This window comes from Nanorana parkeri, unplaced genomic scaffold (genome assembly GCF_000935625.1).
Source record: "Nanorana parkeri isolate BGI_ZX_2015 unplaced genomic scaffold, ASM93562v1 scaffold827, whole genome shotgun sequence".
NCBI classification, from domain to species: domain Eukaryota; kingdom Metazoa; phylum Chordata; class Amphibia; order Anura; family Dicroglossidae; genus Nanorana; species Nanorana parkeri.
The window spans coordinates 148,958-220,025 of NW_017307095.1; the positions used below are offsets into that span (position 1 = coordinate 148,958).

Below are 71,068 nucleotides of genomic sequence, written 5' to 3' on the forward strand. Positions count from 1 at the left end.
AAACGATCATGAAAGGGAACCGTTTTGAATCGATTCAGGACACTGAGGCAGCCATGACAGCGTAACTAAAAGACACTCCTGAAAGAAGACTTCCAGAACTGCTCAGAAAGTGGCAAGAATAACGGGAAAAGTGTGTTTGAAGCGAGGGGGAGTATTTTGAGGGGGATTAATGGCAATGTCTCTTTTACTGTAATTACATTTTTTTTTAAATTGAAACATTCACCCTATTTTTTGATCACACTTTCTAGATCTATCTTCAGTCTTCAAAGTTTCTAAATCTTGTAAGCCCTGATCAAGGCTCGGCAGTCCCTTATGACAGACACCAAACCATTTGGATCCTGAATTTTAAATGTATTTCTCTACACCTGACTAAAATTGGACATGAACTCAGCACTGAATATCAGCTTTGACAATAAAATAAGGGGGAAATTGTAGATGTGAGATCTATAGCAATAATACAGCAACTATAAAGCCATGTCTACATTGCTCTAAATTTTGCTACAGATTTAAACTGTAATGTTCTTGAGCCAACTTGCCATTCCATGACCATGCTGACTGCCTTTTAAAAAAAAAAAGATGCTAGCAAGAGATACTGAGTATAGAAAAGACTCTAAATACCTCTGTGACAGGATCAAGGCAAATTCTAGGTAAATGCTACTAAAAGTGTCCCATAGCTTTTCAGGTATATCTAGAGCCAAAACGTTTTTTGTTGTTTTGGTTAGCATATGGAATGGTAAAATCCTTATTAGGGATGTTGTTTTTGCCAGTGCCCCCAATTTCTGATATTTCCGATCCTGTTCTGCTAAAACATTTGGATTTCGCATCTTTCTCTTTCCCACCTACAATGGTCACCAAGACAAATAAAAGAGTGCATCTACCCAGGACACAGGCAGCAATAAAAACTTAAACTTCATCTTACCATACTGCACAAACTTCTTAGGGATTCCTTATTAAGGGTAGGTGCACAGCTAAATGCTGCTATCATATAAATCCAACCATGAAAGAAATCCAGCACACCAGACTTGAAAATGCAGAAAAAAAAGTTTACTAAAGTTCCATTTTAGAAGAAAATATGACAGCGTTTTCAAGACAGTGACCCTCTTTTTCAAGGCTCTCTCAGTTTGTCACCTTGAAAAAGAGGGCCACCGTGAAACATCAATGTTTATTCTTCTAATATGAGACTTTAAAAAAAGTTTTTAGGAAGTCTGCCTTGTCGGCTTTCTTTCATAATTAGCAATAAAAACATTATAGTGGTTCCAACGCTTCCATACTCTGTCCCAAACTAAAAACAAAAGTTTGGGATTTAGATATTTAAAGGAGAACAGTGGGGAAACTTTTTTTGGTCATAGTTCTCTTCAGGGTCACTGTAGGACATATGCTAATGTCCTCCGGTGACCCAAAACTCACTATGCTGAGAGCACAGAGCCGTGCTGCAGCCGGGATGGATCCCCATAATACTATTGAGACCCACCTCAATGGCTGATAGAGCCAGCTGTGCCCACCCCCTCCCCTCTCCGTTCCTCCAGTCAGCGCTGGAGAAACGGAGAGGGGAGGGCGTGATGCCTGCGGGAAGTGGTGACTGAGAGGATCAGGAAGTCAGCGATCAGTGGTGTATGTTCACTGACTTCCCGATCAAAAGAGCTAACCTGTGACAGCTTTAGTGTCATAGGTCGACTTGAATTAGGGGGGTGAGTGTTTTTTCACTCACCCCATAATTCTCCTTTAACTTAAATGTCTAAAAACACTGATATGACTTCACCCTATAGCCAGACAGTGCTTTGAAGGAATCATTCATTGCTGACTTAACCTTGAGTAACACAATCAGATGCCACTGCCACTGGGTGACTGGCTTTGAAGGAATCACAGAGTGCAGACTAAACCTTGAGTAACAGTAGCCACTGCTACTGGGTGACGGACCAGCAACCACACTTCCTCCTGCTCACTGGCTCTGTGTATCCAGTGTATATGCAGAAATATAGTCCTGGGAGGTTTTATTTAAATTGGCACATTACAGCAGAGGAAAAGCCTTGATGTGTTTTGCAGTTTAGCCTTATGATCAAGCACTATAGAGTGAAATACATCAAGATTTTTCTTGTTTTGTAATTTGATAAATAAATAAAACCTTTCAGGGCTCTATTTCTGCATATGTAAGCCTTATCTAAAATTAAAAAAACAGCAAACAAAAACAACAATCTATCTTACCCATAATCCACTTTCATGTGTTGTCCATTAAAGAAAAAGACCGTAGATGGTATATAACTGACATCAAAGTACTGGCGGTAGACAGGCACTTTATCCACATCAACAAGGTAAATGGTTGCCATTTTACTCAGGTCGTGTGATGTCTTTGAAAGCTAATAACACAGAAATATAGTTTAATGAAGACCTGAACTCTAAATACACAATAACTTATTTTCTATTTCCCATGTATTCTCTAATCTAATGTTACATCTTAAAAGCAGCTACCATGCAGGGAGGGATCTGGGTGCAGGTAGTGCTGCGGAATGGCAGCTTCAACAGGAGCCACAATCAGACAGCTCAGATCTGCCGTCAGTTAAGTATTACACGAATGACTGATGGCGAATAGCTTGCAAAGGAGAGGGAGGTTGTAAATAAATATCATATACAACTTTAAGCTTTATCTCCTTTAAGTTGATTACATGGCAATCATTTTTAAATTTAAAAAAACATAAGCAATAGAAAATATGGGGTTGTCACATATATTTTATTAAAAGCCATGGAAACCTACTATGTCATCAAGCTGTAAGCAAACAAAATCATCATCTCTTCCAAATCGAAGAACCAAGACCAACTCTGCTGTGGTTTTAATCGCCTGATCCACTTCTTTTTTAGTGCTCAGTTTTGGCAAGAGAAAACTCATGGTTCCTCCGTTATTGAGATCCAAACAAAGACCAATGCCTAGAAAAGAAGGAGACACAGTTTAATAACATTCATTTCTTGGGCATTACATACCAACATGGTTTTCATACCTTCTCCTCCTATTCTCCAAAAACGGTAAAGCTTTCCAGTGTCCTTAAGGGGAGATCTAGTAAAATGAACTCTTAAGTGATAGTAATACAAACTAATGCCCAGGAGTATGAAATGAGAAAAAGAGAGTAGCCTCATACCCTAGGTTTGTCTGCAGAGACAGCTGCTGCACAAACATGGGTGAACTAGTGCAGAAGATTAAAAAGGAATACATATTACTTTAGAAGTGGACATACACTAGGGGGTCTGATGATTAGACAACAGATCTTCAGGGAAATAAACTTTCTTCTGAAATGCACATCCACTATTCATGTATCTTGTGTGATCTCCCCATTGCTGCCTATTCGTAACAGAAAGTTACCTTCGTTTTTCTATGTTTTATCAGGAAAGATGAATAGATCAAACAAAAAGTTAAACTCGCTAGGCTGATATGCAAATAATAACCTTACTCTAGGCTAGCACTGTGGTTTTCCTCCATCTCACAATGTACAGCAGGTCCCCCAGAAACCTACTAAAAAGTATCAGTGTGGAATATCGGGTGGAGGTCTAATCACCAACTTAAGCTGGCCATACACCTATAGATTATCTGCAGATTTTCTATGATCAGATGGAAAAGGTGCAATCGATTCCTCCAACTACGCTAAACTGTGTGGATGAAGGAATCTCCCACTGGGCCAAGCTTCAGGATCTTGCTAGTCGGCCCCGTTGGTTGTTAAAATACCTGAACAATGTCTACATCCAACTAGATTGTTCAGGTATTTTAACAACCAGCGGGCCGACTAGCAAGATACTGAAGCTTGGCCCAGTGGGAGATTCCTCCATACACACAGTTTAGCGTAGTTGGAGGAATCTATTGCACCTTTCCCATCTGACCAGAGAAAATCTGCAGATAATCTATAGGAGTATGGCTAGCTTTAAGCCTTGTTCACATGGTGCTGTACACATTGCTGAAGCCATGATGCTTTGCGTTGAGGTGCGGAAAAAAATTCAAGAGCATGTCGCTTCTGACAGGTGGTGTCGTTTGTCAAACGCGTCTATTGAATAGAGGGTTTTTTTGTCACCATTACGTTTCCTTACACTTTTAAAAATAACAGGTAAGATAATTATTAGATAACTTGAAGGTTTTATTGCAGAATAAACCTTTGGTAGTGAAATAGAACCTTGTCATAGATGTCTGTACTTTAGACCAAAAAGAGGGACAAGTGAGGAGGAAAGAGAGATTTGGTTCCAAATAAGTGACCGTCCCTCCAAATGAAGAACAGGTCTGTGCAGTCAGCATCCTTTCTGAACAACTGCTGCAACACTATGAAAGAAAGCATTTCAGCAAAACCCTAAGGACATTGCTGAGGATGCCATATTCCATGATACACACTACAGTAAATGGATCTGAAGCTCTACAAACTGCTGGTAGAGGCAAAAACCTATTACAGGAGCAGGGGCTGACAATTACAGATAATGCCATGTACAATCCTATTACCTTAGCGGCGATAGAACGCGTTCCACCGAGCTCTCTACTCATCCAGCATGTGTAAGAAACTCCAGGACTGTCAGATCTGAAAGAAAGAAAAAAAAAAAAAAAAAAAAAAAACACAGCGTTGGTACGCCGGAAGCGGAAATAGAGCAACGTCTCACTTCCGTCCTCACGTGTCTGGGAGAACTACATGGTGAGTAAGGGGTATCCTTCTCCGGGAAGGACATAAGTGGTTTTACAGGGATGGAAAGGTTGGTTAGTGACGGGCTTCCTTCAGATCACGAAGGACGTGTGTCTCAGCAATTCCTGATCTATACTTCGGAGCAGAAACAGGGAAAACCGGACAAAACATTGATTGGGAGAAAACTTCTAATAAAGACTTCTATAGTTGTAGTGTCCATTCCTTCCAGCATGTCTCAGGGGGTCACATCTGTCACTATGTCCATGTAAGAAGTAACTGCACTTGTGTCTGATTTTTTTTTTAGTTGGTAGACTTGTGGGTAGGAACCAGAAATGCACAGGTTTACATGTTGTGTTGCTGTATTGACCTATAACAATCCTCACACTAAAATGCAAGGTCCGATTATTACTTACTGCCTCCCCCATGTTAAAAAAAACCCTACATTATACCTGTAAAAATATATACTTCTCTTTTATCTGACTACCACACTTTATTTTTGTAAAGTATAAAAGACAAGTAAACAGATACCCAACATGTCCAGGTCAGAAAGTGTGTGTGTCTGTGAAACCGACAAAATTCAGTACCCCACATTGTCCACAGGCTACGCTTTAAAAGCCTGTACAGGTCATCAGTTTAAAGATATCCGTAAATATTGGCCCTAGAATTATTGTTCTCTGGCGCACGTTGCAATAGCTAACATGTAGCATGATCATACTTTACGTACGTAGGTGCACCCGACGCATGTTTACATTGATACACGCTTGCCGGGGAGGGGAACTTTAACAAACATATTTTTTGTACATTATTTTTTTACTTAATTGCAATCACATAAGGGGGCTTACAAGTCCACTATGTGATCGCATACTAGTGGTGGCAGGTATTTTTAAAGACCCCACGTGTCACATTTCCACTGCTTCTGCAGCCGTGCAATGACAGCTGAGGAACCAGAAGTGACCAGCGCTTCCAGTCCCATTTAGCGGGTAGGAGATCAGCAAACTAATGTTCGTCGTTCTCCTTCCCCACCTCCAGCTGATACCCACGAGCCACCGCTCCAAGCTCTCTCCCGTGATGAACTACAATCTCACGTTTAGTTTTCTGATTTATACTGAGCTTGTAGTCTATCACAGGAGTGAGCTTGGAGTGGTGGCTATTTTACAACACACACAGGGACCATGGGGGAAAAAGTAGCCACCCTCCAGAAGGAAGGACAGTGTCAGCACCAATTCCGAGATGATTTGAGGATCTACAGCTGGGTGATACACAAATAAGATAAATTTTAGTTCATATTTAAAGGTACTTGAATGTATTTTTAAGGCATTTTTATTTGGAGCTATTTCTCCTCTTCATGAGGTATTAAGTCTTGATATATTTGGTCCTTTTATTCCTACACTCCACTGCCTATACTTCCTTGTTCCTCCTTACTGTTCCACCCCACTGAGAATCCCAACTGTTTAAGGTATAGAATATATGCACATTCCCTTGCCCTACCATAATGCTGCATTCAGTGCCTGAACATCTAGTTATTAAGGGTGTAGCACTGTCATGTCATCTGGTAGAAGTACACATAGCAAATTGCAGTAATAAACATCTGGGGAAAATTGATGAGAGTGGGGACAAAACAAGTATTGGACACAGTGGTGGATGGTTTTGAGAGTCTTATTTTTAATAATGTTACTTTTATGGAAAAGTAACATTATTACAACAATGGAAAAGTATATGTTACTTTTCCATTGTTGTGTGCTTAACAATTTCTTGAAAATTATAATTGTAATTCAAATTTTTTATAATTCCTGCTAAGTCGAAATATATTGTGAGTGGTACAATAATATGTATACTAGTTTAGATATGAATGTTTCTTTTCTTGCTTTTACAGTGTTATGTTCATCCTTCAAGATGGCATTCATGAATGCAGTATTAAGAAATGTTAGGTCTTCTACATTCCCTTTATCGATAAGAAGGTGTATAAATAAACAGTTAACATTTGAAGTATGTTACCAGCTCTCACAATGTAGAATGCTGATGCTGACCCATGGTTGGAGGAGTCAAAACAAACCTACAGCCACTGAAACATTAAACCTAGACTCCTGGAAAGATATTCTTCGAAGCGGAACGCAGAGCACTATTGATCAGGAAGAATCAGACACACAAGAGGAATCTTCTATAGAAAGTATGCAAAAGCTGGTTGACATGTGGAGACTAGCAGGGAAATCTGTTCCAGACTCTGTTAGCACAGAGGAGCTGCAGGAACTTCTAAAACTACCTACCAAGTCCTCAAGAAAGAAATACTTGAAGGAACTTATGTTTAAAGAATTCCGAAAGAAAAGCAGGGAAAGAAAGAAACTAGAAAAGCAAACATTAAGGAGTGAAATGGAAGGAAGCACTGAAAAAATAAGCACATATCTCTTAAAACTTTTCAGTTCAAGTGAGGATAGTTTTTATGGGTGGCGAACTGTTCAGTCAATGATACATGGGCAACCATTAGTATTTGATATGGTGTATGATCGATATATGTCACAAAAAGAAATCGAGAACACAGTAAGTCAGCTTATGATGAGTGTAGGGTCCAACAAAATCTCTGGTGATCCATTTCACATCCATTTCTGCAATTTACAACCCGGGGGCCCATATCATAAAGAACTGGTGAAGCGCTACCAAGAGGCATGGGACAAACTCTTAATAACTGCCACAGAAAAATCTCACATTGACATCTTTCCTCGAGATCGACTCGTGTACTTGACAGCTGATTCTCCAAATGTGATAAAAGAATTTGATCATGAGAAGATTTACATTGTTGGTGCGTTTGTTGATAAATGTCAAAAGACAGGAGTGTCTCTAGGAATTGCAAAGCGGCTGAATTTAGCTACTGCGAGACTGCCATTAGACAATTACCTGAAATGGGACATTGGTGCAAAAAATCTTACCCTAAATCAAATGATTGAAATACTGATGGCCACAAAGGACACAGGAGACTGGAAAAATGCGCTGTCATTTGTTCCGACAAGAAAACATTCTGGATTTTTGGAAAAACCCTTGTCGCAAAAATCTAAGTCATTTGAGGGAAGGCGAGCAGGAGGTCCTCAGAGGAACACCAGCAGCAATTCTGCCAACCAAATGCAGTCAAAATGGTGGGAGGAAATAAGCTAAATTTTTCTTAAAGCTTGTCTTTCCATTGTTCTAATCGGTGTATATATATATTTTACATAACTGTATTATAAATCCTGAGGTATGCTATGATGTTTTGGGCTACCAATACATTAATTTTGTATTTCATTCTGTTTATTGTTTCGAGGTAGAAAATATAACAGACCAGGACATTGGCAATGTCATCTACAGTTATGAACCAAGAATGTAACAGTAAAGTCACTTTCTTAAAACTGCTTATTAGTCATTTTGTTTGTGCGGCTGCATAATCATGCCCTGTAAGGATTTTGGTCCCTTTACATTGTCAAGAGTATTATTTATATATAGTGGTTCAAATAACCAGGGATGCACCAATATATCGGCCGAAAATGGCACCTTTGCATAATGCCGAAAGTGCCATTTTCTGGCCGATACATCGGCGCATCCCTGCTTTCTTTCCTCCCTGCTGGGCGCTGCTCTGTGTCCCAGCGGGGAGAAGAGAAACTGTTGCAGGCGGTCGAGTGCTGCGGGAGAAGAGTGCTGTGAGCGGCCGGCGTCTCTCCTCCCACCCCGCTCAGCCTCCTGTCACAGATCAGAAGAGAGCAGTGTGGGCGGAAAGTCAGCGCTGTCATAGCAGGCTGAGCTCTGTTAGCTCAGCCTCCTGTAACAGCTGTCAGGAAGGAGAGCGGTACAAACACTCAGTGATCACTGGGTGTTTGTAAATAATTGGGGACATTGTATGTTTACTATATCCTCAATTATGAATGAATGGCAGTGATCTAAATCACATCCTGTTCATTCATAGTTGTAGTTATAGTAAACACACAATGTTATGAATGAACGGGAACACTCATAGAGGATTCCTGTTCATCGATAACAGGGGACACAGAAAGAGAGATTGAGGACTCTGTCCTCAATCTGTTTTTCTATTCTAAAAGGGAAATATCAGGGGTCTGTTTAGACCCCTAATATTTCCCCGAAGCCCCTAAAAGTAAAAAAAAAATGCAAATATTAAAAATGAATAAAAAAAATTAAAGTTTATAAAAAAATTAATAAAATATAAAAAAACATTAAAGTTAAAATAAAAAACTTTCAGTTTCGGCCTTAAATTTTTTTTTTTTTATTTCGGTTTCGTTTTTGACATTTTCATTGTGGTGCACCTCTACCAATACTGTAGGTTAGACATGGCAATACATGACAATAGGAACTATAGCATAGGAACAGGCCCACTTAAGTTGGGGTGGTGGACCTCCGCAAGATGGAAAGAGGATGGAAGGATAAGAAGAAGGAATTCAGTGAAAGGTATCGAATCCATAGGTTCTACTTCTCTTAAACTTGTTTTAGGTATTATGTTGAGAACATGTTAGTTTATTATTCATCACCCAATTTAGTTTGTTTGACAAACTCTATAGCAATAGTGGGGTTCTTCCAATTTTTAGCCATTGCTATCCTAGCAGCCAGAAATATGTTTGAACCCAGATGTTTATATTAATTTAAGAAATAAAATACTTAACAGGAAATTGGGAATATTAGCATGGGTTACAGAATATATCATATTGTAAATTCTTATCCAGAATTTGCGGACCTTGGGATACATGGACCCAGTTGAACATAGCCTCTAAAGCACAGTGAAGATGCTGGCGGAACTAACTTAGCCTACTGGTGACCATGTAACACCTCATCAAAGTTTGGTAGTTTATTTTATCAATGATGCATTGGTTGATATCTGATGACTTGGTGGTGCCAACCCTGGAGATCCTGGATTTTGCCAAGGTCTTGTTCTCATTGTCATATATGTGAGTTAATGATAGGTGTAGTGAATATGTTCTATAGATTTAATATCTGGCCTCTGAATAAACAGAGACGACCTGGGGCCAAGTTAAAACTCTAGATTGCCTAGGAGAGTGCCAGGGGCGAATGTGGAGAGCTTAGGACACATCTGCCCTGCTGTCTGTCCCACACTGAGAGAGTAGGATAACATGGAACACAAGACTCAGCCTTCCTGGTATCCACATTAATAAATCTATAGATAGTGGGGAATAAGAAAGAGGTTCCATATGTACCCATTTAGGGTGCCAACCCTGTATTGTGGTTTGAGCAATTTGTGCTGCTTGATGTTCCTTAAATACATTGAATAATCCTAGACATCCTAAGCAGCAACTGTGATCTTGGGACCGTTTCCTTCAGCTGGTTCCTGGCTTTCATGTATAAGCGATCACTTGTACGCACCAAAGAAGGTGCCGCCCCCACCTCCTGGAACCACAATACATAAATGGGGATGGTGAGCAGGAGCAGAAAGGGTACCTTCTGTTGCCCGATCTGCTCTTCGATCAATGAATCTGGAAGCACTATTTTCTCAGCAGTTTTGGGTTCAGAACTGTCAGATTACCAGTTGAACAGCTAACAAATTATAGCAAACAACACCTGGGGGCCCGCTATATCAATTTTGTGTTTGCATTTTACTACTGCTTTAATAAATGGCCATTAGGGAGGTAACTAAAGAGACAGCACAGCAGTAATCACTAAAAACTTCTAAATGAGCTTATGAAGAATTTGACTCAGCTATGTAGTGACACTAAACTCAGGAGTTAAATCTTAGAAATAAGTTCCAATACCTTAACTACATATTAAAGGAGAACTATGGGGTCAGGGCTTTTCCCCATAGTTCTCCTTAGGGTAACGGGTCTCCTTAGGGTCTTGTCCTGTATTAAAAAGGGGATGTATTGCAGGGACAAGTCTATAATTTTGCCACTTTATAGATCATTGGTTCGACCTCATCTGGAGTACGCGGTCCAGTTCTGGTCACCAGTACTAAGAAAAGATGTCCTTGAGTTGGAAAAAGTCCAGCGGAGGGCAACCAAACTAATTAGGGGTATGGAGGACCAGAGCTACGAGACGAGGCTACTAAATTTAAACATGTTCACATTAGAGGTGAGGAGATTAAGGGGGGATATGATTTCCATGTACAAGATGTTCAATGGTGGTAGCAACATTAGCGATAAACTGTTTAAAATTAACTCCGTTACAAAAACTAGAGGCCATCACCTAAAATTGGTGGAAAAAAAATTCCAGCACAAGGGGCGAAGGGGGTTCTTCACAGTAAGATCGGTTAGGGTCTGGAACTCACTGCCACAGGCGGTGATTTCAGCAAATAATGTGGAATTGTTCAAGAAACTTTTGGACGATTTCTTAAGGGACCGTAATATACAGGGGTACAGGTACTCCTAGAATGAGATCCTAATAGGTTGGACTTGATGGACTAATGTCTTTATTCAACCTCAAATACTATGTAAAGGGAGGACACAAACTAGCGTCCTCCCGTCACCCTAAGCTCAGTATACCGCGAGCTGTACTGAGACGCCGGAGCGGATCCCGACATCGATGTCGAGATCTGCCCAGCTGTGTGAGTGACAACTGGCTCTGCCTATCTAGAGGCAGAGCCAGCTGTACCCTCCCCCGTCCGTTCCGCCAGTCAGCGCTGGCGGAGCGGGGAGAATCCAGCCCCTCCCGTCACGGCAGAGAGCTGTGACAGGATTGAGAGATGAGCGAACGCTGGTATGTGTTCACTCACCTCCCGATCTACTGACCCGACCTGTGACAGTCTCATTGTCACAGGTCGGCTAGAACTATGAGGTGAGTAAAAAGCACTCGCCTCATAGTTCTCCTTTAACAAAAATGTATTTAATTTGTATTTTACACGGCTGTAGATCCTCAGATCATCTCTGAATTGGTGCTGACACTGTCCTTCCTTCTGGAGGATGGCTACTTTTGTTCCCCATGGTCCCTGTGTGTGTTGTAACCACTACTCCAAGCTCACTCCTGTGATGGACTACAAGCTCAATACAAATTAAATGTAGGACAGTGTCAGCGCCAGTGAAGGACATTGTCATAATGAATTCAGAAATGATTTGAGGATCTACAGCCGACTGATACACAAACAAGTTCAATTTTTATTAATAGTTAAGGTACTTGAATGTTATTTTTAAAACTTCAAGTGACATTAAAGTCACAAATATAGCCTCCATGCTGCTTTAAGGACTTACCTTAAATGATGCCTCTTGATCCAATCATCTTCCTTCCACTTGTATTCAGCAATCCCTCCAGCGCTGGTGCTGGTCTCTGATCCAGTGCAGACTCCTGTTTCTTTCTGCCCGATGGTGTCTGTCCAACGTGCATGCTCATGGCTGCATGCATTCAGTTCCACTGTGTCTCCTCCCCACCGAAGATCTGTTCTGCGCATGCGCCCGCCCCATCTCGAGCGGCTATGCAGGATGAAGCTTCCGATCTTCATATAGGAGCAAGGGGCGGATACACAGGTACATTTTTGCCTTTTTGGTAACTTTAAAAAAAAAAATTTTTTGCATATATATATATGCAAAAACAAAGGAGAGTTTTATTCTACTTTAACTCCCTGAGTTTAACATTAAAACAACACACCCAAAACAAAATCCCATTCGTTTCTATGGCATTTTGCATATTGCCACTTGTAGCAAAATGCCCATCGGTGGAAAAATTACAATAGCTTCTTTGTGGCAGCCCCATAGACCTCAATGGAAATGCTCAAAAACACGCATATGCTGCATTTTACACGTTTGCTCATTGACATCAATGTGTTACAATCTGCAAAAAAATTGATTTATGCGCAACCACACGCAAAAAAAGTGCAGGAAAATGCAAAGAAATTAGGAAAAACGTTGCCTAGGTGTGAATCCAGCCTAATGATCCCTGTACAAATAAGTGGAAAAACAGTGGACAGCTCCACCGCTTTGGATAAAAGAAAAAGCATACTTACATATATATTTTTTATTTAACATATTTTAGTCCTGGCCGTAATCATTATGCATAAAACCAATACATACTACATACAAATACTGAGCTAGGCTGCACAGTGGTTTATCTCGATCTAAATAAAGTTTTTCAAACCGGAAGACGTCCGACCTGACAATAGAGACCGCACTGGAGTTTACGTGACAGTAAATCTGCACTAGCGGGCTGTTTTCTCTATGGTACTTGGGAGGGCGGGGGGCTGGACGTTTTAGAGCAGTGACGTCATGGCTGCCCAGAAGATGGCGGATAAGAAGAGGAGCCGAGGAGGTGATATGGAGCGTGTGTGATTTTACATACAGAACTAGCTGAGCCCGTTATTAATGTGCCCATAGACGGAGCTCTAACGTGGTGCCGGCTAATGGCGGCGTCTGTGAGAGTGATGTGTGAGTGGACATTGCCAGCTGCTGTAAGGGGGTCCGGTCTAGGAGCATTATGTTCGCAGCTGCAGTGTTTTGTTCTGCCCTAATGAAGCTCGCTGGGTTATTAGAGATGGGATGGCACATGTAGCTGCAGTATTTGGCTAGTATTATTGGCATGTTCCATTGTGTCACTAGCCCAGGAGCAACCAACATGCATAAATGACTGTGTTCATTTTCCCATTACACTACTACAATGTAATCTGGTTGGTTGCTGTGGGCCAAGCTTCACCCGATCTGCTTCACTAGCTCTAAAGGGAAGGTGATCATTGTATTATTATTATGAGGCCCTGTTTACACCAGGGAGTATTGTGAATGTGCACTTTGGCGCATGTTCTTTCTGATACACGCACAAACACAAAACACGCTTGAGTTGTCATTATTAGTTAATGGCACCCCAAACGCAGCCGAGCAAACGTGGTTTTCCCTACATGTTTGCACGCGTGAGAACGCGCAGGAATGCATGTCGCCAAATGTGTGACATGTACTTCTTTTCCGTGGTTGGCGTGTGTCCAGGGACCCAATGGGGACACGTGCCAAACATGGGAAACAAAGTCCTGCGTCCCAGCTACTCCCTGGTGTGAACTGGGCTTGAGTGAAGAGCTAAGGCATTGTGCGCTGTGTTTATAAAACCTGTGCTGCCGCTGAAAGGGCTCGTGTACACGGCATTGTTCTCCATTGTTTAACCTAAAGTATATTTCCACGTTTTGCAGCCAGATTGGGATAACCTCTAATATATGTGTGTTACATGTTCCCGGTCACGCAGCATAACTTTAAAGAAGAACTCCAGGTTCCACTTTTGTAGTGGGGCTCCCCCTGCATTGCAAGCCATAACTGCTCATTTTTCTCTAGGGGTTCAAATAAAGAAAAAATACTCACCTGAGATCCTCAATCCTGCCTGACTGCTATACTGATCCCTGCAGTCTCTTCTCCCCTGGGCTATGGTGGTCTAAGTGCCACTGGCGTCATCATGTCTAATGCGGTCCAGTCGCCTGTATTAGACGTGAGGATGCCAAAGGACATACAGCTGCAGAGGAGGGGTAAGGGGTCACTGCTGCAGGACCAAGGATCAGGCGAGTAGTTCTTTATTTTTGCTCCTAGAGAAAAATAAGCACTTAACCCTTGCAGTGCAGAGGTAGCCCCACCATAAGGGTCAGTCTTTCTAGAACCTGGAGTGGTTATTTAAATAAATCTAAAAATGCTGTTTAGTTTTTTAAGTGCATAAAAATCCTACCTAGCTTGTCCCTTCTGCAGGAATTAGCCAATTCCTGCAGGCCACAGTATGGTGGGTGGCATTTAACATTGGCTGTACACAAAAATACATCCAGCAGGCCTGCTGTTCTCCCAGCACAATGGTCGCACAGTCACCCATACCTTCCGGTCACTGTTTATAGTTGGGACAGGCTCCTGATCATGTGACCAGAGCAATCGCATGATCGGGAAACTCACCTCTGCCATTCACACCTGGGCGTTTTACAGCGCGTTCCTACGCGCTATAAAACGCTCAACATGTGAAAACCAATGATTGCCTATGGGCATGGTTCCCACCTGGGCGTTTTACAGCGCGTCGGAACGCGCTGCAAAACGCCCTACGTCCAAAGTACAGGAGCTTCTTTGGGGCGTTTTGCCGCACGTTTCCCTTGGTATGTGCGGCGTAATGGATGCAATTGTTGTTTCCGCACGTAGGCGCACTCGACGCATGTTTGCATGTGTATGTGGGAGTCGGGGGATTTAAAAAAATGTTTTAATTTTTTTATTACCTTTTTATATGTGACTTTTAATTTTTTTGTAACAAATTCTTTTAAACCTTTTTTTTTCACTTAGCTTTATTGCTATCACGTAGGGGACTAACAAGCCCCCTTTGTGATAGCCAATTTTCAGTGACAGGTCCTCTTTATGGAGACATCAGGGGTCTTTAAGACCCCTAATGTCACCTTGGGACCCCCAGAGAAGCTGATGAAGCAAACACCTGCCTCACCAGCTTCTCTCCGGTTTCTGTACCAGAGAGTGACACTGAATACAGGAAGTGATGTAATACACATCACTTCCTGCATTCCGAAGAGGAGGAGGAGATCAAACGCAGGTCGTGTACTGAGCTCTGTCCTTCTCTGTGCAATACAGACAGATCATGGCTGGTGGGAAGGGCCGACAGGGTGTTGTCCATTGCTTCCTGAAAACCTCACAGCACCCTGTCTCAGTACTCCACTCAAGAGATCTCAGCCCTGACCAAGCAATGGGCTGGCTCTTGGCAGGAGTTATGTAAATATCAAAATACCTTGATGGGTGGATGTCAGTCTGGGGGAGTAGGTGTATTTGCATGGAGACAGTCCAAGGTAACATTCATATATGATGCTGAGGCGCTATGGTGGAAAAAATAATAATACAGTGAATGAAAGGGGCAGGCCAGGGACAGTCAGGCATGGGAGGAAATAGCTAGATGATGTTGGATGTCCTCTATCCAGGAAATGAGGCAAGGTCTATTTGACTTGTTGCTGCTTCTAATGTACACTGTGAAGAGCCCGAAGTGTGATGCTGTCCCTTGGTTTAATGTGGGGAAAATGAAGTGAATGAGCCTGTATCATTCTACTTTTGTACATGGAATGTTATTAGAATATCACTTTCATGTACTGTCTTCATAATGTTGTGTATCTTAATCTGTTGGTGTGGGTTTCTTGCCTACACTAATACTAAGGTGCATTTTGGTATCTTTTGTGGTTGCTGTTCCCATCATTCAGCCCAGTAACCAAATGCTCATCTTGGTAAGTTGTTTCAACTTCACCAGGACCAGAAGAAGAGGCAGAAAATGAAGTGAACACTAAGACTGTTTCTTCCAGCAATGGAGGGGAAAGCTCAAGCCGAAGTGCAGAAAAGAGGTCGGCAGATACATCCTCTGATGAGTCCAGCACACAGCCGTGTCCTCCTAAAGTCTCCAAGGTTGGATTTGCTCTAGGAGGTCAGATTGGGAAAAAGTCATCGTCCATATCAATCAAGCTTTCTGCTGCTGTACGTAGGATATGAAATATTGCTCCATCAAAATACACTGCCGTGGTCAATGTTTGTGCCAGTTTTAAATGTTAAAGTGGACCTTTACACTCCAAAATCACATTCTACCAATGCATCCCTCTATATATGATGATTAATAATAACAAAGACATGGCAGGTGTAAAATGCTGTGATTGTGAAATACTCACACTTGCAGAGCATTCACTTCCTGCTTTGAAAGGGCAACATGACTTCAGTTTGCCAAAGCAATGCACACTGGGAGTGCCTTGTCATCAACAGAGCATTGCTGGGAAATCTCATGAGATCTCAGGGAAAGGCATTTTCCTCCTCTGAGATGATGTGTATGGTCACATGTCCTAGTCACACAAGCCAGAAATCCAAGAAGTAAAGGGAGAGCTAGTAATCTGCCCTTAGTAAACATGGCCACTGTCAGAAGACTGGGGAAGAAAAGAGAAATAAGGAATGCAAAGAACACAAAGCCGGCAATTATCTAGAACAGCCAGCTGACAAGTTGGGCACGTGGTCACGGACTGCGCGCCCGACTTGTGGGAGCTGCTACACGGTCTGCATCTCTGTTGGATGCAGATCGCAGAGCTGCTCCTGTCAGCTCCGGCCGGACCTCTGTCAGTTCTGAGCTCCGGACGAATGATGGATCATTAGCAAGGTCTGCACTAGACCTTACTAATCGCCACTAGATAACCAGGGAACGATGATGTGCCTCCTCCCTCAAAGATGCAACAGCAACTGTCACCCAGTTAATGATCAGGTGACGGCCGCTGCATGTACATGCCTGCATACCACATGTAATCGTATGTGATATGATTACATGCAGTTACAAAAACAATCACTCTCCCTGGATAAACAATCGTGTATCCAGAGAGAGTGATTGATTCCTAACTGCATGTAATCCTTTCATATATGATTACATGCGGTGTGCAGGCGTTTACATGCAGCTGCATTATTTTCTACATGCAGTGGCTGTCACCTGATCATTAACTTGAATCGGTAACAGTTGCAACTGGTACCGTATATAGTAGCGGCCCCCGCGTGACTAAAAAAATGAAAACATTTGTCCAGTGGCCCCCGACTAAATTGAGTTTGAGACCCCTGCTCTAGAAGTATGTGTTTGTAGATTGTCATTACTAAGCATTTCTAAAGGTGTCTTTGTTGTCAATTTAAAGATATGGGTAAAGACCCTCTTTAACAGCAAATGTGTTTTGTTAGCTGTAAGGGATGCTGGGTGAGTTCTCCGCATTTGTCTTAGGGCTTAGTTACATTATGCAGGAAGAACGTTCAGAATATAAAGCTTTGCAATGCAAATAACCAACTACAAAAATAAAAAAATACAATTATATATCTATCTATCCCAGGGAGCAGTGCCTAAAGCAGGGGTGAACAACTCCAGCCTTGCAGCTGTTGTGGAACTACTAGAACCATGAGGCACTGCAAGACTGACAGTTACAGGCATGACTCCCACAGGCCTGTTGGGATTTGTACTTAAAGCACAGCTGGAGGGCTGGAATTGCTCACCCCCGAACTAAAGTTCCCTAAGCTGGCTTCACACTGTACGAATTTCAGCCAGTTCTTGATGAAAAGTAGTCACCTCTCCAAGCTCACTCCTGTGATGGACTACAATCTCATGTTTAGTTTACTCATTTGTATCAAGATTGGAGTCCATCACGGGAGTGATCTTGGAGTGGTGACTACTTTACAATACACACAGGGACCATGAGGAACAATAGTAGTCACCCTCCAGAAGTAAGGACAGTGTCGGCACCAATTCAGAGATGATCTGACTATATACAGTGAGTGATACACAAATAAGATACATTTTTGTTAATAGGTCCCTTGAATGCATTTTTAACATTTAACTCCTGAGTTGAGTCACACTTTAAACTAGGGCTGCAACCAACTAATTGATAAATCGATAATGAGACTAGTTGTCAACTAGTCTCATTATCGATTAGTTGGATGGAACCCCTAGCTCTCTCCTTCACGCTGGGAGGGCGGGTGCAATAGCCAGCCTGCTTGCCATTGACTATTACAATTTGAAATGGCCAATAGCAGACTGGCTATTGAGCTATTCAAACGCCATGTGCTTACAATACAATTATTACAAAAAAAATGTTAGAAAGGTGGGAAAAAAAAGTAATTTTTGTTTTTGGCCTGAGCAAATTCTGCTGCGGGAGGTGCGTTGCAGTTTATTCATTTCAATGTCACCCCAAACGTGCCTCCCACCCACAGTGTGATCGCCTGCACTGGAATGCACGGTACCACAATGCAGTGCTTTCCAATGCAGTGCGATTGCAAAAAATTGTGCATGCAGTGTTATTCTGAAGTAAACTTTATGCTTGTAACACTCCATTTGTGTATTTTAAATTAGGGATGGAATTTAATTTTATTTATCTGATTAATCGAAAACATAATCGACCAACTAATTGATTATGAAAATATTCATTAGTTGCAGCCCTACTTTAAACCACCACTTTACTCATATAGCAGGTGCCTTTAGATATGTTCTAAAAGGCTGTAGGATCACCCTAAATATGGGAAGATCTGTTATGTAAATCTTTACTTCCTAAAAGAAGTTTTGCCTTCTAAAGAGTTGTACTGGCATTTAGAGGCGGAGAGGGAGCCGGCCATTTCAGAGTGGTGGGGTATGCCACAAGTGCAGGTATACATTAAAGGGACTCTTTTAGCAGGCCAAAAAACTCAGATTTCCCTGCAATAGAAGAGGTATTGTAATTGCCCTATTGGCGGCTCGTGTCCCACAGCTACAACCTCCATCAGAATCTTAAGCATTCAACATTTCTGTGAGTGTCTGATGCCCTTGTGCTGTGACTTCATGCTCCAACCCTATGTCACTGGCCATTCCTGAAGTGATGTGGGGGTCTGAGGACGGAACAACAGTGAGCAGGTGTGGTATCACTTAAAGTGACATTAAACCCTCAGATTTTTTAACATAAACCAATACTGTAATGTGTGCCTTACTGTAATCCATGGTGGTTTCCCTTCTCTTTGCTGCTCTTCCTTATAAATCCTCATGTCTTCTCATGCTTGGGAAGAACTTCCCTTTTCAGCTCAGGGCCTCTTCCTGTAGTGCTGGCTCAGGTTACAAGCCTATACAAACCTACACACAGACACCGTGTATCCATTCCTGAGACAAGGCAGTCTGCTGCAAAGCAGAAGTTCTGCCCACCATGAGAAAAAATACGGATTTAAAAGGAAGAGCAGCAAAGAGAAGGGAAACTACCATGGATTACAGTAAGGCACACATTACAGTATTGGTTTATGTTAAAACATCTGAGGGTTTAATGTCACTTTAAAGGCCTGCCCTGTAAAAATGGCCTGTTTTCTTTTGGAGAGGGTTATTTGCATACTTTTTAGGAAACCTGCTTTGCTGTAATGTATTCTGCTTGAAATGGAATATATTTGTTGTAGTTGTACTGTATGGGTATATTTCATAGACATTTTATTATATGTGTGTATATATATATATACGGTATATATATATAATGTTTGTTTATTGTATCTTTTTGTACTGAAATATATTTTTCTCTAATCATTTAGAAACCCAAGGATGTAAAGCCTGCTGCTGCTAAAAAGAAGAGCACTGTAGCATCAGTATTCAATGAAGATGATGTAAGTAAATTTGTCTGATACTTGGAATCAGAAAGTATCAATAGCTCATGAACACACAGAGAAACAGCAAGGGTTGATTTATTTTAGGTAGCCTTTCTCAACCAGGGGGCCCTGGTGTGCCTTCTGGCTTCCTCAAGGGCTCCTCAAAATTTAGTGATAGTGGGACTGTGACGTGAAGGAGGAAATCAAGACTGATGTGAAGGGGAATTCTGATGAGAAAGGGAGGCCGTGATGTTGAAAGGGTGGCTTTGATGTGAATGGGGAAACCCACTTTTTGTCTGTTTTTGCGTGGGGTCCCCCTTAAAATCTATGACATCTTAGGCTGGGGTGCCTCGAGATTTTTATTCAAAATATAACACAAGACAAGTAACAGTCGTGTTACAATCCAATATCGTTAAAGGAGAACTATGAGGGGAGTGATTTCCACTCATCCTCATAGTTAAAAACCTTTAATATGTATTTAGAGGACATGCAGGTTTACCTTATATACTATCTGCACAAAGTAAACATACACTTTTCAAAGTCAACATTCCCTTTGCTATTTGTACAGCTTCTACTCCTTCAGTAAATGAAACCCATGCATATAATAGCCATGTGCTCTTGTATTGTTACATAACGCTATAAGCAGATCTACCCATAGAGTATATGTCATGTCTTTAGGAGTCTGGACCCTAAAAAGGTTTGCTCCCCACACTTTTCTGGTGCTCAGTCCTGGTTGGGGACATTGATGCCCAATCTTTTCTGTTGCTTTCTCTTTTTATTACTACATTTTTCCTCATCACCATGTATTTAACAGTGCTTTTTTTCGAGACTTGAAGCAATGAAGTAATAAAATGAACTAGGATCACACTAATCCAGCACGTTATTATTCTGAGTTGCCCCACTCAAGCGGCGGCCATATTGAGTGCGGCACGTGAGATTAATAACAAGCTGGATTAGTGTGATCCTAGTTCATTTTATCACTTCATTGCTGTGCTGTATGTGTATAGGCCAATGTAGTTGGATCTGTATGTGCGTTATAATTAATCGATCAAAAAACATTTTGGTTAATCGAACACGAAAATTGTAATCATTACCAGCCCTATTTTGTAGTATTCCTGCAGCATTGCAAATGTTTTCTCATCAGTGTGGGACCCTTATAAGCAGGAAAATTATTATTTGGATGATATTCCAATACAATTCCATTGGAGCAATTGTGACTGACCAAACGCCCAGTTTACCCAATCATCACAATAATAGAAACCAAGCTAGGTATTTAGTGAGCATTCCTGCAGCTAGAAAACTCATCGAATGCTTTCTCCTGAAGCCCACAAACTAGGCCTTGGGGAGATCTACTCTCCATCTGGTTAAAGCAGTGCTTCTTTGACCTGATAAACAGTGTGAGGGGAATTGATCAAATTGGAGAAAACAGAATCTGGAGTAGTTGCCCATAGTAACCAATTAGCTTGTCTTTTGAGTATGTTCAGTTAAGATTTGAAAATAAAAAAGAGATGCTAAATGGTTGCCATGGTCAACTGCTCCAGGTTCTGTCTGCTCCAGTTTTGATAAATTCCCCTCTGTGTCCTAAACAAATTAAAGTTGGTCCAAATATGAAACTTTTTTCTGCAGTACTTGATGTCGGCGACAGACGTGTTGTAACATGATGTTGATAGGGTGGGGCAGGGAGGGGGGAGTTCGAGCTATTTTTATACATTGAAGTAAGTATTGTCTGGATTTAATAATAGTCTGCCACTGGGCCCTTTGATGGACATTCTATGTTCCTCATAAGATACTAAAGGGAGAATATATCAGAACCTGGAGCAGTTGCCCATAGCAACCAATCAACTTCTCTTTTCAGTTGGTTCAGTTAAGTTTTGAAAAGGAAACATTGAAGCTGATTGGTTGCCATCTGCAACTGCTCCAGATTCTGTCTGCTCCAGTTTTGATAAATCACCTCTAAATGTTTTAATGCGAATCAGGAACACCAGTCCTTAGAAAATGTTTGTGGCTCGTGGATTTGTGTGTTACTGACAATGAGGTGTTATATGTGGCTTCTAAATTTTGGAGAGGTTTACCCAGGCTGGAGCTGTTCATTCTTCATCTTTTTTTTATTTTAATGAATTACAGAGTGAACCTGAAGAAATGCCACCAGAGGCAAAGATGCGGATGAAAAATATTGGAAGGTAACATTAACTGCTAATAAGATTTACGGATCCATCTTTAGCTGCCACTTTTTAGGATGTTGTCTGCCTGTTTGTTTACCTACCTATCCATCTACTCTGGGGTTAGGTTCCTGAGGGAATGGTTGTTAATTGAAACCCACTATATAATGCAAGTCAATGGGAAGCGAGCCAAAGCAAATTAGTAAACAAAACCTGAGATTGTAGTCCATCACGGGAGTGAGCTTGGAGTGGTGGCTACTTTACAACACACACAGGGCCCATGGGGAACAAAAGTAGTCACTCTCTAGAACAGTGGTTCTCAACCTTTCTAGGGCCGGGACCCCTTGGTAACATTTGCCAAGTTGTGGTGACCCCCAACGGTAAAATTTACGGTACATCTGGCGGCGCGGCAGGAGAACTGACACTGCTGCGCTAGGAGAGGGCTGAGGTGGACTCTCACATAGCACAGCAGAAATCACACCGGGACCCACAGGTTGAGAACCACTCCTATAGAACATGTTTTTCTACTTGTTGAGATTAGCCTTATTATTCAGTGATATTCCCCAGCAACCAGAATAATTAGTTGTTGCCATATGAGTCAATCTACTCTTTCTGGGAAGATGTAGTAAGGAATTTATATGAATTCCAGCATCCCAAGGATGTTTTTGTCCTATTAGTGCTGCACATCTTATGCTTACTAAATGCACAGCTAGATTGGCGATACCTTGTTCCCTTACAAATTTGAATCTTCTTTCCGTAGCCACATACGCCGTCAGAATAAAAAAAAAACACCATAGGAATGTATAGCTAGATTCCTATTGGCTATTTCACTTTGCAATAGCCAATAGCAAACTAGCTATTGCACCCGCCCTCTGCTGCTGTCAATCACAAGAAGAGGACCTGATGGATAACCTCAGGTCCCCCTCTGCTGATTGGCAGCAGCAGAGGGCGGGTTCAATAGCTAGTTTGCTATTGGCTATTGCAAATTGAAGTAGCCAATAGGAATCTAGCTATGCATTCCTATGGTGGTTTTGGGTTGTTTTTTTCTGACTTACGGCAGCCCCCGATCGCAGGGAAAGGTTTACTCTACTTGATCGAGCAGAGTAAACCTTTGCGGGAGAAAGTGTTTCTCGCCCAGGCGGCCGGGTGCCGCTATCAAATGGCGGGAGACTCCCGGGCGACCCCTGGCAAATCGTCATTCGACCCCTAACGGGGTCGTGACCCACAGGTTGAGAACCGCTGCTCTAGAAGGAAGGACAGTTTCAGCACCAATTCCGAGATGATTTGAGCATCTACAGCTGAGTGATACACAAATAAGATACATTTATGTTAATAGTTAAGAGACTTGAATGCATTTATGTGGTTTAAATCCTGAGGTTAGTGTCACTTTAAGGCAGGAGTAAAGATAACATTTGAAATGTGAAATGTCCTCTGGTGCCTATCCTGCTGTAACATTTGTCCATTTCTCATACTCTTTTTAGGGACACACCGACATCAGCAGGGCCGAATTCATTCAACAAAGGAAAGCACGGATTTACAGATACCCAGAAACTATGGGAGCGGAATATAAATTCGAAGTTAGATGGTGATGAAGAAGATGACTGAAATGTTTATATATTTATGTAAAGGGCTTAGGATATTGTCTTCTGGCATTTAGAATCTTCATTTTTTTTAGGGATGAAATCTTTACAGTTGGATCTAGTGGCTTTTTTTTGTTTCCTTTTTTTTTTTTTTTATAACTGGAATACATTTCTTCAAATATCTATTGGTTTAAATTGTTATCCAGTTTTCATATATTCTGTTGTTTTGTCTGTCTATAGGTTTGTTTGTTTTTCTCATTTATTGTCCGTGGGAATAAACACGCTTGTGGTTTTGTCCTGAGAAGTGTGTATATATGTTTTGTACCCTGCCCTTAGTGGGACATACTCTTCCTGTTTTGTACGTCATCAGAGATTATCAATATGAAAATGTTTCAGAATTAAAAATATGAAATCTCATGCTGTGAATGTGAAAGTCTGCTTTTTTTTTTCTTTTTGCAGAGCTGTATCTTTTAGCCTTTGCAGTAGGTAAAGCTCAGATCAGCTCAGCCCTAAAAATTGTTTGTTTAAGTGGGAAAACAGTAGATTCTCTGTCTGTGTTCCTATCGCAGACATTTCCCTGGTCACAAAAGGAAGTGATGAGGAAAAAAAAAAATTGATACAGTGGTGAAAGCAGGGGTGCCCATTTTCTATCACCCCGTTCCGGGCGCCGGGCAGGTGTTTTTTATTATTCTACATTTAGCCCTGCTGCGAGCAAGCAGGGCTAAATGTAGAGCGGGGAAGTCGCTGCTCGTTTTATACAACCGCCCAGATCACCTGTAGCAGCCTGCTTGTGAGTAGTGATGGGCGCAATCGCAGCTCCACGTGCTGAGCCCGCCAGGAAGCTTACAGCGCCAATCACAGGTACTGAGACATTATCCCGGTCCGCAGCTGCAGAGATCGGGAAATGTCTGTGTGCCTGTGATTGGCGCTGTAAGCTTCCTGGCGGGCTCGGCACGTGGAGCTACGAACATGCCCGAGCCCATCACTACTTGTGAGTGCTGCCCCCATTCCACTGTGTGCCATATTGTGGTAGCCGGGCAGCAGCGCACTCTCAGCACGCACAATGTGCTTTAAAGGGTAATTTCACTTTCCCAAGTAATTTGGGCAAATGGAATTACCCGCCCAAATCTGTCCCCAACCCCCCCTCTGCTGTACTGATCTTTCAGCGAACGGTCCTTCCCCTCCGCCGGTATGGGTGTTCTGTAGGGCTGCAACCAACTAATAGATTATGAGAATAGTTATCAAATATTCTCATTGATTAGTTAGCTGGATCCCCTAGCTCTCTCGCTAGAAAAAGGGTAAAGCAAGCAGTAACCAGGTGCAATAGTAGCCTGCTGATGGTTATTGCAATTTAGAATGGCCAATAGCAGGCTGGTTATTGCATGTACATTCAGCTGCTGTCTGCGGAATCTTGCCACTGGCATCTGTCATTCCCTGGCTGAAGCTATTCAAGCGCCATGTGCTTACAATAAATTTATTACAAAAGGTGGGAAAAAAGTCATTTTTGGTTTGGGTCTGACCAATTCTGCTGCGAGAGGTGCGTTGCAGTGCCATTCATTTCAATGGCACCCCAAACGTGCCTCCCACCCACAGTGTGAACGCCTGCACTGGAATGCACTGTACCGCAATGCCTTGCCTCTCAAACTCCATTTGTGTGTTTTATTTTAAATTACGGATGGAATTTTTTTCATTTTTTTTTTACCCGATTTAATCGAAAAAATAATTAGCCATCTAATTGATTATGAAAATATTCATTAGTTGCAGTCCTAGTGTACTATCTGTATCCTATACTGCCTTCTAGCGGAGCCCTGTGCTTGCACATTGCGATGGTGACCGCGCTGAACAATGAGAAGCGCTTCTTAGCACAGTTAAATACGGTTTTGGTAGTAGATTGGGCACCAGACTTAGTGCCTTGGACAAGTAGGTTTTTTTTTCTGTCACACCCCTGTAAAAGCTTAGAACTGTTAAATCTGTTTTTTTTATTTTTTATTTATTGGAGTTTGGGAACATTCACACTATGAGGTGAATTTATTATACAGTAACTAGCAGACAAAATCTGGAGCATTTACCCATGGCAACCAATCAGCTTCTATCGTTCATTTTCAAAGCTTGACAGAACATACTAAAGATAGAAGTCTATTGGTCACTATGGGCAAGTGCTATGTGTATTTCGGGTCACTGTGTTAAGGCAGCATCTGCATTTTGAATGGGCTAACGGAACCTTGTGAAAAGATATAAAAGTGCATTGGGGTGCCACTCTAAACTAATGGAACTGCAATGCATATTATATTGTGTTTTGTGGCAAAACATACATTTGACTGAACATTACTGCAAAAGATGAGTGTGTATGGGCCCAAAGACAATCTGTCATGAGAGGAATAGGAGCTGTCAGTGCTGGACAACTTCTAAAAATGCTGGTTACCTTGCTTCAGTACTGTTAAGTCACAGGCATAAAACGAGCATGCTATAACCCAGTTCCAGATTCGCTTGTCCCATGTCAGTAAATCAGAAAGCATTGAAGCCAGTGCATCAGCATGACAGCCAGGGGACAGATCTTTTGAAAAGGAGAGGTCAGCAGGGGCATCTCCCATGTTTCTATCCTGACAAATTCACCTTAAAGGCAAACATGATGTTTTAAAAGACGATTGAACCCAGGAACAAAAAAAGTACATATTGCAGCTTACTACTACTTAGTTTTCATTTGTTTGTTTTTTATTTTGCTTTACTATAACCTCGCAGAGGCCGCATTCACACCAGGGCGGGTGCGGATCAGAGCAGTTTCCGCTCGATTTTTTTAAAAGGCGGTTTTGGGCGTTTTGAATTGAGTTTCAGAGCTGAAACACAATTGAAAACACCCAAAACCGCACTGATCAGCGTGGCTCCATTGGAAGCTGTATAGAAACTGTGCTAAGCAGTGCGGAAAAAAAAAAAGAGCTCTGAGCAATTCGGGCAGGAGGCGGTTCGGATCGTGCGGTCGCATGAACGGTCCCCATAGCAATGTATGGGATTGTTCATGTCGGTGGATCCACACGGCCGAGCTGCCCCGGTGTGAATGGGGTCTAAACAGGAAATGCCTTTATGGCAAAACTTTCTTTTAAAGAAATTGAAAATTACTTTTGAATTCACATTAACATGTTAAAGATAAATTGGTGATATAGTGTACATCTACTTTAATATTTCTTGCTTCCAAATATACAAAAGTCATAATCCACAGAGACTAGTTGTAATCACAGCACACCTATATTTTCAAAAGAAATTACTGGTTGCTGAGGAAAAGAACTGATTTAATCCATCTGACAATAGTAGATTTGGAAGCTGTGTGGCCCCAACCTTAAACAGGATGGGAATAGTCTTGTCTGTTCACCAAGACAGGGTGTCCTGCTACTAATGAATGATTCCTCTTCTAAAATCCCTATCTTTTCATGAAATTCCCAATTCTTTGTAATAGACAGAAAGTTCTCTTGTTCTTTTTCAAACACTGAAGCATCTTCAGGCAGAAAGGTGTAATTCAGCTTGAGAACTATTGTCTTCCAAAACAGAAATAATGTTTCCCAATAAGAAAGACCTGATCTTTCCCTATTTTAGATGTATTACTGACCAGAAGAAAGGCTGTAACGAAGGTAAATAGTCTAGTAGTTCTGATTACAAGGGTTTGACAAAAGGCACATAGGAGAGGTACTAAGGCCCCTTTCACAGACTGATCAGGAGAGGATCCATGTACGGATCCTCTCCTAATAACAGCAGTACAGAGCGGATCTCACCGCTGGGACATTCGTGTCCATATAGGTTGTTTTTTTTCCTCCATCTTGCGATGGAGGAACAAAAAAACTGCATTTACCGAACCCCATGCCAGTCTATGGGGGAATATGATGTAAACAGACATGCGTTTACATCAGATTACCACCGATCCGGTCTGGAGAAACAGAACACTGTTCCATTTGTTTTTGCATTGGGTTTCCGATCGGGTCCAGCTGAAAAACTGACAGACGTACACCCATCAGACCGCCTCTGTGGAAGGGGCCTTAGGCACTTTTCACATGAGCATCATCATTTCAGTCAAGGTTCACAGAAACAAAAAAAACTGAATCAGTTTACATTTGCTTTTTACATGTCTGTTTTGGGCTTTTTGTTGCATGTATTTCTAAATGTACAGATTACTGGATATTGGGTTCTTATAGGTATGTTAAGCATCAGAGATCGTTGATCCAGGGAATATCCGATTGCCTTATGGGATCAGCAAGGAATTTTTGTTTCCCCTGTTGGAGCAAATTGAACCATGCTTTAAGGGTTGGTTTTTTTTGCCTTCCTCTGGGTCAACTGTGGGTAATTGGTGGCATAGCGTTCTGTTTAGGCTTTTCTTTTTTTTTTCCATATCTCTATAGGTTGAACTTGATGGACATGGGTCTTTTTTCAAGCCTCATCTGATGCCAGCTATGGGCATTTGGTCCTTCTGCCTGCTCTTTGAGCTAAGTTTTGTTTTTGTTATGCAAGCCTGTTAGTGTTTCTATCCTCAGATGGACTGCTTTCAGAAATCCCACTTGTGTTTGCTCCGAGTATGCTTTTCTACAAAACTGAAGCATGCCAGGAGATGGAAGTATTATACAAGCTGATCGCTTTTTTTTTTTCTCTTTCTTTCCAGTGTCCAAATCCTCCACGAGGGCTTGTTCGCACCATCTCCACACCATAATGTTTTTTTTATGTGCACCAAAAACCCATACAAATTAATTCCAATGATAAAAATTAGGTTAGTTTGCACCATTGTGTTCAGTTCCAGGGTGTCATCAAGCATCCTTGATGACACTGTTAACAGTTGGCCCAGAGAGAATGTGCCTCAAATACTACGTGGATCAAAGGCTTTTTAAACAACGGTTCCGCAGTCCAGCACTCATACCAAAGTGCCCTATGTCTATGTACTAACATGAGACATGTAAGAAATGAGATTGGAGGCTGCCAGCAAATGGTCACAGCTGAAATGTAACACTACAGCTATCTGCTCCAGACAATCTATAAGCAAGGGATGAATAGAAGCAGTTCAATCTCTTATAAGGGATTTTGACAAAGGAGGGTCACAACAAGAATTGGATGAGGGGCAGGACCTGCCAAGCAAAACAAAGCTTTAGAAAGAGCTTCCAACCACCTATCAGTTGAGCCCTGAAGAGACATGTCAACCTTGTTACGGTAGGACACTGCCAGATCCACAGTGGGACCACTTCTGCACAAAAGCAGAATTATTCTCCCCATGGAGAATAGGTGCAAAAGGAAGTTCTTTCCCGCCTTGGGAGTTTTAATTGATCCAATACTGGAAACATCACCGGTAGAGGCAACAGGCTGAACCTCTAGTTTCAGAATGGTACACATCAGCCAAGGACTGGAGTGACTCAGAATCAAGGGTCTCTGTGGCCGATGGCTCAGAATCCACTAAAGCCATGTGCAAATGAGAATACCTGACGAAGCCAAAGAGGACTCCAAGGATGGAACAGACACGAAGAGCAGAGGATATCATGATTTCAGGCTGCAAGACGCTGAAAGAGCCCCGGAATCGTTCCGAGAATGTGAACCGGGAGCACCAGGTAGAGTGGAACTTGCCAACAGGGTAGGATCAGGGTAAGGGGCAAGGCCTCAGGTACACACAAAACGAGACAGCTGGTAGTAGGAGAGGTTCGGATGACCAGAGGTGACCAAGATAGCTGTAGACTGGAAGAGATCAAAGTTCCACGTGGATCTTTGCAAGCAGGAGTAGCAGTGGGAAGATGCTTCCTTGATGCGGTTTGGTGGTAAAGAAAGCACGGAGCATGCGTGACAACTCCACCCAGTAGATTAGATCAATGCCAAAAGCTATTGTCAAACAACCTCATGAAAACCTGATGTTGTGTTTTCCAGACAGTTTGAAATTTGAGAACCATTAGAGGATCCTTAAACTCTTGAAACCTACTTAAAAGGTAGACTCCCCACCCACTTACATCTGTTTGACGGCAATGAGGACTAAACTGCATTGTTTAGATTGTCCAAGTATTACAGAACATTTGATTTTTACATTCTTTATTCACAGTCTTGAAGTGTAACCACTTTTTGTTAAGAAAAACAAAAAATCCAATCTGGGTTATCTACAGTATGTCCTTTCTGTACCGATTCTTGAATGGGCGGGTCAGCCTTCATTATAATCATCTAATCAAATTCCAGTGTTCTAATGAGGAATGCTGCAGTGTCTCCATCCGTTTAGTAGACAAGCCTTAGGGAGTTCTCAGACGAAAAAAAAAACATTCCTATTGCAGAGGATAAATTCAAAATGTTACTTTTTTTTTTTTAAGCACAAATCATGCAGTTACAGAAGCAGGATATGCGCTACGCAAAAATGGAAAGTCTAAATCTTTTTCATCATACACAAAAGAAGCACATTGGTGTGAACTGAAGCAATAGTACGTAAGGGCAAATTGCCTCTGTGTTGGGCAAAGTGCTCCAATGCTGCTGGTGTGAATACACTTAGACACAAGAGCAGGGACACATACCACACCAATGGCATTCCCAGTCATAACAGATATTTGATTGATAGAGGTTTTTACAGTAGCTTTTATAGGAGAGCAGAATGCACTGCGGGACTATCAAAAACATGACCCCTTCTGTATCGCCCATCCTCCTGTCCACCAGGGTGGAAGTGTGCCCCCCCCGACATCTACCTGGTTAATGGAGTAACAGAAAAGGTCTACTGAGAGACACTCCCAGCCAGCATTTGCTGGGCTGGAGCAAGCGGATGGGCCCCACCCCTCTGCATACTGAGAAAACAGTCCCACTTCCAGCACACTAACACAATGCCAATCACTGCCAGTGGGAGAAGAGAACATCCCACATCCATGTGGAGAAGGCACACCTTCAGAATGTGCTATGGCTCACCAAAAGCCAATTACCCAGGGACACGCAGAACCAACAAGCAGAGGGGAGGAGGCAGAGATTAGGAATCAGAACTCTTCCAATCTTGAAACTATCAGCTCAGGGCAACTAGTGTTCACTATATGTACCCCACATAGAGAGCCAGAAGACCAGTGTCAACAGTCTGATGCCTGATTGCCAAGCTGCCAGGTACTCCCCAGGATCACACTGCTTCAGCTGAAAGGACCACCAAGTATAAAAAAAGGCTGAGGGATCTCACAGGTTTCCAGCATAAAGATCAGGGGCCATTCACTCCAACACAGCACTCCTTCTCTACCATTGTCCACTAGAAAGGGATAGGAAACACAGTAGAATAAAGGTAGCTATAACATGACATTTTCCAGATATAGCAAGTCTTTTCTCAGGTGTGCAGTCATGGAGCATAGGGAAATTAGCTTAGTATTCAGGTTCCCTACTGCAGTCAACAACATGATAGTATTTTTGCACACAACAGTAAATGAGGGCAACCTCTTATTACTCATTTGCTGTGAACTGTTACAGTTTCCTCTTCCAGCCTCTAGCCAGCAGGTATGTGTTTATCCTGAGTTCACACAGAGAACTGAAGAACCAGAAGGTTTAACAACAATTCCACTAATGAAAAGAAATGTAATTGACATTTAATTTATCATGTCTGACAAACAGAGGCTCAAATTCTATCCTACTGAAAGAAATATTACAACTTGTACTGGAATTATGGAATAGCTTTAAGAATAACATTGCAAACTGGAATATCTGCATACATATCTGCAAATACACAACATACGCAAACAAACCATTAAAGTCTTGAATACACTTATGGGTTGCATACTTCATTGCATGGAGATAATATTAAGTGCTACGGCATATACAACAACATCTTTTTATACACTGCTATGTCATAGGACATCAGAAACATGGTCAACTTCCACTTCCACAGTCTCTAATTGATCAGTCACTTCAAGTTTAGCCCCCTGCTGTTGAGCCAGAACGTAGTTTACCACCTGCATGATGCTTTGGTCTGAAAGTGAAGACACAGCAGTACCTTCCTGGTCATCTGCAGTAATTGCTTCTTCTGAATCCACTACATTCTCGGCTACTAATACAGTTTCCATGTCTTCACTTACGATCTCTGACTGTGCCTCTACCAGTTCATTTGGCACAAAGCTGACTGCATGTTCCACTTGAGTTCCTTGGTGGTGGAACTGTAGACTGTCTTTCTCCAGCATAATTTTGCAGGGTATGTAGTTGTTATGGTACTTGGTCATGTGTTTGCGTAGATTGCGGGCATCAATGTAGGCTTCATTGCAAACAGGACAAACATAGGGTCGTTCCCCTGTATGTGTTCTTACATGACGCTTCAAAGAACGGGCATCTGCCCATGCCACTCCGCACGTTAGGCACTCAAAGGGCTTCACACCTGAAAAGGGGAGAAAAAAAAAAAGTATCCTTTTAACAAAAAGTATGATACATCAGTGCCTACTGTATACAATACTAACTTGTGTACATATGCTTGCCTTTAATCCTTAAATACATTTTAAATCATTTCATTTAAATCAATCATTTGAAGACCTCCAACCAATAACATTAGGTGCAGAGTATTTTTTTTTCATAAAAGCGCTAACAATTGGTGCAATTACCTCAGTCTTACCCTGAATGCTGACATTTCCTATTTTATTAGCCTACCACAGCTACTGATTTCCGCAGGACGAGCAGGGTCAGCTCAGATTAAAGTATTGAGGAGTCTCAACAGTCAGAACATTCTAGAATTCACAGTGCATACTGATATCTGATGAGATGCGTAAGCACCTGTATTTTATTAGTTATAGATGCACACGTGATATATATATATATTTTACACACATACTGCATTGTGTACTATCTTATGAAAACTCATCTTGGGGAAGACATCATTGAAAGCTGGTCATTGCAGGGAGTGCAACAGATGACTATAGAACATTGGAATTAAAAGCAGGAAAGCAGGCAGAGTAGGGACAAACCAAGGAGGAAAGAAAGTAAAGTCTGAGCACGAGATGATCAAGTACAGGGAAGACATGAGAAAGAAGATAAATCATGAACACAAGTAAAGAAGGTGAAGACAGCACTAAACTAATTTAGTTCAAGTACCGTGTTTCCCCGAAAATAAGACCTCCCCCGATAGTAAGACCTAGCGCTATCTTCAGTGATTTCTGTAATATAAGACCTCCCACCGAACTAGGTCTTATTTTCGGGGTAGGTCTTATATTACAGAAATCCCTGAAGATAGTGCTAGGGCTTACTATCGGGGTAGGTCTTATATTACAGAAATCCCTGAAGATAGTGCTAGGGCTTACTATCGGGGTAGGTCTTATATTACAGAAATCCCTGAAGATAGTGCTAGGGCTTACTATCGGGGTAGGTCTTATATTACAGAAATCCCTGAAGATAGTGCTAGGGCTTACTATCGGGGTAGGTCTTATATTACAGAAATCCCTGAAGATAGTGCTAGGTCTTACTATCGGGGTAGGTCTTATTTTCGGGGAAACACGGTAAGAGTGGGGAGAAGAGTGTAGATCATGGAGAGATAGAAGAGAGAACAAGCAGTGGGATCTAAAGAAGAGCATATAATTATCAGAAACATTCCCAAATCTATTGCTTTTAATAAGGCTGTGAACAATGTGAAACCCTACAGACCAAGATACCCAGCATAAAAACCTTGCGATAGAACAGTATTTTGTTTCACATCTAAAAAGCCTGTTAGGTACACAATGGTTTTCTTACCTTCATGATTGTTGACATGCCTTCTGAATTCTCTCAGCTGTGAAAAACTTTTACCGCAGTGGGTGCAAACGCGTTCAATGTTTCTCTTTATTCTTCCTTTCTTGCCATGGGTGGCCTTATTCACATGCCTTCTGTAAAGTGATTTCTCAAAGAATTCCTTGCCACAAATATTACACCTAAAATAATTGAAACGGATATTAAAAAAAATTCATCTCAGTCTGTCTTGAACTAAAGATAAAAGTACATTCTTGAGTATAAACATTGCATTAAAAAATAAATAGATAAAACATTTTAACACAGCAACATTAAACATCTCGGTATTTTTCTGCTTGCTAAAACCCAAAACTTTATTTCATCACCAAGAACCACTCGGTTTTATACTTCTAGAGAACTTAGCCTGCCTCACTGTTTGGATCCTGCTATACTTTTTTTTAATCTACAATACATTACAAAAATTCCTCATGAGGAATTCAAGTAACAAGGAGTGGCTGAAGAGTCAAATACTAAGATGGAGGGAGTCAGGAAAAAAAGAAAAATAAAGTTGTAGCAGCTCAGTCAGTACAAAGCAATAACTGCCAGAGTTTGGAAGTGATCACGCATGGAGCAAGTACCTGTAGTTAGAGACAGATGATTGCTGCTGGAAGCAAGGCTCATGTGAATGAGGCCTTAAAGTGAAAGTAAGGTTAAAAATGAAAAAAACCTGAAAGGAAGTAGGGATTAGTGGCAGAAAAGACGTGCAAAGTCTCTTCTTCCACAAAAAGTCCTCTTTACGCCAACATCTCTATGCTGCAGTGAATGAGACTGATGATGTGGAGGATGCAACTCCTGTGTGCATGTGCAGAAGTTACACTATCAGTGGCCATCCAATGACTGAAGAGGATGCCTGGGAACTCAGAAGTGGCAGCAGCAGAGATTATGGTAGCAGGGGACTAAAGGTGCATCACATAGCGCTGGAGAAGGGCACACTTGTAAGGTAAGTGTGGCATAATGTGCAAGTATGCTGTGCATACTTTGGGACATAATGGCAAAAAAACCTCACCGAACACACAGCAGTTTACTGCAGCTTTAAATGCTATCTTTTCTATACATTGTACAGTATACAGGTAACACAGCTCCAAATTATTTCAATTTCTAACCAGTAGTTTTGAAGAATCCAGGCATATATCAAATTGTGAAAAGGTCCTCACCTGAAAGGCTCTGTAACCGAATGGGATTTTACATGGGAATACCAATCTTTCTTCCAGCTGTAGCACTTCCCACAAATCTCACACTCAAATGGCTTGACACCAAGGTGTTTATTCATGTGCTGCTGCAGATCCCGAGCTTCAGAAAAATGTCTCTCGCACCTGTATATAAAAGTCAGGATCATTTTATGTAGAAGACAGCATGTTGCACACCTTTCTATCTCTCTGCTGGAGGCTCAAAAACAGATCGTATGTTCTTTCACAACGAATGAAAGTTGACTGGAGCTCTTGATCCAATCCACTATATTTCCTCAACACAATGCAAAAACACGTTACATGATCTGCAATTTCATGTTTAGCAAAACTTTTAGCTTCTTAGCAGCAAATATCGACTGATTGAAAGGAATACACCAGACCACTCAGTCCTGCTGCTGTGTTCAATGGGGTTCTTTGGTGGTGGAAGCACAGAATTATCTCCACTAGCAGAAAGCCAGCAAATCCAACCACTGGGAATGTATGCCATATTTAGCGGTTATCTCACCTTAAAACTGCCTATTATGCCAATATTTACCATAGAAAATGATTGTGCAACAAACTGTCCTATAAAACACAGCTGTTAACACGTGACCTGTCAGCAGTGCTTGAGGACTAGAGCCTCGGAAACACTGTAGTGAGATATACTGTACAGAATAATCCAAACGTCTTTTCACCTATTGGAACATAAAGACTGAATCAAGCAAACAGCAGCACTGAATTAGAAAGAGAATATAGGTGGCCATACACTATACCTATTTCAGCTGGTTCTTGATGAACCGTCCGAAATTAACACAGTGGGTGGTGCCGTCGGCACCCTTTTAGTTGGCATCCCTCGATCAACTGATTGAAGGAGCTGGTTGGAAAATCTTCAAATGAAGAAAGCTGACAGCCACTGAGCTGCCGTCTCTGTTCGGGTATCCTGACAGTGACCGGCGGCCGCCGTCAGAATACAACGCAAACAGCTGGAGATTTCTCGATCAACACTCATGAGCGTTGGAGGAATCTGTAATATTTTCTTCGTTCAGCCTGCAGGTTGCACAAAGTAAATATATTACAGCCTAAGCTGCACATTTCCAACCCAGCCAATCTGGCTATAATACAGTGGTGTGTCTCCAAAGGTTGCTGTATTTCTCTGTATCCAACATGCTTCTTACATCTACTTAAAGCTAAACTCTGGGCACAAAACCCCTCATTTAAATATATCTCTCAACAGCCACACATATAAACTAAATGCCTTTGAAACACAGTTATTACCTAGTAAAAGTAGTGGTGACCATCATTGTGCCGTACACAACCTGTACAGAGAGCTGGGCTGAGGGAGGAACCCAGCAGGCTCCAACCACTACAAGCTGCCTGCAAAGAACTACAGGAGGGGCAGATACAAGACTAGTCACCCAGCACAAAGAGACAGAACAGCAATTATATTTTTTTTTGTTTTTTTACAGGAAGTCTTAAGCACCAAGCACAGTGGCTTAGTGGTTAGCACTTATGTTTTGCAGCACTAGGGCTATCCAGTTTGATTCCCAGTTATGACACTATCTGCAAGGAGTTTGCATGTTCTCCTTGTGCTTGTATGAGTTTCCTCCCCAGACATGCTGGTAGGTTAATTGGCCCTGTATGCATGTGAGATAGGGACCTTAGATTATAACATTCTGGAGGGCAGGGACTGATGTGACTGTGCAGTATGGAAACTGTCGGCACTATATAAATAATAACGTTTTACAATGGATTACTGCATAGATCTGGAAGATATACACAAAGTACACTAGGATTCCAGTAATATACTCATGCCCCTTATATTTAGACAATATTTGCTTATTCCAGAGATTAGCTTAAATCTCTGCACATACTGAACAGCTAGTATGTTATAAGTGATCACATTTCTGTGAAATCGATGTCTAAAACTGGAACTATTCACCAAGTACACTCACTGTGTGCAATGATATTCCTGAACGTCTGCTTTAGGCCTGTGCTTCTTGAGGTGCTTACTGAGCCCAGATGCTCGGTGGTATGTTTTGCCACACACTGTGCAGACATATTTTGTTTCCCCTATAAAATAAAAAAAATGCAAAGTGATATTTAGAACACTGGGTGCTTTTAGTACTGACACCTAGTACAATCTACTCTGGTACAGTATCAATTCAGATCAATAAAAGGGAAAGCCTGCTGTATTTTCAGTAAGCTCACATTTTGAGTGTTTATCTTAACTGCCTCCGGGCCGGCCGAAGTAGAAAAACGGCCGGCCCGGAGCTCTCTAGATCTGAGCGGGCGTCTCTAGACGTCCGCTCAGACACGCCCCCTCGCGCGCATAATGTAAAAAAAACTTTTTTTTTTCAAAATTTTCTGTAATTTTTCCTAATTATAATAAAAAATAAAAACCCCAGTGGTGATTAAATACCACCGAAATAACGCCCTATCTGTCCCCAAAAAATGGTATAAAATTCATTTCAGTACAGCGTTGCATGACGGAATAAACGTCAGTCAAAGTATCGCAGCGCTGAACACTGAAAAATGGCCTGGCCAGGAAGGGGGTCTAAACACCTGGTCTTGAAGTGGTTAATGGAATGCTTTACACTTTTTACATGATTGCTCTCACAAGTTTTTGAAAAGATTCGTTGCTTAGTGGCCATACACAGTGCGAATTTCGGCTGTTTCTTGATGAAATGGCTGGCATCTCTCGATCAGGTGATCAAAGGAGCTGGTCAGAAAATATTTGTATGAACAGAGCCAGCAGCCAATGAGCTGCCAGCTCTGTCTGGGTATTCTGACAGCGGCCGGCAGATCCGCAGGGATTCTTTTATCAATCGATTGTAACTGTTGATGGAGGAATCCGCTCTATTTCTTTCATTCAACCCGTGGGTTGAACAAACAAAATAGAGCAGTGTATGGCCAGCTTTAGTGGCTCAGTACAATTACTTTGTCTCTCTCAGTGACTGTTGTGATATAACATCAGTATAAAAAGGTACAAATACCTTTTCATACCCAGATATTACCTTGTAAAACACAGCAGGAACATAATCACTGTGCTGCACACAGCCTGTGCAGAGAGCAAAGCTGTGGGAGGGGACCAGCAGACCCCAGCCACTATAGGCTGTCTTTAGAAAACAACAGGAGGGGGAGGATATAAGACCATTCACCCTGCACAAGTAGAATGAGCACCACTTTATAGGAAGTTTCTGCACAGACGAAAAGTTTTACACTGGGTTACTGCACAGATCTGGAATACACAAAGTACACTAGGATTCCAGTAAAAATACTCATGCCCCTTGTATTTAGAAAATATTTGCTTATCCCGGAGATTAACTTAAATCTCTGCATATACTGAACAGCTAGGAAGCCGGCTTCACTTGTTGCTAGGCAGCATGGCTTCCTGACCAGTCAGGAAGAAGGGTAATTACGTGCCGCACGTCTTCCCGATTGGTAATGGAGCCGGCTTTGCTTGTTGCCAGGCAGCCTGGCTTCCTAACCAACCAGGAAGCCGTGAAGTGGGTCATAACCCCCTGCCCGGTTTCCTGATTGGAAGGGAAGCTGGCTCCATGCTCCCTCGGAAGTTCCGGGATCGGAGCATTTGAGCGAATACAATCCCTAATTTACAGAATTACAAATAATTTTGTGGATAAATATATTTCAACTGTGTATTTACCTAAGGGTCTACATTACTATATAAAATGGGGAAACAGACAGTGGCAGAACATCAAGTCAATAACACATTACCTGTATGTGTGCTCACATGCTCTTGCAGACTGCGGTTGGTCACAAAAGATTTGTCACACATGTCACATTTAAACCGCCTCTCCGTTTCATGCAAGGCTTGGTGCATCTTTAAGCCATGCTTGTGTGTAAATGCCTTATCACAGATCTAAAAATAAAACAGAAAAAAAATGCAACATTACATTTTTTGGCAAATGGTTCAATTCCGATATAATTAGGAAGAAAAAAGTCTGTAAAAGACAGTCAGATTTTAGCAGAGCTCTTTAAAAACAATCACATATAGGACTCAGACAGTTGTACACATCCATACGGTGTAAAAACACCTGATTCCGGGAGGGAGAGGTGTTGTGTGTAATTGCACGCAGCAACCTGTTCTTTCCTATGCAAGTACACGACTGCACGCAATCACACACTGTCACATGCACACCCGAGTGAGTCCGGGTGTCTGCACTTAGGCGCACAGTGTGCATCCAAGTGCACACCGTACAGACGTGTACACCCTGAGACGTGTACAGACGTGTACACCGTACAGACGTGTACACAGCTGAGACCTCTGAAATGGGACTCACACGCTTATCAGTATCAGGGAGCACAACTCCAAAATCGGTCCATAATTTACTTCAGGGTCCCCAAAGATTAGAGGTGAAACTCATTGCATTGGATCTCCTTTGGTATTCTGTATTTAGAATCCCAAAAGATGAATGGTAAACGGAAAGTTGGGAGTCTAAGAGGGCTGCCAAATATAAAAGAAAAAAAAAAAAAAACCTGAAGTGCCTGCATGGTCTTACACTATTATACATGCAGCACATTTTCTGAACTTTAACCAGCCCTATGGTGAAGCATTCAAAGATTGTAAGCCCTCACGGGCAAGGCCCTCCTTACCATCCTGTCGAATTGTATTGTAATGTCTTCCTTATATTGTAAAGCACTGCGCAAACTGCTGGCGCTATATACATCCTGAATAATAATAATATTATTATTATCATCATGTATGCCATATCAAGTAATGTGATCACAGAAGTAATCAAAATGAATATGGACATTAACAGGAAATGTTAATTTAATTTGTTTATCTAATATACAGGGTCTGTTTTTACTGCAAAATAATATTTTAGGTAATAGGTCCGCCTGAAAATAAAAAACGACCACCTGACCTTAAATCACTAAAACAATAAGATTCTCTGGGACAAGAAATGATCCTTGCATTTTTTTTTAAAGATGTGAAAGTGAATGTTCCATAGTACTTTTAAAAGCTCAGGACTTGAAATTTTGAGCCCTGATCTAGCGTATGCTTAGTTCCACTTTTGTACTCATGAAAGTTGATTGACCTTCTTTAGCTGAAAAGTACCCATAGGGAAAGGTCAGTGCTATTGTTATAGTAAGGTTTCCTAAAAAACAAAGCACACTTACCTGACATGCATGTGGCTTGACACCAGTATGTTTCAGCATGTGCATTCTCAAAGAGCACATTTTAGGAAGGGTTCTTCCACAAATATCACAAATGTATTGTCGCTTGATGGCTCCTTTGGTCACTTCTCTTTCTACCTCTACAACAGATGGTTCCGTTCTACGTGCATGTCTTATAAGATGGGCACGCAAGGATGCTCTATACTGAAACTCTTTCTTGCACAGCTACAAAGTAAAAACAAACACGATCTGTATTACAATACAAGTTAGACTACATGCTTATTATAAAATACCAGATACCACTGCTTATAGCTGGTGTGGGACACTGCAGCTGTCACTCATTGACTCTATACCGAAATCTGAGCAATCAAACACCGCTGATCACTCCTGGTCTTTTCTCCCTGCAGAAAGCAGATACTGTCCATCAGTGCTTCCTGCAGGGATTCCCCCCTCCCTGTGCGCTAGCACTCACTGGAGGCGAGTGGATCATGACAATATTGTCGGGATCCTTCCCAGCCGTGGTGCAGCTCTGCACTGTCTGCAAATAGTGGACATTAGCCTGCTATCTGCTGACTTTGGGTCACAGGAGTACATTAATAAATGCACACTGTGCATTTACTAATGTACTCCTGTAACCCAAAAGGGAAGTAAAGCCAAAAAACGGGTTAGCTTTACTTCTCTTTTAAATTACGTTACCGCCTTAACTGTGGAACTTCATCCGCTGAACATAATACTGCAGTTGTAAAAGATAACACCCAAAATGATAATATAGAACTATAAAAAAAAATGAACTCATGCCAGCTTTTCCATAAGTCACCATGGCTCTAAATTGTGAGCGGATCATCTGTCCCTCTTATATTTACATTAGAAGTTCCTCTCTCCCTAATGCAAGATCCAGTTCCTCCCTGAATAGGCAAAATGCTGCCTCTCTAACACGGTCACAAATGCTGCTGACGCAACTAGATTGTCTAGCCAACTTCATAAGGTGTACTGGCACTTTAACCACCTGCTGTCCGGCCGTTGTAATTAAACGGCCGGACAGCGGCTTCTTGAATGTGTGTGGGCGTTTTTAAACATCCCATCCCGCCCCAATCATGCCCGCTGCTAGGCGGCGCGCACGAACGGGAAATCGGCTTTGAATGTAAACAGCCAGCGATGGCTGTTTACATACAAGCATTCAGGCGTCTGTAGAGACGCCTGATCGCTTGTAATTGCGTGCGGGTGTGCGCCCCCCCCCTGCCGCAGCCAGTGCTGGCGATCCCGGGCTCCGCTGCTCCCGGTGTGAGCCCGGGACCAGCACAGCAGCTCTGCAGCCGGAGATTAAACGGAGCTCAGTACACGATCTCCGTTTGATCTCCTCCACCTCTTCGGAATGCAGGAAGTGATGTGTATTACATCACTTTCGCATTCCTCTGTCACTTTCCGGTACAGAAACCGGAGAGAAGCTGGTGAAGCAGGTCTCTGCTTCATCAGCTTCTCTGGGGGTCCCTAGTTGATATTAGGGGTCTTAAAGACCCCTGATGTCTCCATAAAGAGTACCCGTCACTGCAAATTGGCTATCACATAGGGAGCTTGTTTGCTCCCTATGTGATAGCAATGAAGTGAAGAAAAAAAAAAAGGTTTAAAAAAATTTAAAAAAATTAAAAAGTTACCAAAAAATTAAAAGGTCACATATCAAAGCAATAAAAACAAAAAAAACAAAAATTAAAGTCCCCCGCCCCAACATGCGTTGAGTCCGCCTATGTGCGAAAACGACGATTACATCCATTGCGCCGCACGTTGCATATTGACGCGAACGTCGCAGTGAGAGCAATAATTCTAGGGCCATTAATGACTGATAACACTAAACTGATGAGCGGTAAAAGCTTTTAAAGCGTCGGCTATGGTTAATTTTGGGTATGGTAGTTTTTTGCGATTTAGCAGCTGCGCGCAATTTTAAAGCTTGATATGTTTGGTGTCTATTTACCCGACGTGACCCCGTCTTTTATATTTTACCAAAAAATTGGGTAATAATAAAATGTTTATAACAAAGTAGGGAGAACAGGTTTTTTTTCAAAATTTTCGGTACTTTTTTCATCATATAGTTGAGAAAAAAAAAAAGCCAGTGGTGATTAAATACCGCCAATAGAAAGCTCTGTCCCCCCAAAAAAATGGTATAAAATTAATTTCTGTACAGCGTTGCATGACGGAATAAATGTCAGTCAAAGTACCGCAGCGCTGAATACTGAAAAATGGCCTGGACAGGAAGGGGGTATAAACACCCAGGTCAGCAAGAGGATAATCATGATATGTTCATAAAGCTCTTATTTTTAAGGCATTAAACCTTTATCCATCTGCATATACAAATATTAAAAATATATTTGAGGGCTGCTTTCCCATTCTGTGAAGGCCACATTTTACGTCAAAGCCATATAAAGTTTTGTGGGTCAATGACGGTCTTCCTTACACTCGAAATGTCCAATTTTCACAATTATTCATATTAGGCTAGACAAGTATTATTGTATGGTGTGAAATCCATCAACAGCCTTCATTTCATATAGACAGCTTTCAGAAAAATCACAACTCACCGGACATTTGAATTCTTTAGCTTTGTGATTGTGCTTTATGCCGTGCATGATCAAAGCATATTTGCGTCCAAACACCATTCCACATTCTTTACACGCATGTTCCTCTTCCTCCTTTACAACCTCATTTTTGGGTGGCAACATCCTTTTCTTACCTCTTTCGACCAGTTTTCTGGCAACCTTATAGACAAGAGAAAAGTAAAAAATAAAAGGTGTATAATATACAGGGCTCGAAAAATCCACTCGTCCACTCGTCTGTGACGAGCAGACAGTGGAGCCCGACGAGCAGCTTCCCTATGTTATTCAGTCTGCTGACCCTGATAGTACATTGCTTTGGAGCTATACTACATTTAGTTAGACTGGCTATAATCAATGTACTAACACAAGCCCTAAAATCATAAAATTGTTAAATAAAACAATAGTCCGGTGTCTTTTGACCAAAATATGGACCATCATGGAGGCTGTCATTGGGGAACGCTGCTTTTGAGAGTGCTAGTTCCCTGGCTGGCATGGTGATATTTTGCCTACAGTGCTGTCTGAGTCTGGCCTGGAACCAGTATAGAGATAAGAAGTTGACAATCAGTTAAAGCCTGCCCATCTGTGATTTAAACGTACTGTAGTCAGGCAAAGCTATGAGACTAGCAATTGCAGCCCCATACTTGCCTCATGATGGAGCCATTCTAATGTGTAGTCTCTGCCCTGACAATTACAGCAGGAGGGGGTGGGAAAAGTAACAACATGGGTACAGACATGGAATACAAATCCCCCTAATGGGTCTACATACGTTAAAGGAGAACTATGGGGTCAGTGTTTTTCCCCATAGTTCTCCTTGGGGTAACGGGAGGACACAAACTAGCGTCCTCCCGTCACCCTAAGCTCAGTATACCGCGAGCTACAGCTCGCGGTATACTGAGACGCCGCACCTGGAGCGGATCCCGACTTAGATGATGGGATCCGCCCAGCTGCGTGAGTGACAGCTGGCTCTGCCTATCTAGAGGCAGAGCCAGCTGTACCCGCCCCCTCCCCCGTCCGTTCCGCCAGTCAGCGCTGGCAGATCGGAGAGGGTTTTCCCTCACCTCCCGATCTACTGAGCCGACCTGTGACAGTCTCATTGTCACAGGTCGGCTTAGAACTATGACGTGAGTGGAAATCACTCATGTCATAGTTCTCCTTTAAGTAATTGTATACTTATATAACGCTGGGCAATCTGTGAGGTATTGTACTAATGCCACTATTCTTTTAGCACTGATTATATGATTTCCAGAAACTCAAAAAGATCCAAGTCCATTGGCAGCCAAAAACCAAAGAAAAACCCAAAAGTCAATCTGCTCTAAGGAAACAAAAGTTAACATTGTATACCTGTTGAACTGCAGATTTCTGGTTGGTCTTTCTAGATGCATACTTTCTTTCTTTTCCTCTGTGCATCTGGATGTATCCACCTTCCTCAATAGAGCGCTCTCTCAACTTGCACTTATATGGGCCCTCATCTGAAGAGGTGGGACTGTCCTGGATAGAAGAGCTTGCTGCTGCAAAGGCAGTGTTTTCAATTGATGTCCTTGCTCCGGCATCTCCTTCAGAAGATGTGCTTGCACCACTATCTGGAATTCCAGCTTCAGACATCATTCCTTCCCCAGGAGAATTTGGAGACCTTGGAATGTTATCATGTTTCCTCTTCAAAGTGTTTTTATTTTTCACTGCATCTTCTTCTACAACGTCCATATCACCTTCTATGTCCTCCACACATGGCGAACCCTGGCACTCCATGTGTGTCTGCAATGTGTTGTCTTTCAAAACTTCTTCAGAGTCTTTAGCTGCATTGTCACAGTCTGTCACCTCAGAAGCAGGTTTGTTAATAAGAGACAAAGGCTGAGCATCTAGACATTCTACTACTATCTGATGAGACTCTGGCTGGACAGAAGCAACCTCAATCACTGCAGGAACAAAAACTGCCGACTGCAGCTCTAATGGGGCATTTGAAATATTGGAAATGTATACTGCTGTGGAGCCGTCAACAGAGGTAGCTGCAACATTGTCACTGGTAAGCTGAACAGACACTTGTGTTGAAATAACGGTTTTCTCTGGTGAAGCAATGGCAATTATATTATTACTTGAATGTGTTTGTGCTGCAATCTGACATTCCATATTGTTTTCACTCAGTATCTGTTGCTCATCGGTGCCCTCTATCACTACTGGAGAGGTGGTCTTATCTTCTTGTGTAGGCCCTTGTATATGGACATTAAGCATATTCTTTTCTGAAGCGACAGTCTGGACATCTCCCTGTTGATACAAGGTTAGCCGTTTTTCCTCCATCTTCTTGTGAATAGATTCACAGATTTCCAGCACTTCATGCATGTAGAGGTGGCGAGCAAGCATAGCTAGGTCAGCCATACTGCAGAAATCAAAGACTAGTTCTGAGGTGTATGCAAATTCCAGCAACGGCAGAAAGCTAGACTTACAAAACCCTACAATTCAAACCATCAAAAAAAAAAAAAAAGTCAGTGAAGAATTTACTATGCGCAGAATTTAAAAGACTCTTCACAAATCCAAAAACACAAATGCAGATTTTTTTTTAACCAACACATCACAACAGATAACAGGTTTGAAGGATGGAAATCTGGCTATTCATAACACTGTAATTTTTACCCTCAAAAACAGGACTACCCATGAGCCCTTTTGTTTTCACCAGTTAACTTGGTAAACAGTCAATGCAGTTAAAGTGGAGCTCAAGTCTTTTGCCATCATGTGAAATATGCACAGAATACATGCAAATTATAGCACACTTACCTCCTAGATTGCCCTACAAGTCCAGTCTTGCTATTGCAACACTGTCCCCTACTGCCACCATATTCTACCCCGCTTCACTTCTCACGGATTATGTAATTCCCAGACATACAAACAGAATTTACATTGTCCCCTACACCCAGTTACATTGTGCCCTACACCCAGCTGCATTCTTGGCATCTCACAGTATAGAATATGTGCACTATACACTAGAGGCTGGGAGAAAGAGGTTGTCTTTTGGCAGAAAAGACTTTGCATGTCTCTAGCAATTTCTTATTTCAAGACTTTAATTCTGCTTTAAATCAATACCAAAACACATGTGGCCATCTAAGGGCTACCCATATATCTGGGTATCCGTTAGAGGTCCTCAGTTACCCTTGTAACTCTTGTTGTGATGATGCAGTGATGGCATTTGTATACAGGCCCCATTGAATTTACTGGGCTTTAACATGAAGTCTGTTCAATATCACACACAACTCATATGGGTTTCATGATGAATTGGGTCCTGACACAGGTCCCTTGGCATTCCTATAGGTTCTGCTGCTTTTTTTATTTTCAGACTTTTTTGTGTTCCTTGCACCTAAATGTTGGCTTTCCTGTGTTCACTTTTAAAATTTTAATAAATAAATATTCTTTAAAAAAAAAATGTAATACCAAACAAAACGTAATTCTTACCTGACAAGTCAACAAAGGCTTCGTGGCTGGAGACAGCTCCTTTTTCGATGAATAGCTCTCTGAAGTACTCACTGCTGGCTGCTAGGACGGACTTGTGTGCCTTGTATTCCTCTCCTTCAATGAGTAGTGTCACATCGCAGAACTGATTAGCAAGTCTCTGCTGGTTTAACTGATCAAGAACAGCTTGGCTATGTTTAGAAGAAGACTGCTTAACTGTGCCTTTACTATCAACCTACAATAAAAAAAATAATTTTTAATGAAAAAAAAAGGCGTTAAAAATGAATGTATTTTATATGTAGTAGGAAATGTTAAAGGTTCACCTTATAGCAGACACCGTAAGTATGCTGTACCTCTCCTCCCCGTGTGCCCCCCACCCTAAAGTGATATTAAAGCTTTATTTTTATCATTTTTATCACTGAAAGGTTGTATTGATTGCAGATCTGGGGGGGCAAAAAGGTACTGGGCGCTTACCTTAATGCAGAGAATGCATCAAGGTGAAAAACGCTGAGCCTTTAGAAGTGAAGATTGACTACAGCAGTAAACAAATCAAATGACAAGCCTCCATCTATGCAGACAAGTGAAAGTAACACCACCCCCACATATTCTATATATAGATTTGTGCAAATATTTTTTTTTAATACAGCATTCTGTATTTGAGTCCATGGTCAAGCTTTCATTCCTCTCACATAGCTGTAGGCAAGCACGTGACGTCATAGACCATGCCTGGAATGAATGCCCATCATCAATACCAGACATGCTCAGCTCATTTGCTGACTGGAAACTACATGAAAGCACTTCCTCTTAGCTCTCATACTGTTAATTACAGGATGTAGAGTGTCTGAGAGTGGCTGAACACCACCATGGGTTGATAGGTGTTGGTGATCATAGATGGCAGTTTCTGTTTCAAAGGTGAATGGCTTAAAAATGAGAGCACCAGCAGAATCCAAACATAGCATTTTACATTTATCAAGGTGCATGTGGTGTATGGCTCTCAAATGTTCAATAAAGTGCTTCTAGTGTGAAATTCCACAGTATCCTGAAATACATGACAAAATAAAGCTTACAAAGGGTTATGTATAACCCTCTCACATAAGAGCACTCAGGTATGTCGATGGCCCAGGCACTGGTTCTTGGGGCTACAGTGGCAGATCTAGGAAGCATGAGGCAGGCAAGTGCAACATGCTTACTGTACCTGCTAAACCTGTTCCTATGTCCACCATGAGAAAAAAAAGGGTTTCCTTTAAAACCTGAGCATTATGAAAATGTTTTTAGAAGATTTTCTAGGTACCCAAAAAGGGGATATTATATATGCTCTCTGCACCAGAGTTACATCACAGAATAGATAGAATATATCCAATGCAGAAACGAATGCTCTTCAAAGCATTTTCGTCAATGATTCTAAATCATTGAGATAGGGACAAGGATATGTTCAGTGGAATAAAAGACTTACAAAGACCAGTTCATGCTTAGCCACAGACTTCTTTTTTGCAGGTTTTGGATCAGCGCAGGTACTAGACACCGGAAGGCTGCCTTCATCATCTGTTTCATCCAACTGTACTTCAAGTCCAAACTCCTCCAGCATTTCAGAGGGGTCATATGTCAAGCGTGATCGGTCCATTTTCTCCTGGCATTTGTTGCACTTTTTGATGTAATCTTTCATCTCTTTCAAAATGCCTGATGGAGCAAAGTCAAAAAAGAGGATCAAAAATAGATATTTGGCTGTCTCATTAGAATACGATTTGAAAAATTACGCAAAGAAAACAAGCTACATCTTTCTCTCTCTCTCTAATGATATGATTCTCCATCTGGTGCTTGCAGCAAACTGGCGCTGTTCTTTGAATTTCTCCCTCTCCCTACTTTTCTTTGGAAGGCACTGCAGTAGGTCCACTTCCTGTATGTATGATGCCCAGCCTTCACACAAGGCTCAGTGACTGTCACAGACATGACCCTGGGCTAAAGGGGGTGTCAGATATGCCCCTAGGCCAAGGTGGGCAAACTCTGGCCCTCCAGTTGTGGTGAAACTACAAATACCATTATGCATCTGTCTCTGGGAGTCATGCCTGTGGCTGTGAGTATCTTGCAATGCCTCATGGAATTTGTAGTTCCACAACAGCTGGAGGGCCAAAGTCTGCTCACCCCTGCCTTAGGCTAAAAGAGTTGTCATAGGCATGCTCTCTGGGCTAAAGGGGGCGTCACTTACGTGCCTCCTGGGCTAAAGAAGGTGACCTAGACATGGCCCCTGGGCTGAAGTGTGGCTTCCCAGAGGAAGATTTCTCTTCTGTGTTGGGCAGTAGGTGTTGAAAGCAACTACGCTCTTCTTCTGCAGACAGTTATGCAATCAATTGGGTTTACTTGAAAGGGTCGCTTTACGGTACCAGACTTTAACAACTTAAAAATGTTTGAGATTTGAGACATCCATTCACATTTGCTGCAAAACTATTCAACCAAAGTAAACCAATAATTGAGTGAAGGAAGTTGCCTGTATTGTCCTCCACCGAGACAGGAAGTCTGCTGAGAGCAGCAATAACATTTCTCACTCAGCATCACAACCTTGTTGCTTAATTCCGAGCCCTGACAACCTCTCCAAAGCTCTGTGTGTATTTCTGAATTAAAGTTCTCGTGTGAGCCTCTTGCGTATCAAATGTAGGCCTAACCACAGAAATAATGAATGGCAATTATGAATGTAGCATGAATAAACTTGTGCAAACAATACAGAATCTATCTGAACAATGAGTTGCCAATAAAACTGCTTGAAAATGTGTATTTAAAGTAGACCTTTACCCATATCTTTAAAATAACAACAAAACACACCAATAGAAATGTTTAGTAATGACGATCTATAAACACATACTTCTAGATAATTGCCGGCTTTGTATTCTTTGCATACCTTATTTCTTCCCCAGTCTTCTGACAGTGGCCATGTTTACTAAGGGCAGATTACTAGCTCTCCTTTTACTTCCTGGATTTCTGGCACATGTGACTAGGACATGTGACCATGCGCATCACCTCAGGGGAGGAAAATGCCTTTCATGCAGATGAGATTTCCTAGCAATGCTCTGGTGATGACAAGGCAAGCCCAGTGTGCATTGCTTTGGCACACTGAAGTCGTTTTGCACCTTTTGCTCTGCAAGTGTAAGTATTTCCCAATCACAGCATTTTACATCTGACACGTCTATGTTATTATCTATCATCGTACATAGGAGGGATGCATGGAGAGAATGTGATTTTTGAGTGTAAAGGTCCGCTTTAACCCCTTTTGCTACCAGAATCATTTTTGCACACATCAAAACACACATTTTAGGCCCCAAGATAACCGAATTCCCCAGCCCCATAAAAATAATGATATATGTCCTGAAAGCAGAGATCCTGTAGAATAAAATGGTGGCAGTTGCAGATTTTTTCATGTCAAAGTATATTAATGCAACTGTTTATCAGACATGTGTGGCACTATCCAGGTTTTCATACGCACACCCAACGCACTTGTTTACATTCATATGTGCCTGTATGTAGGCTAAAAAATATTTTGGATTTTGGTTTTATTCAATTTTAACTTTGGAAAGTTTTTTGTTTTTATTTTTACTATATTGCCATCACATAGAGGGCTGACGGCCTGCTTCTACACCAGTGAAAGTGATCAAGCGGCTTTACAGCCACCTGAATCACTTCCATTAGAAAGGCACCAGCCTGCTGGATAAATGGTAAACCCCTGGCCACTAGTCCTTTTACAGGCTGCGCTGCTAGTGTGGCAAGCCTCAGGTCGCTGGCAGGGAAAGGGTTAAAGACATCTCTATGCACTGCAGAATCATATAAGCTGGTTTGTAATCCTTAGCTCATGTAAGGCCAAACAGAAGCAATGTGCAGAAAACCTCTTGCTTTGACAACTGAATCAGATTTCCAATCATCATCGGGGGGGGGGGGGTTTTTCCATCCTTCGTTTACATGTAAGTAGTGACAGGACGTGAATTTGACTCTCCAGTACTACAGAGCTTAGGTTGAGAGAGGGAGAAGCAGCACAAGGAGTCAGTTAGTTGTGCTACACTTCTCATGTGTTAAAGCCCACCTGCAGGGAAAATGCAGCTTTACTCATCTGATCCCTGCTCCCACCAGGATGTTAGACAAGTCCCTACAGCATATTTTACCCTTCACTCTGGTTGTCAAAGAACCACTAGCATCATCAACTACAATGCAGGCTCCATAGCCCTGCATTAGGCTGGGTTCACATCATTTTCTGGACCAGATCTGGAACATAGTGCATTGCATTTTTGCCGCGATTTTACCACGATTGGAATTTAAAAAGTAAATAAATATTTACATACACCGGGTGTGGAGGAAGGAGATATGGGTTACTCCGGGTGTACAGAGAGGAGGAAGGAGATATGGGTTACACCGGGTGTATAGAGTGGAGGAAGGAGAAATGGGTTACACAGAGTGAATAGAAAACGTGGAGAAGGGAGCTGTGGGTTACACAGGGTGTACAGAGAGAGAGAGAGAGTGCGGAGGACAGTGATATTGGTTACAGAGGGTGCACAGAGAGAGAGTGTGGAGGAAGGAGATATTGGTTACACAGAGTGAAGGAAGTATATGGGTACCACATGGGAGGTGGTGGAAGGTCATGTTGGTTCCCTAGGGGTGTGCTCAGAGTGGTGGTATGTAATATGGGTTACCCTGGGGGTGTGCTTAGAAAACGGAGGAAAGTAATATGGGTTCCCCAGGGGTGTGCTCAGAGAGCAGAGGAAGGAGATATGGGTTCCCTGCAGGTGTCTTCAGAAAGCGGAGGAAGGTAATATGGGTTACCCTGGGGGTGTGCTCACCTCTCCACCAGTAGCGCTTGGACAGGAGGTGCCATGTCTGGAGCCGGGTGAGGTGCAGCCCCCCCTCCCCGATGTGCGCCTCTTGTATGAGCCCCTTCCTGCGGTCGGGCTGCAGCACCACCTCCAGTTCGGTGAAGCGCTCTTTGTCCCGGTGCCTGCGCTGGTAGTACAGGATGCCATCTCTGACCACATAGCAAGCAGCCGCCTTCCGGATCTTGCGCTTGACATTCCCCTCGGTGCCCGGGGCATAGGGCTCCCGCTCGTTGGTCAGGTAGCGCAGAATGGCAAGGTAGCTCTCCTCACTAGACATCCTCCCAGAATGACGGCACCGCGGCCGGTCCTGACCTTTCAGTCACCGGCTTTGTTCACCACAGGCCCGACTTCCAGCTCCACTATGCGCCGCCACCACTGACAGCGCCACAAGGAACTGCAAATATCGGAACGTCTGGCGAAGTCACTTCGTACGGAAAGTCAAAATGGCTGCTGCACCACAGGAAGCGACCTCAAATGCTAGAAGCAGAGCTTCCACTGTTATGACTTCCTACTGGAACTCGGCTTTACAAAATTGTCTGCAGTTACTACTACAGGAGTTAATGGAAGCCGCCATTTTGGCGAAGACCATGCGTCTCTGAGGTCAGTCTACGCGCCTTCGATGGATCTGCTCTGCTAGGTCCCAGCCTGGAAATTCTTCCTGTGCTCCAGTGTAGGTGTATGTGATTAAAGGAGTGAGGGGAAGCTCACCATGGGATTGTAGCTGATCTAAGTTTTCCCAGGTAGGTCTTTACATTGCAACTAAGGTATGTAGGACATGCTGAACTAGATAAAACTTTCTTTATATCTTCTTATTCAGGATTAAATGCTGGTATTGTGCTGCTACCCTGAGTCTCATCAATGAGAGTACAGTTGTATGTACACATGGGTGCTGCAGACACAGGTATACCAAGCAAGTGACTGATCACTTAGCCCCCATTCATACTTGAGAGTTTTGCTGCAGGTTTTCCACAGCGTGAAAATGCTCAACATGAGGAATCCCATTATGTTCAGTGGTGCCTGTTCACTCCTGAGTATTGTCGCTTTATAGCTTGAAGCTCAAAAAAAGTACACAAGCTTCTCTTTGGACAGAATCGTATGGTTTTTTGGCTCCATAGACTTCAATGGGAGTATGTTTGCACTTTCCGTTGTCAGAATACAATAGTCTGGAGAAGGGAATCAAGCTTTTTATTTTTTTTTTTTTATTTTTTTTTTACACGATAAGTGTATGGGGCCAGCTTCAGTCCATTAACATACAGTGATCCAGCCAAGCTTGGAAATCTTTAACCCTTTACAGAGAGTGCTGCACATGTAAGTTACAACTGATAATGAAATCTGCCAGCACAGTACAGGCAGGCCTAATTATGGCAAACACAACTATGGGCCCCTTTATGAACAAGTAGGATTGTTCAGTTCTGGAGTATTCAGAAAAGAGCATCTTAAAGGCAAGCAGAAAAATTAAATACACATTTGCTTCAGAACATTTGTTCCATATTCTGATAGCTAATGGGATCAAATCAATGATCGTTTTCAACCATAGTGATGACAAAAATTAAGTAAGTAGTTTCACCAATGAAAATATCAGCTCTGCCTCTTTACTAAACACTTTTTGACAGGTTTGTAAATCCTGTGCCATACAGTATGGTGTGGAAGTTTATATAACGGTAACAATTCCATTTTATATATACAGGTTCATCTACTGTTTCTGGAACATGGCCGGTCAAATTAAGGACAAGGATGCTTTTCAGCGGCTTAACTTTCTTTACCAGGTAATATTATTATAGTATTATGCTAAAATCTCAACCACTCCAGTCATGTTAACTTGTTTTTGTGGTGTATTATGTTACTGAGGCAAACGCAAAGATTTCGCAACACACTCACCAGCTAGACAGCAAAAAAAAAAAAAAAAATGACACTCCCTAACAATATGTATTAAAAACAGAGGTTTTAGTTGCATGACTTGTGCAGAATATGTGGAAGCCACACTGCCTTGTCAAGGCTCCTCTGTGTAGTGTGGTCCTAACTCTAATCTATGAGAGCCTCCATCTTGGAACATATATAGCAAAGGATACATTGAGGGCAGGTTTGCCTGGAGGCAGCCCATTCTTCTTAAGGTGCCCATATACAGCCGGTTCTTAATGTACCGGCCGAAATTGGCACAGTGTGTGGGGCTGCCGGGTCCTTTCAGCCGGCATTCCTCGACCAACTGGTCGAAGGAGATGACTGGAAAATCTTTGCACGATGAGAGCCGGCAGCCAATGAGCTGCCTGCTCTGATCGGGTATTCTGACAGGGGCCAGCAGCAACTGTCAGAATACAGTGCAAACAGTGGGGTTCCTCGATGGACACGCTGTTTGTGTTGATGGAGGAATTGTGTCAAACTTTTTCGTTCAGCCCGCGGGTTGAACTAAAAAAATTGATAGGTGTATGGCCAGAAGGCACAGGGACACCTCAAAATCCCTGCACATCACAACGGCAGCTAAAGACCTCTAGTGTGTCCCCACATCAAATCCAACAAAACAAAAATGTCAACCGCACAAATCAGTTTATAACTGGCTTTTAAAGTAAGGTGCAAATGGAAGGGCTTTCCAAAGTACAAACACAAAACATTCCCAGCACACTCGCCAACAAGTGATTGTGTAATCTGTGGTTTTTTTTGTGGGGGGGGGGGGGGGTTGCAGGCTAGCTGGTGAGTGTGCTGGGAAAGTTTTGTGTTTTGTATTGTTGAAACCTCTTCCTTTTGCACCTTGCTTGAAAAGCTAGTTATAAATTAATTTATGTGGTTGCTGTTTTTGTTATGTTACTGAGGCATTCATGAAATGCCAAATTTATTTCAGTGACCACAAAAGGAAGGAGAGCATTGATATCTGCTGTCCGCTCTGATATAGTTAAATGTGAATGAATAGTATGGGATGCTGATGCATTAAGTATAATAAACGTTATTCATTTCTAAAATGTTATCCAGAAACTGCACTTAAAGTAGAATTTAAACACTTGTTTTTTGTTTTGCATATCTAGCAAGCAGTAGATACATGCAAAAACATTTTAAAAAATGTAAAACGTTGTGGGGCAGGATGATGGGGTAGGCGCATGCGCAGTGCAGATCTCCGGCGTGGAAAAGAGGAGAGACACAGTGGAGGTGAATGCACACAGCCGGGAGCATGCACGTTGGAAAAACACAGTGGGACACAGAAGACACAGCAGTCAGCGCTGGATCAGAGACCGGCACCAGCGCTGGATCAGAGACCGGCACCAGCGCTGGAACGACGGCTGAATACAAGTGGAAGGAAGAAGATGATCGGACCAAGAGGCATCATTTAAGGTAAGTCCTTAAAGCAGCATGGCGGGGGAGAGGAAAAGAATTGTGACTTTAATGTCACTTAAAAATGTGTCCAGATGAGCGGATCAGTAAAAGATGCCAAATTAGATTAACACAGTCTGCTGAAACTAGCAACATGCAAACACTTGTACTCTTTAACAACATGTTGAAAGCAGAACTCTGAGCAAAACTATGCTCTGAGGATCGGGTCAGTATATCTTTTTTTATTTTAGCACCTAGATGAAAATAAATGAGCATTTAACCCTTGCAGTGTTGGGTTAAGAACTAGTTCTGCTTTAAACATTCATAGTTTACACTGGAAAAAAAGTGAACCCTTGTATTTGACAAACTGTTGGGGCCCATTCACACCAGATGCAGTCCGTTGCGTTTTTGAGCTGCATCAAAAACGCAGCACAATGATTTCCAATGGGATTCTGTTGTTCTGTTCACACCAGACTGGTCCGTTCCGATGCAGCCAGAAAAAGTACTGCTTGCACTATTTTAGCTGCATCAAAACGCATGCAAACGGAACGCAACTAAAAAATAAAAACCCACAGATTTAGTAATGTCATCTTCTGGGGACTTTCTGTGAGTTGGTAGAGGAGATTAGGAATGGAACAGCTCTGGAAACATGCCAGACATGGATGCTAATCTAATAATCAAATATCTCTGACCGTCAGCAAGGGGTGCACCCAATAACGACGTTATTATTATTATATTATAATAACCTCCTACGTTGGGTGAGAATGGCTATAGCCAACACTAACACCATGCCTTCAAACAAAGGAAGCATGCCTGAGCTAGAGAATTAAGGAGGAAAGTGCTGTGACAGGAAGAAGGAAGTGACATATGGTCTAATTTGCATTTTGAGTTAAAAAAAAAACTGCATCGGAACGCATCAAAAACGTGGCAAAACACATGCAATTTCAATGCAGTTTTGGTGTGAATGAAGCCTTAGACCCTCCTTTAGCAGAAATGAACCTCCACCAAATATTTCCCATAGATGCTTAACCGACTTGCAGATGATTAGGACGAATTGTAGACCACAGCATTTGACATAACTCTTGGATAATATTTCTGGGATTTCTTGCAGGAATAGCTCTCCCTAGGTCATGCCACAGCATCTCATTTGTGCAGAGCTCAGGACTCTAAGATAGCTCTTCCAGAACACAATTTGTTCTCACTTGTGCCATTTTGTTTTAAGTTATTGTCTTGTTGGATAAATATTTGGCATTATAAAAGGTTTGTGTTATTTGTTTATATAATGTTTATTTGTTATGACTAAGGCCTCATTTGCACAGGCTAATTATGTCCAGCAGCAGATTGCTGTTGCAAAAATCTGCAGATTTTTGCAGCTGTAATCACAGGTGCTTTTAGACAGCAGCCACACTCTTCCTGTGCAAAGCAATGACATGATGTGCAGCACCCTGCCGCTTTTAGCATATATCTGCACATCCAGCGGTTACCTTCGGCTGGGGACAGATGGCCAGCCCCAGACACAATCTGTCTGCATTCAGGGTCTGACCTCTGTGCCTAGCCACAGATAACTGCTGACAGTGTGAATAGAGTTGGATAACTGCAGACTGCTGCACTCTTCTCAGCCTGTCATTGCTTTGTAACGGCTGAGCGGCTGCAGTTGTTCAGAACCAGATGGGATTTCAGCTGTAGGAATCTGCTGCTGGACCTAATTAGTCCATGTAAATGAGGATAATTAGCCTAATCAGACTACATTTTAGCTTCCACTCATGTGTAGATCCAAGTAATTAAAAGTTCTCATTTGTCAATTGATTTTTTTGCTGCGTTTTTAACTACAATCTCCTTTTTTTTTTTTCAAGGCTGCACATTGTGTTTTGGCCCAAAACCCTGAGAATGTAGAGCTTGCCCGGTTTTATTGCCATACAGAACGAACGATTAGCAAACGATTAGTCCTGAGACAGTAAGTTTTTTAATTAACACTAGTTTTAGATTGTGGGTACATTTACATCGATAAATGCAGTATATGCTGTTGCATGAAAAAGATAAGAAAAATGCATGTCTGTAGGTTGACCTTCACATAGAGCAGAAGAACAAGTACAACTACAAAATTGCAGGGCAGTGTTCCATTCTCCTTCTCCAGTGACATTTGTTCACTCCCATAATAGAAGATCTGTTTCTCTGTGCCCACTGTTCATTCTTATACTGTATTTAGTTAAAATGAAGCTGAGCCCAGCAGGAAGTGCTGGACTTTTTAACATACATCAGACACCAGCATTAAGGCCCGGTGCAGACCTGAGCGATCTGGGATGCGCATCCCGGGATCGCTTGGTCATGTACAATAACAATTGCAGACAGCGATTGCCACGCGGCCCCATTGATTTCAATGGGGTACATCCGTGCTGCAATCTCAGGAAAAAAAGGTACATGTACCTTTTTTGTTTTGCGATACACGACGCGCGGCTGTTTTAGCTGCAATCGTGTTCGGATGCACGGGCGGGATCGTGGCAGGAGACCGCACAATCGGCACGACTGGGGTGCCTTCAAAAAATAATGGCACCCACAGCGCAATCGTCGATGATGGGCAACTCCGTGACCGCGCAGCAGTAGACCATTTAAGATTGGAGTGCAGAATTACATACTGTTGCCATACACACACATAGGTATGTCTAAATATATGTTGTGTATGGCAGCTAAGTGGTTAGTAGCTCTGATGACCTGGATTTGATTATCATGAGAGGCACTAGCTGCATAAAAAGTAAAAGGTTACCCCAAAGTGTAGTGCTTAATTAAAGCAGAACTCCAGGGAAAACTACTGGAAAGGAGAAGATGATCGGATCAAGAGGCATCATTTAAGGTAAGTCCTTAAAGCAGCATGGGAGGGGGTGTCACTTTAATGTCGTCTGCCTTGCTAAGCTTAGTTTGTTTTGTGTGGCAGTAGGCCATTAGATTTTAAGTTTCTGTGGAGACAGGGAATGATGTAAATGATTTATTGCTCTCTTTAAAGCCCTGGAATAGGTCAGAGCTATACATTAATATATAATAAACAGAACACATTTTGTCATTTGCAGAATCCAAATGAACAGACCTAGAGCTATGATACTCGTGATATTTAGAAATTATCTTGACAGTCAATGCTTTCCAAAGATTACACTTCAGCCCCTGTGAAGTGTGACTAGAATTGATTATTAGATAATCTCTTACAGGCATTATATCTTTCAGGCAGCAGCCGCATTTGTAAAAACTAAAAACGTCTGCTTTAAATTCCTTTTTTAGGGACCCATCTGTCAAAAGAACAATTTGCAAGAGATGCAACTCCCTCCTTCTTTCGGGAATCACATGTACTGTGCGTCAGAGAAGTAAGCTTAACATACTGAAGTCCGATCTTACTGAATTACAGGTTTTGATGAGTACCAGTATCCTTATCACAATGGTTTTATTGAAGCTGCTCTAACTCTGAAAGCTTGCCTTTCTCTGATTTAAATAAATATAGGCTTTCTTTTATATTGTCTAAGGTTATAAGGTGAGTTTGTCATAAACAGGGGGGGCATGTGATGAGAAAATTCAGAGGTTGTCTCCAGTAAAACCACATGTCAAGCAATCTGTAGATCAGCGGTATGGGTAGCTATGTTATGTGCAAACTCAGACTTGGCCCACCTGCAATACAACTCTAATAAGATGGATGACCTAACTGACTAATAAAGGACCGATGGGATGGTGGAAGTAATCGGAGCCAGGCTCTATTTTTATCAAAAAAGTTAAGATTCAGATCAGCTGTTTTATGTCTCGATCTACTGATGAATTTCATGTGGGTTTTTTTTTTTTTTTTCTTAATATGGCTAGCCATTCCTGCATTAATATGAATTGTTTGACCTTTAGAACCAGTTTTAAGGTTGTACTTTACTGCATAATGGTGAACAAGTCAACCTGGGAATGGGTAGAAACTTGATGGTGCTACCTGGACTGTGGGAACCTGGAAGATTACTAAAGTACAGCTCCCTTGCTCTGATATTATTTTAATCCCTATAAACTGTCAGATATGAAGACTACAATACAGTTGCACATAACCCATACCATTAACATTCCTGAGCAGTAGTGGTGCAAAACAGTACACATCAGCACTGGAGTGGTGTTTGAAGGAGAGGCATTTAACTCTCGCTCTTGAAGAACCAACTTGGTGCTGAAAAGTATACAGACTGGTATCAGTGTGGCAAGGGATCCCAAACATTCATGGCTTCCCCCTCAAAGAGCGTTAAGAAAGATTGACGGAAATAAATATAAGTTGACTGGCAGGGGATCACAAATATGCATTGTAAAGCTCTGTGCACACTGTTGGCGCTATATCAATCCTGTATAATAATAATTGTGCAAAATGACTCGCTGTATAAATCTCAAACCTTACAGAAATATTATCCATCACTAGACCTTGTTATGTGAGTATGTTTCCTAGACTAGAATGAACCAAAACTAGAACTGCATCGCCTTGTGTGCTGGCTAGGGATAAACTAGAAACCACTACAATGACATCAAAGAAGGCAATCTGCTACAATACGTGTGTAAAACATGTATTAAAAAAAAATGTAAAAAGTCCATTTCAATCCTCAAGGAGCCCTCTGAAATATAAATACCTGTTGAAGATGGTGTATAAACCAACAAGCGCATGTAAATTTAGATTTCACAGCTGTGATAACAATATAAACTGATTTGTACTTCTAGCCCCAAAAGGTGCTCAGCAAGAGCACCTATCTGGGGAGAAACCAGTGTTCTATGAATATAACACATTATATATGGAAAATAACCAGGTTCTAATAATAATACCAGTAGGGTTCACAAAAATAACCAAAAACAAATGTTTCCATTGACTAGACTGGATCTGTTTTATTGGTTAATAAAACTTGAAAAAACTTTGTTCCAAACAGAACGCAGAGGACAGCGGCAAACAGTCGTTAGATGTCTGAGTTGTGGTCTCACCAAACGTTTCCTCAACAACCCAAACTACAGACTGTGGTGTGAGCAGCCAGAGGCACAGTTAGAGAATCAGCCAAAGCCAGGTAGGAGATGCCTCGTTCTGTCCCCATCTGCCAAGGGCATTTTTCAGTATTTTTATTCTCTATCTTTTTTTTCTTTCAGAGACAAATCCTGGTTGTCAGAAAGACCCAACCAAAGAAAGACCACCTACCCAACCAGAGAGTGAAAAGAGTAATACTACATAACGTGTGATTAAAGGCTCCTGTAAACAAGTGCCAAACCCAGATACTATGGGATTAAGCCTAAAGCTGGCCATACACCTTACAATTATCTGCAGATTTGCTGTGGTCAGATGGAAAAAGTGCAACAGATTCCTCCATCTATGGTAAAATGTGTGAATGGGGAAATCTCCCACTGGGCCAAGCTTCAGTATGTTGCTAATCAGCCCCGCTGGCTCTCAAAATACCTGAACAATCTGATTGGATGCAGGCATTGTTCAGGTATTTTGAGAGCCAGCGGGGCCGACTAGCAAGATACTGAAGCTTGGCCAAGCGAGAGATTCCTCCATCCACACAGATTAGTGTAGATGGAGGAATCTGTTGCACTTTTTCCATCTGATCATAGAAAATTTGCAGATAAGCTATAGGTGTATGGGCAGCTTTATAAAGCAAACAAAAAACTTCCTTTACTTTCCCTTAATAAGCAGAATTCTTCTTCATTTGTGCTTCACACACTCCCCCTCATAGACACTGTGGCTTGGAGTAGGAGGGTTTCAGCAACAGACAATGCTGTTGATCCAGAAAGCAGTGTGCGGGACTAGGTGTGGCTCGGTGCTGATTGTCATGCAACAGGCTTGTGAATTAGTAGTGACAGTGCTTATTACCATGTTCCTACAACAATAATCCCACTATAGTGCAAGTGCGTACAGCCTACAAGAGTGCCAACTTTCTGCTCTGAATTCAGGAGCAGTGCTGATCATCGCCTCCCCATCACAGGAAGCTGCATTAGGTGAAATTCACTGGCAGGATCAACAGTTATTTGTGGAACTTTGCAGAGGGGTGCCTATGAACTTGTAGTTTAGTGCTGCAGCACATTTTTTTTTTCTGGGAGGTCATAATAGTTCTACTTTAACTTCCTCATATGTAAAGTGTAGAATTGCTGTAGCTGTACACTGTATTTTCTTTTACACAAAGTATTTTTTTTCCCCAGTAAAAGCAAAATAAAAATGATTCCAAATGTTTGTTTGATGTCTGTATTGTATCTGTGAGATAATTGACCTAAACTACTGAAGTGTCCATGTCACAACGGTTACACCAGACGCATACTAAAAAAACAATCCAGCTGTTTTGCCTATTAAAAATAATTATGTGTAAATTACATTAGGGCTGCAACAACTAATCGACATAATCGATTATAATCGATTATTGAAAAAGTTGTCAACTTTTTCAATAATTGATTAATCGGCTTCCGATCAGTTGGCCCTGTTCACAGCTCCACACGCTGTGCGCCGCACCTCCTCCCCACCTCACGCTCGCCGCTGCCAGACCCGCACCTCCTCCCCACATTTCCTGCCCATCCACATCCATGATTGACACAGGGATGCGGGGAGATGTAGTAAGGAGGAGCAGGTGTGGGGGGATGACAGCTGCTGATAGACAGGTCTGATCTCAGAAGCACGTTGCTGGAAGACTGCTCAGGTAAGCCTGCACTTTCCCACACATGGTGCTCTATAATGTATTGCTGGGATTTTGTTGTACTTCTCTATAGCTGGTGATATTCTGCATTGCGCTGTATAGAGGACTACAAGTCCCAGCAATAATACATTATACAGCGCAATGCAGAATACCACCAGCTGTAGAAGAATACAACAAATTCCAGCAATAATACATTATAAAGTGGTACAATGCTAAATACCACCAGCTATAGAGGACTACAAAACCCAGCAATAGTACATTATTCAGCGCAATGCAGAATGCTGCTAGCTATAATGTACTATTGCTGGGATTTGTTGTATTCCTCTATAGCTGGCGGTATTCTGCATTGTGCTGGATAATGTGGGTTTTGTAGTCCTCTATAGCCGTTGCCATTCTGCATGCATTGCTGTATAATTTTACATTTCACTATATTGCACACCACACTATCTTTTTTACTTCTATCGGTCTAAGCTTGCTCCTGTGATGGACTACAACCTCAATACAAACTAGTAGTCCTATCACTGGAGCCATTTTTTAAACTTTATTTTATAGTTTAACCGATTAATCGAACTTAATAATCGGCTAACTAATCGATTTTGAAAATAATCGTTAGCTGCAGCTCTAAATTACATCAAACTGGCATATTTAACTGAATTTGTCTTGATATCTGCCTCCTGTAATTCCATATGCAGCTGTACTCTGTCAATCAGGCTTTATTATTGCTTTGCCAAAAACTGAACCTATTGACAGGTAGGGAGTACAAAGGAAAGACCGCATCAGTGGATTTGCTGTTCCTTAGGGCCTATTCACATGAGTTTCAGGTCCTGGTCAGGTGCGGATCTGCAGACGCGGTGATATGTGTTTTTAATGCGTTCCAGTTTAAAAAATGTTTTTTTTTTGCTGGAGTGGGGCTGTCAGTATGTTAGCTGCAGTGCGTTTTTGACGCGTTCTGCGTTTCCGGACCGTTTCCTGACCGTACAAAATGTGACATGCAGTATTTTTTCTGTCTTAACCTGAACAGACTGCGCACGTGAGAACTGTAGCCCATAAAACACACAGGGATACATTGGGATGCATTTTTAGTGCAGGAGCGTACGGATCAGGTCAGCACAGAAAACGGACGTCTTGTGAACAGGCCCTTTATAGAAGAACTTCAGGCAGAATAAAACACAACCTTTGCAGTTGAAGAGTGAAGTGCTTATCTTGGCTTGGGGTGTAAAAATATAAAAGAGATACTCTCTGAAACTAAAATCAGCGTCCTCGCGTCCAATACACAATAATAGACATGATGACTCCTGGATCCTTAGAGTGCCGTAGCAGATGGGGAGACAGGCTGTTGTAAACGGTCTAGCAGCCAGATGGGACCAAGGTTCAGGTGAGTATATCCTCTTCTTTTTTTTTAGCACCAAAACTGCATGGGTTATGTTTTATTCTGCCCCGAGTTCTTCTTTAATCTCCAATCTGGTTAGGTAGGAGAGATGACTAAGGAATCTGACCTTTCCTTTTCGTTCATTGAGGGACATGGGACTTTAGTACAAAAATCCCCTTTTAGAAAGCATTTCCTTCTATAGTCACCCATCAGATTAGTATTGATCATTACCATAAAAGCAGGAAATCAGGGGCTGCTACCTCCTGCTTCTCCTCTTCCTCCTATACATTCTTATACTTATAAAGCTATGCAATTGTCCTCTGCTATTCTGAGCTTTCTTTGCAGAATGAGGCCAAGGAATACATGCACAGATGTAAACACAAGCAGGGTTATTCACAAAAGGGTGAAGAGTTTGGAGAAGTGAACAATCTAGGACAACATAGCTGAACTGGAAAGTGAGCTGAGTTGGAGACTTTTTCCAAATCAGTTATGTTGTCCTAGAATGTTCAATTCTGCATTCTTCAAACTCTTCACCCTTTTGTGACTAACCCTATAGATTTCCATCAACTATGCATGCATCTCCCAGCCAAACTACAAAAGAGGTTGACATCTTTCTGTCAGGTTGTGCCTCTGTATGTTTCATCAGAGCCCCCCCGCCCCCCAGACTATGAGCTCATCCTATCCATTACACTAATTTCTTTTCTTTTTAATAATTTAGGTTAAATTTAGACTGGTCTGCTCAAGCCATCTGACTTTTGTACACCTAATGTGTGTTCATTGATGCACATTTATAAAGGGCATTAAGCCGTGTTTTAATATATGGTACACGTGTAAATAGAAGGAACAACATTTTTCAGTATAGTGTGTGTGTCCATGCATTAATAACGGGAAAAAAACAAATAATGCAAGTTAAGGTGGCTGTTTGTTTTAATTTTTAGGCTTTATTTATTTTATTTATTTGCACCTAGTAATTGTGGAAATGTCACACGTCCGTCCTTGGCTCCAGGCTGGAGAGCATTGCTTTTAGTTATCACTGATTATATGCTTTTTTTTTTTGCAAGCAGGACATGGTGTGAATAGGTGCTTAGGCTGCATTCACACGTATTCATTTCCCTCTGAGATATTTTGTATTGAAATCAATGCAAACACATCAAAACATCAGAGTCAATGCGCCAATTCACACTATAGTGTTGAACACGCATCACATACGGTATGTTTTACCAGTAACAAAGCGCACATTATTGCATGGATCCTACACAATTAGCCAATGTCATGTCATACTGTACTGTAGTTGCAAAAACAAAACAAAAAAGAGGTGCAGGTTTTTTGTTTTTTTTTCACATTTGGGGTGGTTTGGCAGCCCATTCAGGTGACAAAACGCACTTTATGGCCTTGCACCAGAACAGAAAGCGGTGACGGCCTATGAGGCTTCAGCAGCCAAATAGCAGCTGTAATTCCCTTATGATACCACAAGATGGCATGTGTGGACTTCAAAGCACAGAACGTTTGAGCAGTTTGTGTTGCCGGAAGTGACGTAAGATACTTGGTTGCCCAGGTGCCGAGAAGCGGTGTGAGACATGGCTGGGGAAGAGGTGCTATCTGCTTCGGTGGAGTCTACCGGGGGACCGGAAAAAAACGGTGAGCGCAGCTTTCTCAAAGGCAGCGCAGTCCTGTGTGGGAGCTGCAAATGGCATCCGACTGGTTAACTGCACTGTTATTTTCTCGTCTCAGTAATGTTTTGCTATGCGGACGACAGCGAGCTCATTGGGGGTTGACGCGGGTGTTCTTGGGAGTTGTAGTCTTGTTTTACACGGAATGGTATGCGAGATGACTGAAAGGACTACATATCCCGGCGTTCTATACGCTGACGGGAATGACGGTTAACTGTCATATGAAGAGGGCGGCATTCTATGCCTATGAAAAAGGGCTTCTATATATAAGAATCCTGGTTAAGAAATCGGGTGATCGCCGGTGGTCTCGGATACTGCATTTTACAGAGATGTTTGTATTGCTTCGTTGGAAATCTCTAAGATGGGTACGGATAGGAGAATGTCTGAATGTTTTATTTGGACCTCATGTTGTGATGAAAAGCATCTCATCATTACCTTGTGTGGCTGATTACTATATTAATGGGACAGCCCAGTAATGTATATGTTATATTGCATTACAAAGAGTGTATGATGCAGACCTGTGAGCTGGACATGAGGGCTGGGGCACCAGATTGATGAACAATAATATCTAATGGTTGGACAGCACGTGTGTCATTTAATATTTGCTGATCAGTCCATGACGGAATCATTTATGACAAGATAAATGCCTCACAAGATCACTTGTCTTGTGACAGAACCCCCCAATTTTCACTGATGTATCTAATTTATTATAGTTGTCAGGTAAATACCAGCCATGTAGGAGGAGGAGGCAGCAGAACAAGATGTGGAGGGGCAGGAGTGGAGACCGCAATAAGATGTAAGGGGGAAAGGGAACAGCGCAGACAGCGGAACATACACATCTCCCTGCTCAGCTCTTAGCAACCTGGGGCACTCTGGCCAGCATCCTGCCCAGCTCCTGGCAACCAGTGACGTTACTGGGCACGACACTGCCAGAGCTGAGTGGGGAGATAATGCAGCCCAACCCAAACACCCCACCCCCTTCCGCCTTCCCTGAAGAGGAGGCAATGGAACCAGATCATGGAGGTGAGAATTAAAGGAGAACTATGAGGCGAGTGAAAATCATAGCCTCATAGTTCTAGCCGACCTGTGACAATGAGACTTTCACAGGTCGGCTCAATAGATCGGGAAGTGAGCAAACGCATACAGTCGCTCACTTCTCGATCATGTCCCTGCAGAGAGCCGGGACTGTCACTCACGGCTACCTGCAGGTATTCCCCCCTCCAGCTCTGACTGGTGGAACGGACGGGGGAGGGGGCGGGTACAGCTGGCTCTGCCTCTAGATAGACGCAGCTGGGTGGATCGCGACAGTAATGTCGGGATCTGTCCCGGCTACGGCGATCTCAGTATACCCCGAGCTGTAGATCGCGGTACACTGAGCTTTGGGTCACGGGAGGACGCTAGTTTGTGTCCTCCCGTGACCCTAGGGAGAACTATGGGGAAAAACACTGACCCCATAGTTCTCCTTTAAGAGAGGCAACACCTAAGCACACCTGTAACTTTAAGCTGAACTCCAGGATAAGCAAATATTGTCTAAATACAAGAGTCATGTGTATTCTTATCTGAATCTTGGGGTGCTTTGTTGTTTTTCCTCCAGATCTGTGCAGTAATGTTAAACTTTGCCTCTGTGTGGAAGCTTCCTGTAATAAAGACCAGTCACTGCTGCTCTCTCTCTCTTTGTGCAGGGTGACTGGTCTTGTATCCACCCCTTCCTGTAGTTCTCTGCAGGCAGCCTTTAGTGGGTGAGTCTGCTGGATCCCTCCCACAGCTCTGCACTCTGCACAGGTTATGTGCGCACAGTGATGTCACTGCTCCTTTTATAAGCTAAGATCTAAGGTTGCCATGAAATTTAGTGCACACAGTCTATTAATATCCTTTGTGCCTATTTAGGAATACATTTCAATAAAAGTCTTTGTGCCCAGAGTTTAACTTTAAAGCTTATGTAGCTACGTTCACATTGTCTCTGGCTAACGGGGTTGTTCATGTTTTATGTGATTAGGGGCTAGGATTAATCCAGTCAGGAGAATTGCAGATTCAGCACATTTGTCATTCTCTTTTATATTTGCATGTAGATCAGTCAGATTTCCAGAGGATTGGTTCTTTAGATGAATGAAGTGTGTGATGCATGTATCCCAGAAAAATGCAATTCTACTCTGCTGATAATCTGCATGTGTATATAAGCCCTTTAGTTGCTTACAGTGTGTAGATTGAGCGTTTGAAGCAAAGTCACAGGAGGCACATCTATTATCATGTCAGCTGTGGGAAATAACTTTCACAAGTTGTTTATGCCTAGCTTACCCCAGCAAAAATATATCCATTGGGGGGAATTTATCAAATTGAGCAGACAAAATCTGGAGCAGATTTGCCTACAACCAATCAGCTTCTCCGTCTCATTTTCAAATCTTACCTGAACAAACTGAAGAGAGATGCTGATTGGTTGCCATGGGCAACTGGTTCAGATTCAGTCTGCTCCACTTTCGATAAATTCCCCCCAATGTTTCTCTAAAACTGTATAAGATTTAATGTGAAGTGTACTTCTTTTCTTTCAGTTACAGTAGTGGATCTCACAGGACAGGGTCTTCTGAAACTGACCACCACATTACCATGCGGAGCGGACACTCGAACATTGATTTTAGACAAGAACCAGATAATCAAATTGGAGCACTTGGAAAAATGCAAAAACCTTACACAGGTGAAAACAAAATGGTTTTATGTAAAGACACTTAACCTGATTTTAGATTTTTTTTTTTTTAAAGCCCAATAAACGTTCAGATTAAAGAAGAACTCCAGGAACATTTTTGTTAACCTTTGCAGTGGGGCTACCCTGCACTGCAATAGTTAAGTGCTCGTTTTTGTGTAGGTTAGAAAAAAAAAGTTGTATTCACCTAAACCATGGAGCCAGCTAGTTCTAAAGGTGCCCATACACTGTACGATTCTCGTACGAGAATCGCGGGACATCCCGCGATCGTACGAAATCCAGCCTCTCTCCCCCTTCACTGCAGCATTCTAAGGTCCTGTAAGGCCTTGTTCACACCAAATGCAGAGCAGATCCGGTCAGGTTTCTGCACATGCACGCTAGTCTTTTTGACGCGTTTTTGGCAACAACAAAAAAAAATAGATATATATTTTTTTTTTAAAGTTTAAAATGGGCTCTCAGTGCGTACTAGGCATTTGCATGTGTTTTTGATGCGTTTGCAGATCCAGAGCAGGTAAAATAGGGTCTACTGCAGTTTTTTCACCTGCTCTGGATCTGCACGCTGCGATGTGAACTGGAGCTCAAAATACCATAGGAATACATTGGACGCAGTTTTGATCCGGTCTGCACCTGCTCTGCGCTTGGTGTGAAAAATCATCATGTTCTATACACATGTTCTGTATAGACATGTAGACGCTGATGAACATTCCAATGCTGCAGGGAGAAGGAGACAGGCTGGAGGGAGCGCTGTGACAGCTGGCCAGCTTGGATTTTCGGGTGAGTATAACTCCCCATTGCAAGGGTTAAGAAAAAGGTTTCCTGGCGTTCTTCTTCAAATCAGCTGCATACATTCCAGGTACATTAAAGCAAAATGATTTCAAAGTCTTAAGCTGGCCATACACCTTACAACCATCGCACGACTTTCCTTTTGCGATGGTTATAAGGTGATTCGAATTTTGTACAATCTTCCCATCTCGGACAGGCAGATCGTACTTGCGATGATTCCAATGCTGAGCGGGCAGTGCGCGATTGCGCACACCGGCCCATTCGGCATTTGTCTTCCGAGCACATCACCAACCCGCCAAAAATCGTACGATTATCGGCGGGTTTTTGAGCGTGCTCGGATGACAAAAGACGTAACGGTTGCACGCCTTCCATACACCTCCCGATTATCGTACGATAATCAGCAGGTGTATGGGCACCTTTTACAGTTAGTTTTCTTTGGAAAGCAAGCCACAGCCTGAGCAATCATACCCCTGTGTGTGTCCATGTCAGCACCAATTTTCTTTTATTGACTTTTTTTTTTTTAAAGGGGTTGCAACATTTGCAGCTCTACAGTGACTGCAGCCAATCAGCCAAAGTCAGTGTATCTGCATTCTGGGGCAGCAGCACACAATACAATAGCCCAGCAGGGTGTTTAAACAGCATGGATGGTGGAGTGAGTATTTGTTCTTGTTCAGGCCACAGGAGCAAGAACTCAGTGTATGACCAGCCTAACTAGATTTCACAGCAAATTAAGTAGTATGGGGGAATGTGTTGTCCTCGAACAACTAGTAAATTATACGTTATAGCAAGGCTGAATACAATAAAGTAAACTTCTACAGTCAGTCTTATTTAGGAAAATATATCAAGGGACATGTGCCTCCATTGGCAACAGTATGGTCATCTATAAAAAGGCAATTTGTAATTATTTTTTGAAGACCTGCATCTAGAATAGTTTGGTGTTTCCATAGTACCACAGATAACGCATATCCTCACTGCAGGTGGTAAAGTGTGTGACTCGGGATTTATGTACAAAACAACCTCTCGGTTCTCAGTGATGGACAGTAGTAGAATAAGGAATTGAATTCAATAAGCATATCAGACATGTCTGCTCTATGGGCTCCAGAACCTGCTTGGAGAGATGACATACTTACTGAATACTGATATTCCTCTAAAAGGTTTTGGTTGCAGGCACGATAATCTAGGAAAGTAAAAATAAATCCAACTTGGACATATTCTGCTTCAACTCCTGTTTACCTGTGTACAGTGTGGGAGGAGTTCCATATTCACCCTTTTTTCAGAAAACTCTGTATAGGCATTGAAATAAGACAAATGCTAAGTAGAATGTCACAGTTGTGGTATATATCATTTTTAGATAATATTCACCTGATTCCCTTCTAAAAAGCTAGTCAGGTATAGTTATTAAAGTCATACAAAACTCAGGAGTTCTATCCTAGAAATACATTCAACTACTGTAATTATTAACAAAAATGTATCATTTGTGTATCACTCGGCTGTAGATCATCAAATCATCTCTGAATTGATGCTGAGACTGTCCTTCCTTCTGAAGGGTGGCGACTTTTGTTCCCCGTGGTCCCTGTGTGTGTTGTAAAGTAGTCACCGCTCCAAGCTCACTCCTGTAATGGACTACAATCTCACTACAAAATAATAAACTAAACATGAGATTGTAGTCCATCACAGGAGTGAGCTTGGAAAGATAGGGAATAAAAGTCACCTCCTCCAGAAGGAAGGACAGTGTCATCACCAATCCAGAGATGATTTGAGGATCTACAGCTGAGTCATACACAAATACGGTAAGATACATTTCTGTTGATAGTTAAGGTACTTTTATGCATTTTATATGGGTTTAACCCCTGAGTTTAGTGTCACTTTAAGGAAGAGCATAGTTATATTGTTGTGGCAGCAAGGCACACTGGTTTCCTTTACTTAATAGTTCTGTAAATGTAGTTATATTGCATTTAACTATTTTGTGTTGATGCGCATTCATCCTATACTTGCTATGTCTTTGTTTATCATTTAGCTGTCTGTAGCCAACAATCGCCTTGTTCGGATGATGGGTGTTTCAAAATTATTTAATCTTCGAGTTCTAAATCTGCCTCATAATAGCATTGGGTATGTGGAAGGACTGAAGGACTTGGTGCACTTGGAGTGGCTTAACCTTGCAGGGAACAATTTAAAGGTAAATTATTATGCTTTTCTTTATAATATGGCCACAAACATGTGAAATGTGTATGATTTATTAACATATTATACCATTTTTGTTTTTCAAAGATCAGCAAAACTTACTAGGGGGATTTATCACAACTGCAGCAGACACAAACTGGAGCAGATTTGTACTGCAGCCAATCAGCATCTCTCTCTGATTTTGAAATCTCACCTGAGCAAACTGTAGAGATGCTGATTGGTTGCAATGGTCAACTGCTCCAGATTCTCTCTGCTCCAGTTTTGATAAATTCCCCCCACTGTATATAAGTCTGATGGTATTATCCAATGTTCTGACAAGATTTTTCATACAAACATTTATATGAAAATCTAATCATGTTTACCAAGCTTTACAGTGAAGAGTAAAAAAAAAAAAAAAAGGGGTCTGAATATTCAGTACTGAATGAACACATGACAACATGGCCAATTTTGGATTTAATGAATTACACATGTGACCAGTTTATCTATCTTGTCGAGTCAGAATACTCTTGGACATCTAACCATTATGGTCTTCAGCATGGGCTTCAGCATCTGTATACTCTCCAACTTGACCATGTGGCTGGTTCAAGAGCTGATTGTCCAAATCTGGCCTATTTAACCAAGTTTTAATTGGATATTTTTAAAAGATTTATGCCAGCTTGATATTTGACAGACATTGGACATTAGGAGCTGACTCCGGTACCAATACAAGGTGTAGACACTAATATATGAAGAGTTTTAATATAAACATTTGTTTTTAGAGCTGATTCTCAAATGTGTTGCATTTATTTTTATATCTCTAGGGAATCGATCAACTAAACAGCTGTACTTCACTTCAACATTTGGATTTGTCAGATAATAACATATCTCAAATTGGTGACCTCTCAAAGCTAATATACTTAAGGGTAAGATGTGAAATGATTTTCCTGTAATAGACCTTATGTCATTTTAAATCAAGGTATTTCAACTTGTTCGGTCATTTTGGAAGTATTAGAGCAAATGAACTTGGTATTTGGGATGGGACAGGCTGCAAATAGACAGAGATGAGATTGAAGTTGAAGATTGTTATGGCACATGTGTCCACTGCTAATAATGTCTGTCAACTTGAGGGACACAGACTCCAGTCTAGAGCTGCAGCTAACGATTATTTTCAAAATCGATTAGTTAGCCGATTATTAAGTTCGATTAATCGGTTAATCGGATAAACAATAAAATACATTTTAAAAAATGGCTCCAGTGATGGACTACTAGTTTGTATTGAGATTGCACTCCATCACAGGAGCAAGCTTGGAGCGGTAGAAGTAAAAAAGAAAAGAAAAAAAAATAGTAAATTAGATTAAAAAGGGTAATATTTACTTGGCTGAGGATAATCGCATCCAATGAAGCCGAACAATAATTTATAATATGAGGCACAGCTTTTACAGAACCCCCCCCCCTACACCTGCTTACAGCATGTGGGATTTCCTGAACCCTCTGTCTGAGCAGAGAGGGCTGATGTGCTATAAATTTGGGCAAATGTATTTCACTTAAAAAGAAAAGTTTAATGGGAAACCTAGACTAAACTATGTAATGTGATTGTGTGAGGTATACATGTTGTTGCCTCTTTAGGTAAGCAATGTCATTAGTGTATTGTATTGTTGTATGTGGAGCAGCCATATTTTGTCATTGTATATGCATGCTCTGCTGACTGCATAGTTGTCATGCCTTATTTCATGTTCCTCGCTTACAATGCAAGTTTACTGCTCTGGGGACTGGTTAAACAAGAAACTTTCTACTAAATAAACACAAGAGGGGCGCCTTTCCTGGTGAAGATCATTTTTATTTCAATAAACATAAATAAAAAAACGAATCATACTCACAAACATGAGTGTCACAAAATCATGAGGTGAGGACTGACAAGCAGTGAGATGTCCACTGGGTGATACCAGTATAGTGGTGACGTTAACGCGTTTCCGGGGCACGCCCCCTTCATCAGAACCTTCATAAGAAACTTTCTACTGTATATGCCATGTGAATGGGATTTTATTTCAGTAGTTGTCAAGGTGTTAAAAAAAATGAAGTACAGATATAAATTTAATGCAGCGATGGAGTATATATTACAAAGTCACATTACTACTTAAACGCAATGGCATAAAATTGTTTGCTTACTGGATAGAGTGTGTAGTTTCCCTTTTTACTAACGCCTTTCCCTT

The 71,068-nt window shown here is 41.9% G+C and overlaps 6 protein-coding genes across 7 annotated transcripts in view; 4 read left to right on the forward strand and 2 right to left on the reverse strand.

Moving 5' to 3' along the window:
• Positions 1-2,915, reverse strand: part of TXNL4B (thioredoxin like 4B) — a 3,861-nt gene extending 946 nt beyond the window's left edge. Inside the window, exons 1-2 of the mRNA XM_018565279.1 lie at positions 2,750-2,915; positions 2,203-2,354 (exon numbers count right to left, since the gene is read on the reverse strand). Coding sequence (XP_018420781.1) covers positions 2,203-2,354; positions 2,750-2,881 — 284 coding nt within the window. The 5' untranslated portion in view covers positions 2,882-2,915. The remainder of the gene's footprint in view (positions 1-2,202; positions 2,355-2,749) is intronic.
• Positions 2,916-6,480: 3,565 nt separating this feature from the next.
• Positions 6,481-7,784, forward strand: TRMT10C (tRNA methyltransferase 10C, mitochondrial RNase P subunit). Its single transcript, XM_018565270.1, has one exon. The coding sequence runs from the start codon at positions 6,486-6,488 to the stop codon at positions 7,782-7,784; it is 1,299 nt and encodes a 432-aa protein (XP_018420772.1). The 5' UTR covers positions 6,481-6,485.
• A 4,994-nt stretch (positions 7,785-12,778) lies between these two features.
• Positions 12,779-23,434, forward strand: PCNP (PEST proteolytic signal containing nuclear protein). Of its 2 annotated transcripts, none has more exons than XM_018565275.1 (5): positions 12,779-12,854; positions 15,786-16,006; positions 19,577-19,648; positions 21,755-21,810; positions 23,271-23,434. In XM_018565275.1, exons 1-5 carry the CDS (start codon positions 12,812-12,814, stop codon positions 23,392-23,394), a joined length of 516 nt encoding a protein of 171 aa, XP_018420777.1. In that variant the 5' UTR covers positions 12,779-12,811; the 3' UTR covers positions 23,395-23,434. The 2 variants fall into 2 exon arrangements, with proteins under 2 accessions (XP_018420777.1, XP_018420778.1); XM_018565276.1 differs by having other exon boundaries at positions 12,815-12,866.
• Positions 23,435-30,892: 7,458 nt separating this feature from the next.
• On the reverse strand, positions 30,893-50,528 carry ZBTB11 (zinc finger and BTB domain containing 11). The gene is made up of 11 exons (XM_018565283.1): positions 50,199-50,528; positions 46,838-47,061; positions 45,388-45,619; positions 43,291-44,393; positions 41,935-42,111; positions 39,371-39,592; positions 37,964-38,108; positions 36,181-36,298; positions 34,217-34,375; positions 33,030-33,205; positions 30,893-31,689 (listed from the first exon to the last, which is right to left on the reverse strand). The coding sequence occupies exons 1-11, from the start codon at positions 50,506-50,508 to the stop codon at positions 31,169-31,171; spliced, it is 3,387 nt and encodes a 1,128-aa protein (XP_018420785.1). The 5' UTR covers positions 50,509-50,528; the 3' UTR covers positions 30,893-31,168.
• A 1,393-nt stretch (positions 50,529-51,921) lies between these two features.
• LOC108794261 (ribonuclease P protein subunit p21-like) lies at positions 51,922-58,732 on the forward strand. Its single transcript, XM_018565271.1, has 5 exons — positions 51,922-51,997; positions 55,382-55,482; positions 56,796-56,878; positions 58,439-58,570; positions 58,650-58,732. The coding sequence occupies exons 1-5, from the start codon at positions 51,941-51,943 to the stop codon at positions 58,730-58,732; spliced, it is 456 nt and encodes a 151-aa protein (XP_018420773.1). The 5' UTR covers positions 51,922-51,940.
• A 4,368-nt stretch (positions 58,733-63,100) lies between these two features.
• Positions 63,101-71,068, forward strand: part of CEP97 (centrosomal protein 97) — a 27,198-nt gene continuing 19,230 nt past the window's right edge. Inside the window, exons 1-4 of the mRNA XM_018565280.1 lie at positions 63,101-63,188; positions 65,767-65,909; positions 68,716-68,874; positions 69,680-69,781. Of these exons, the coding sequence (XP_018420782.1) occupies positions 63,128-63,188; positions 65,767-65,909; positions 68,716-68,874; positions 69,680-69,781 (465 nt within the window). The 5' untranslated portion in view covers positions 63,101-63,127. The remainder of the gene's footprint in view (positions 63,189-65,766; positions 65,910-68,715; positions 68,875-69,679; positions 69,782-71,068) is intronic.

What these genes read in the sequence shown, in the direction of transcription:
- TRMT10C (XM_018565270.1), top strand. Translation starts at nt 6,486, where the DNA reads ATGAATGTTTCTTTTCTTGCTTTTACAGTGTTATGTTCATCCTTCAAG.
- PCNP (XM_018565275.1), top strand. Translation starts at nt 12,812, where the DNA reads ATGGCTGCCCAGAAGATGGCGGATAAGAAGAGGAGCCGAGGAG. An exon ending in CAATCAAGCTTTCTGCTGCT is followed by an intron (nt 16,007 to 19,576) that starts GTACGTAGGATA and finishes CTAATCATTTAG; the next exon opens with AAACCCAAGGATGTAAAGCC. An exon ending in CGGATGAAAAATATTGGAAG is followed by an intron (nt 21,811 to 23,270) that starts GTAACATTAACT and finishes TACTCTTTTTAG; the next exon opens with GGACACACCGACATCAGCAG.
- ZBTB11 (XM_018565283.1), bottom strand. Translation starts at nt 50,508, where the DNA reads ATGTCTAGTGAGGAGAGCTACCTTGCCATTCTGCGCTACCTGACCAAC. An exon ending in CTAAGCATGAACTGGTCTTT is followed by an intron (nt 45,620 to 46,837) that starts GTAAGTCTTTTA and finishes TTTTTATTGTAG; the next exon opens with GTTGATAGTAAAGGCACAGT. An exon ending in AGCCTTTGTTGACTTGTCAG is followed by an intron (nt 44,394 to 45,387) that starts GTAAGAATTACG and finishes TTTGAATTGTAG; the next exon opens with GGTTTTGTAAGTCTAGCTTT.
- LOC108794261 (XM_018565271.1), top strand. Translation starts at nt 51,941, where the DNA reads ATGGCCGGTCAAATTAAGGACAAGGATGCTTTTCAGCGGCTTAACTTT. An exon ending in GGCTTAACTTTCTTTACCAG is followed by an intron (nt 51,998 to 55,381) that starts GTAATATTATTA and finishes TTTTTTTTCAAG; the next exon opens with GCTGCACATTGTGTTTTGGC. An exon ending in ATGTACTGTGCGTCAGAGAA is followed by an intron (nt 56,879 to 58,438) that starts GTAAGCTTAACA and finishes TGTTCCAAACAG; the next exon opens with AACGCAGAGGACAGCGGCAA.